Below are 60,948 nucleotides of genomic sequence, written 5' to 3' on the forward strand. Positions count from 1 at the left end.
TACCATGAGTGGACCAAATAAATTAAATGAAAAATTGATGCTAAGCTAAGCTAACCGTATCCTGGCTTCAGTTTCACATTCAACATACAGTAAGTAAGTAAGTAAGTAAGTAAGTAAGTAAAACTTTTATATAGCACCTTTTCAAACACAGGTTACAAAGTGCTTTACAGTGCCATTGGGACACAAAGAAAATAGGACACAAAAACCATGAAAGACACATTCAAGAACACATACAGACATCTCACACATACAAACACAGCAAGCATACAGTCATCACCCAGAGCACACACTTGAATTTATGAAATGTTATGAGGTGATACAGAGGTATCAATCCCCTCATCTAACTCTCAGCAAAATGTCAAACAATTTCTTTAAATCTTTGTTTAATATCTGATCATTTACGTCCTTTTTATAAATTCTGTCCACTCACCCCTCCTCTTCTCATCATAATTTTCACTGTCTGGCGTTTAGAAGCCACAGATAGTCGCATGTGTGTGTCTTTGGGTGCACAGCAGCTACCTATTGGATGGGTTGTTTTGAAAGGTTAATATACACCTACAATTTCTACATACACAATGCGCAAAACACAAAACCACAATAGCAAATATGCCAGTTTAAGCACTATTTTAATTGAAATATTGTATTTTCAGGGAAAACTGAATGTTTGTTTAATGACATACTGACAACTGATTACTAGAAACTTTATGGGAAACTCAAAAGAAGGAAAAGGGTCTTTATAACATGTTACAAGTATGACACTTTAAAGGTGCACTATATAAGATTTGGCCAAAATTTTAGTTTAAAACATTCAAAAAATAACTAAAATTATCAACAGAATGTGAAGAAATAACAGTATTGATGTTATATCAAAGACATCTGCATATTGTGCTGCAGAGATATCTACTGAAGTTAGCATGCTAACCAGCTAGCCCTGTTCTGTCTCATCCCGCTTTGTACCTCAAGGGCTATAGTGAGTCACTGTAGTGTCCAGTCTGCCCTCAGTCCAACATGAAAGGAAGAAGAAGTAGTGCTGCTCTGAACCACCACGGCAGTAATGGCGGAGATTTTGAGCCAGGCTGGAAGCTGCTGTAAGTTTTGCTGTAGGACGGTCAACATGTCACTTTATTAAGTTTTAATATATTTTTCAGCGAGAAAGTAATCATTTAGATTCCCAAGATGTGGTCAGTTTATCCAAATAATGCCTATTTGAAAATTAGCTCTGATGGTGTCGGAGTTGTCTTAGTCACTGGCCGGCTGGTCAGCTCAGCTGTATGATCTGATGGACTGATCTGTGCAGCTTTTTGGTAATTTACTGCTGGCTCTAATGTCTCCATAGCATTTTGATAGCTTGATGACTCTGTAGCACGGATTCACTGTAAACAGTAAGCTTTATGCTACATTCAGTGAGTGATAATTCTATGAGCGTGATGGTGGTGTGGTGATGTGTTTGGGGGGACGGGGAAGGGTGGGGGGTAAGGGTAGGATGGGGACTGTTTGGAGCAGGTGGCCAAATCTTGCATATTGCACCTTCAAGGTATAAATTAAAACAGATGGAAAAGTAATTAAACTAATCCAATTCCCTTTCTGTATTTGAGATATAAACAAAAGTTGGTAATTTCTCAAAATCCTTTCCCCAAATCTAAATTCAGATGAACTACCACCAACCTACTGTAAAATGTAGTTCAGCAGCTGATTTAATTACATGTACTGAAATGACTTCCCAGCAGCCTGGATCATTCCATTAACGATACCTCGCAGTGGGGAGCCACCCAGTCTGGTCTGAACCATTAACACCAGCTGTCTCTACTCCTCTGCTATTAGCACTCATTCTACCACTCAAAACAAAATATGTCTCAGTCAAGCCTCTAATCCCATTTACAGTATTTTCACTTTCCATTTCTCTCTGTCCTGCCAATGCAGCTGTAGCTTTACAGAAAGATGACGTACCAGTGAGCCAGAGATATGTATTAGTCTTACCTCCCATGTTTGCTTTCCATCTAAAGATGTCTTTCCGGCAGCCATATTGGAGGGTACAGGGTCTCAGGCAACAGAGTTAGACAGGCCTATCCTGACAATTAGACTGAATTTTGTTTCACTTAATTTATTAATTAATTAATTCATTCATTCTGCCTGATGTTGTGTTCATGTTCTTGTTGCTTTGTACAGATGCGTGAATCTTCACTTGCTTTTTTTCATTAATATAGCTAGGAAGCTAACAGACTAAATAGGAAGATGACATTTTTAATCCTATAAAGCTCTGATTGTTGTTGCTGACTGTTTTTCCAATCAGCCAAAAGGGACATCAACTGACACAACATCAGATCTATTTGCATCACCAAACAAATAAGAAATGTGAATGGTGATTCAGAGGTCTGGGAAGAGGCTACCACAGGCCACAAAGGAGCAAATAAACACATTAAGTACTCTTCATTTTTTTATTTTTATATATATAACTACATGAATTCATGGTTTCTGGAGTTTTGCCTTTGTTTGGATGGTATACTGTAGAGAGAGAACTAAAATATGGAAAGAGAGATGAGAAGTGACATAAGATCAATGTCCAAAGCTATAGTCATACCAGAGATGTTGTGGGTCCATGGTTTGTGTCTAATACTCGATTCAATGGATTTGGGTCAAACCCCCATTGGGGATCTATCTGTGGTCATAGTGTGCCAGCCAGTGCTCCTTTATGACCTTTGTCCTGACCAGGGTTGGACGCGTGTTGGTGACTGCCCAGCCCAATGTTGCTGCCATGAATGGAAATTGATGCATTGACATAACAAGTGGAATCCTCAAGATCAGGTGAATGCATTTCATATCGTGCTATAGTGGTGCATATTCCCAAACTTATTTGAAATGAAGCAAATTACCACAAACAGTGAACTTGGGGGCACTGGTCTGAACCCCCAGGGCAGTGACCCACTTTGCCCAGTTGGTTCAAAGTTCAAAGTCCAAAGTAGACTTCATTCTCCATACCATACAACAAAATTGTGTTTACTCCTAGCTCAATGTCCACACAGATAAGCATAGATTGAAAACATTGAAAATACAAAGATGCACCAGTTCTTCTTGACATTCACAGTGTTATCTTTTGTTTTGTTGACATTTAGTGACAGGTTGTTTGTGTTGCATCAGTCCACCAGTTGGTTTACGTCTTCTCTGTAAGATGATTCATTGCCATTGCTGATGAGGCCCACTACCGCTGTGTCATCTGCAAATATAATGATGTCATGCTATGTGTGGCACAACAGTTGTGGGTCATCAGTGTTAACAGCAGTGGACTCAGGACGCAGCCCTGAGGAACGCCATTACCAGCCCGTACTGATTGGGGTCTGTGTGTCAGGAACTCTAGTATTCAGTAGTCCAATGGACTGAACTTGCTTACCAGGGAATGACTGTATTGAAGGCCCAGCTGAAGTCTATGAAAAGCATCCACACATAAATGTTCCTGTTCTCCAGGCTCAGGTGCAGTGCTGAGGATATGGTATCATTAGTGGAGTGTTCTGGACGGTATGCAAACTAGAATGGGTGTAGTGTGGAGGGACGTCTGGATGTTATGTGGTCCTTGACTAGCCTCTCAAAGCACTTCGTCATGATGGGTGTGAGTACTATGGGGTGGAAGTGGTTAAGACCCAACACTGTAGACTTCTTTTGCACTGGTATAATAGTGGTGGCCTTGAAGCATGAAGGGACAACAATCTGCCTCAAAGAGATGTTAAAATTGTCTATGTGACGTGTTAGTTTGTTAATACATTCTCTGAGCTTGAGAACTGGTGTATTATCAGAATCTGCAGCTTTTTGGCTGGCTCTGCACAGGGTCTTCTGGACATCAGCAGGGCCAAAACAGTGAAGGTGGTGAGGGGTGACTTTTCCTCACAGGCATGTTGTGCAGTAACTCAAACCACCCAAAATAACCATTGAGCTTGTTGTGGACGTCAATGTTGTAGTTTGCAGGGTAGTGGAGCAGTTATGTGCCTGGAGTCTCTAGAGTCATGACATGGAAGTGCCCTGATGCCCCGGTTAATTTTGGCCCTAGCTAATCTAAGGGCCAATTAGTTGTTGGACTTAAAGGCAGCATTTCATGCTCTCAGCAGCACATGCACCTTGTTGGTACACCAGCGTTTTTGGGCGGCATGTATGGTGATGTTCTTGGTGACAGTGACATCATCAATACACTTTTTATGTATATATTCAGCCACAGATTCAGCTTCTGTGATGGTCAACTGTGGCAGCCTCCTTGAACATGTCCCAGTCAGTGCAGTCCAAACAGTCCTGGAGTGCTGAAATGGCCCCATCTGGCCAGACCCTGATCTGCTTAGCATATGGTTTTGTTCAGGTGAACAGGGGCCCCTATGCAGGTATCAGCATCACAGGAAGGTGATCTGAGTTGCCCAGGTCGGGGCAAGGGACTACTTTGAATGCCTGTTTAATGTTTGTCCAATCCAGGTCTAATGTGTTAACCCCTCTGGATGCAAAATGTTGCCAGCCTTGCCTCTGCTCGAAAGGGCTGGGACACTTAACTATTATTTTATGATGTTTACATGATGTCTGCTTGTTAACATGTCAATCAGAGTATCCAGAGCTACCACTGTCTTGTTGTAAACATGCCTGGATTATAAAATAACTAATTTATCTGGAATTATTAGTAACACCACCTATTTTTCACCTTAACTTGTATTTTTTATCAGGGAAGCTTGCTGTTTTTTTTCAGTTACACTCATTCTAACCTAGAAGCTGGTCTGTACAACCACAGTCTCATCTGCTGTCTGACTAGGTAGCACAAAATGTAAAATACTATAAAGCTGATGGTTTAAAAATGACAAGATTCAGATAAAGGCTAAAATAATAGCTTTATTCTATATGCTAGAGCTCTTCGATTCTAAAGAAAGCTGTGTGTCTGTTGTCTGTTGTCAGTCAGGTGGCAAAAGACAACTGCAAGCTACGCACACTGAAACACATGCCATCCAAATAACCTTCCAGAAACAGAACCATGACATCACTGCTAACACACCGTGTGTATGTGTGTGTGTGTGTGTGTGTGAAGGCATGCCTGTGTGTCTGTGAGTCTTCGACCCTGTCACAGGGAACGGCAGCAACTGTGCAGTTACCATGCCACCTGACGGTCCCGCCTTCCAGGAAAGCTGTGAGGTTTATGTGTCAAAGAGAGACAAGTGGCTTGGCTTAAGAACTGCTTGAGATGAAGCCAGCATGTGTGTGTATGTATGTGTGTGTGTGTGTGCGTGCGTGCGTGTGTGTGTGTGTGTGTGTGTGTGTGTGTGTGTGTCCAGCTTAAAGTATGTCGACAGTGTTTGCGAGCGTGTGTACACAATACGTATAGCAAAGAAGTGTGTGACCACATCACAGAACATTCCTCTCCTCATGACCTTTTTAACAGTTGTAAGAAAGGTGAATAAATAGCTCTGTATGTGTATATGCATATAATGTAGCAAGACATGTATAAGCCTCTGTGTTCCCCTGACATTTGATAAGGTTTGTATAACACACAAAGGCCTTGAAGTGAAACAGTTTCAGATGGTATCACTTCAGTCATATATAATATATCAAAACCTATATGTTTTATATTTATACGGTACATCACATTTTTATTTCTCTATTCTTTACATTCTTGCATAGCTTACACCACCTCCTGTTAAAAAAATCTTCTTTTGTTTCAGTATAATGTCAATTTTTGGTACAATAATATTGAAAACACAAACACACATACAGACAAAGCTATTATTTCAGATATCTGTCATGCAGTTAAAGGTCAAAGGCAGTGTGCCTCAGACTGATGCAACTACAAACTGTGGTGCCAGACGTTAGGTAACGGCTGGCAAAGTAATTTGGATTTTGGCCCAACCACCAAAAAAGGTAGCAGATTACTAAGATGACACTAAACTCCTTTCGCAACTGCCATTATTATTTTATTTGTTACCCTGTAGTTGTGCAGATGACAGGCACTGACCGGATCTACTAAACATCACACACTGTACACTGCCATCTACCTACCAGTCATCTCTAAAGGGAGAAAGAGTTCCTGTACTCAGAGCTGTTTGTTAGCCTAAATTGAATTTGATGGTCATTTCTGGCCACCTGATGAATATGAATTTGCTCTTTTAGGTTTAGTTTGGTCTCCAGTGGTCTCAGGAGTGATTTCCATAGCCCAGTTCCTGAAGAATTATGGTAGCCTGGACTACTCTGTATCTCACATTTTCCATCCTGATGCAATATTCAGTGTTAGTGGAGGAAGTAGTGTGCCCTTTATGGAGCCAAGCAGAAAGTAAAGGTGTGGAGTTCAGAGTGGTAGATGGGTGACAGCTTTCCTGCAGAAGACCAGAGTTTGCATCTTGTTGCAGGCTTTACCTAACCTTAGTTGCCATGTGCAAATTCTGTCGTAATTAAAAAAATCTTGACATTGGACATTAAAACTGTTGTTATTGAGCCTAAATTGTATTTTTGCTAAATAGTCCAATATGAACCTTTTTCCCTGGCGACGAGGTTGGGCATCCTCTCCTCAGACGCATATCAGCCTTTTTTTAGCTGTTTAATGTTTTGTTCTTCCTCAGCTATTTGCTAACTTGTCTTGTTGCTGAGCAGTTAGCATACTGTATAGTCAGTTTATTGTCTGCTATGTAAAGTTTCAATTTCTCCAAACTTGCCTGTCTTAGGACTGTCAAGGGACAGCATGCAAACTGCACAGCAAGCAAAATACTAGAAGCGATAGTTGTTGTAGTGTTTTGGGAACATCAGTATTTTCATGTTCACGTTTCTCCCGGCTCTCCGTCAGTCCCTCATCCACACAGCCCAGCCACCTCCCACATCCACACTGACAGATGCTGATGAGGCTGACGTAAACTCAGTGTTACACCGCTGTTATAGAGACCTGACACCTCAGACAGCACAGCAGTCAAAAGCAGAGCCACAAGGCTTCTTTCAGCAGAGCCACAAAGATGTGTGGGTCATAATTGGAGAATGGCTCCAGATAATGGATCTTTATTGACCGGTTTCTGTTTTTTTTTCTCATTTTGCATTGGTTTGCTTTCTGCTAAGTAGTATGCATTAGCAAATTTTGTACCTAGTTACTTAGCTTACCTTACATAACTTTTTTGACACAAGCAAAAATTAATTATTAAAATACTACAAAAATCAATTTATTTTTTCTTCTGAAATATTATGTATAGCTCAGAGTTGAATAGTACGTGACATTGGAAGTGAAAAAAAAATCACTGACAATTGATTTCTTTTTGTAGCTAAGCTTTAGCAACCAGAAGTGAAGACTGCCGAATATTCTCTCAAGCAGCAGTAGGAACTTTTAGTTGAATTAAATGGCAGAAATTTGGATGAAGGTGAATATGAGCCCATGGATGGAGGTGTTTTAAAAAGCAAGGTACCATGTTAGGGGACAACTGCTCCGACAGTCTGACCGTTGACTTTTGCCCGACACCACCATCAGATATCAGGTGAGCTCAGTTTTATCATATAGGACTTGTAAGCTTTGCTAAAAACGTAAGCTATAGATTTGTTAAAAAGAATGTAATTACTGGAGTACAGTTGGTTTTGTATCATTTCCAGTCCGCATATGATCAGGTTGAGCCAAGTTCAGATGATTCTGATTATTTTTGTGATTTGCTTTGACTGTACTTACTGTCTTCCTCTGCTTCACTGGCAAACTGACTTGTCAATTGAACCTGAATATCAGTTATGACGTTCATTGTTCACACACAAAAAAAGTGAGTTGTTACTTGTATACAGTGCACAACATACAACATATACATCTTAGTTAATGTTCAGTTTCAGGAGAACAAGTATAAGAGACTGTGTGTTACTCTTATTTAATATTGCTATGAGTTAGTTGGCTAAGATACCAAAAATCTTTAATCTGAGTTAAGGTTGAATGATTTATGGAAAACATCTAATTGCAATTTTATTTTTCTGACCAAGATAATATTGCACCAACCATAATCACCAGCTTATGTTTCTACATTAATAGAACCTGATAAAAATAATAATGTTTTGACTGGTCAAAAGTGAACTGTTCTACACAGTTAGCTGCTGGAGCTAACGCTAATATTAGCGTCACAGACTGACAGGGTGAGCTGCTTCACAGCAATGAATCCTGGAGGTCTAAATTAAGAGCTGTTAAGGTGTTAAGTAATCTTAAAAATGATGATATGATGTTTTTAAAAGTTTAGAGTTAAAACTGGGAGTTTCTGACAACTCTGTTCACCAGCTGCCAGTCATTCACTCTCGACAGTTATGGAACAATCATAAACTGTGAGCTACCCGTCTGAAATTGATGTGAGACAATCACCAAAATCATTCATGTAAAAAAAAAGACAGTTACCACTCTGTTGGCCCCCTCCTAATTTTTTCAAACATCAAAACTATGGAATCAACAAAACCACCATTAGCCAAAACAGTAGAAAAAATTATTATTTTGATATACAAACAATTAATCCTCAGCCCTAGTCTGAGTGAAGCTTTGCTCAAAATGTTGAAAATTATCTCTGAAAACTGATCTAAAAAATCTACAGAACAATGTCTCTAGCATTACTATGGGGATCATAAATCAACTGGGCTAAGCGATAGATAAAGCTACGAACGCTGAAGCTTTTGGTTGGCCCAACTGTCAGTGATAGATATTGTTGAATTTCTTTCTTTCTTTCTTTCTTTCTTTCTTTTTTTTTTTTTTTTTTAACATTTCCTGACACTTCTTTACACAAACACCCAGTAAGGTGAGATCTTATTAGTGTCTGGAGGTCCGTGACACTGGTTTCCAGCCTTTATGGCATGTGACCCTTTCGAGCAAAGCAATGTCGACTCGTGACCCCTTGTCACAGGTGGCATATGTGTATGAGTTATCACCACTATAACTAAAGAGTTTATTTGGATTGTTTTGGAGGCATAGAAGATAATATCCAGTATTTTGCAATAAAAAAAATCATAGTGAAGCAAGAATATGTTTGTTTTTTTCCCCATCTTATTACATATCTCATGACCCCTCAGGTTTAACTTGAGACTTTGGGAGTTCCTGACCCTCATATTAGGAACCACTGGTGTGAGAGAGATTTTAGATTTCACACTTAGATTTTGAGGCTTCACATCCTGTGTTGACATTTCCACCATCTTGTCACCAGTGTTGATTTCAGTGCACTCAAGCTGTCACTACGCTGCAGATAAGAGCTCTCAGCGCAGACAGGCTTGACTGAAACGGTGTTCACAACAACCAAGCAGACATACATATATGTGATAAACAAATATTGACTCAGGCACCCTTCTGGTGGTCCATCATTCATGGCCCTATTGCTTTTATAGGCCAAGCATGTCTGTGTGTGTATGTGTGTGTAGTGAACCGTGCTTCAGTCAATATTTAGTCCTGTCATGTTGACTGCTCTTGCTTTAGTAGCCAGGTGCCAACAGCTTCCTGATGGTTTGTTCTTCTGTTTGCTCTGGTTCATGTTGAACTGACTTATTTCTGTCAAAAATAACATGAATTTAATCTTTTAATCATTCAGACCGTAATGGTAAACTGTGTGTGAATTAAGCATGTATGTATCAATATATACAGTGGCAGATTTGGAATAGGTTTTGTAGTTGTATTTTTGATAATGGCACGCACACAATGGCAAGCACAATGAGAACACTTGAAAAACATAATTTAAATATTCTCTAAAACCATTGAATCTCAAAAGGTTGAGTGGGCGCATGAACCCCAGAATTATTCTTTAACTTTCAACCTAACCTGAGTGATATTTTGGCGGCAGATTTGAATGACCCCCCCTCACAATGATTAACACATAATTTAAAAACAAACAAACAAAGAAACCCAACTCTTACTTCACAGCAGAGGACATCCCACTCAGGTTTTCTGAAAAGATTTAAGATGACCTTCAGAACAGGTAGATTGATGTGACTCTCTGTCTTTTCAAACTGTCAAACCAGGTGGGAGGACTACCACCAAACTACCACAAAAAAATGACAGAAAACAGATGTAAATAAATAATGCAATATATACTGCATACACACACACACACACACAAACACACACACACACACACACACACACACGGCAGTTGCACCTGAAGGGATCTAGCTCAAGGTGTGTGTCTGTCTTATTTCTGCTTTCTTTACAGGGTTAAAAGCCACAGTTGTAACACCTACTTCACAAAACACAACAGTGCTTAGCGTTAGCAAATAAAATGTGAGTTTCTGTCTGTTTTCAGTCACAGTGTTGTCTGACCTTCACTACGTCAGCTTCTATGAGGGAGCATGTTTTCCATTTGGGCGGGAGGTCCTAAACTGTTAAGGAATGGCAGTTATGTTCTGCAGAGAGAGTGTCCACAAACCACTTCACGTGTGTGTGTCACTGGAGTTTTTCCATCAGTTTACAAAGATAACTCTCTTTAGACAAATATAACACTCAAAGACACACAAGTAGACCCGTGTAGGCATGCAGTCAGTCAACACACTCATCACACATAAATCAAATCAACACATGTTCTCAGTAAAGACACATGCACACACACACAATGTCAGTCCCAGACTTATTTTAGGTTGTGGTTTTCCACACTAACAAGAAGGCAGATAGGTTGTCACACTGAATTTGTTTTTCTACAGATATTTAATTTTGGATTTTATGATCAGAGAATAAATATACAAGACCGAGGCGTGTTCAGACCATCATTAACACTGTGTAAAAAAAAACACAACCTCCTCGGAGGGCCCTGGCAAGACAGCTGAACCTTTTGTAGCAAAACAATCATGCATTATGCAGCAAGGTGCTATATTGGCCAATCACATATGTGCAAGCAAACGTTCCTGTTAGATTACTTTGCAATGTAAAAGCTGTTCTACTGCTTACCTCACAATCATCATTACCATCATGACAGCTTTTCAGAGTTGTAAAATCCCAACGCTGTCTCCCAGAAAATATGTTCATATACGACTAAATTGCAACAGCAAATACGTTTTATTAGAGACATAATAATGGCTGAAATACATTTTCTCTCAATATAATGAGAAAATGTTGTTAATTAACATATTTGGCAAATTGCAAAAATGTTGATACTGAACGTATGAGTGAAATGTTCAGAGACAACATAGATCTTTTTTTTCCCCATCAAATATCTGATCTTGCAGAACAATATCCACTACAGCAACACTAAAATCTTTATGGTTGTGTTCAGGCACTGGAAGCACATGGTTAAAGTTAGGGAAAAATCATGGTCTTGGTTTAATATAGAAAAAAGTCTGCAGTGACTTGAAACACAATGTGTCTATTAACATTTAAGTGACACCATGATCTTTCACCAACCTTAACCAAAGTGCTTTTGTTGCCTAAACCAAACTACATGTAGACATCAGGATGTGAACCCGGGTCTCTGTTGTCAGAGTCCGGCTTCTTGTACATCTGCCAACCTCCTCACTGGTGGTCAAAATGGTCAAAATTGAAGCAGCAGAGGCTGATATATCCTGTTTTTTAGTCTCTAGTATGGGCCAAGCTCCGAGTTAAGAGCTTATTGGTTGGAGACTCACAGAAGTTCAAGTAGACTCTTAAATACACGTTTGTAATATGGTGAACCTGCGGCCCCAAGAACGCCTTCATCCACTGAGGTTTAAATTGAGTTCTTAGTTCTTCTGCCCCTGATCAACTACAGTCCACAACACATACAGTATATACACATACACACACACATACACACACAACAGAGCTGACATTACTGTAGCCTCTCAGAGTGAGTGAAGGACTCTTATTGATGGCTGATGAAAGAGACCTGTGCAGCCTGGGTTGTAAATAATTGTGAGGCACGCTGGGTCTGCTCAGTGCTGACATGGATGGTATGGTTGACAACTTGCTAGGGTTGTTTTGGCCTCTTTGATGTTACCGGCAGTCTGTACAAATGACATATTGGCACTAGTGTACATATGACACAGTATATGGTTAATTGGCGCTGGAGGTAGGGATGCACTTTTGACAGGTACAGCCACTAATTTCTTAAGTCAATGTTAACCGAACATGTGCTTTTCAGCTCATTTTGTCATGATCTTTGTGGTTACTGTCAGTTTGTTTTGAAATCACTATAACTTGCAGAAATTCATGATGAATTCATGAATTCATCAGTCTTGTTGCTCATACTGTAGGTATGCTTTTCCAATCCTGTCAAGCTCTGTTTAGCAGACCTGATACTGGCATATTTATTTTTTTACTAATGTCCCCTGATTGCGTTCAGAACATAGATTTCAGACTGAACACAGATATGGCAGCTTAGTTCTTCTTCTTCGCCTTTTTCTACAGAACCGTCAGGACAACAGTAGAGAGATCTTGTTTGGTTTTTGAATAACAGTCTCTGCATGTTTTGCAGGTGGGTCAGCAACGGCGGTCTACGGTTCCCACATTCCTCAGACAGGATGTTTCTGTGGGCAGGAAGTAAAGCAACAGATGGAGGAGGTGACCGCAGGTATTGAGTACTGTCTCGCCTGTGTTTGCATTAATGCCAATATGATGGTTATTCTGAAGCTCACAATCACCTTTAGTCTTTAGCTTCAACTTAGGAACAACTAACAAGGTGTCATCTGAGGATCTCATCTTAATGACTCTCAAGGAGTTTAAGCTGCAGTAACCAATAGTTTCATATTAACAACTAATTATTATTTGTAATGTGAAAGCTGTTGCTCACCGTGACAAGCCCACAGAGATTATCACCCGACCCTGCACTTTACCATCAGCTCAACAGAGCTTTTAAGTCTATTTTGGATGATTGTTTGGGTTTACCAGCCCGCAACTTGCTGTCATCAACCCTGTTTTAGCAGCAGCAGGCTGCTGTTTTCAGCAAAAGATTGATAAATGCACCATACACTACCTGCCCAACACTAAATGCCAGACAAAGTTAGTAACTAGCTGGTGAACATAGTGGAGCATTAAGCAGCTGGAGCCACCTAAAAAACCCCAAAACAATAATGCGGCTTTAAAGATGCTATAATCAATATTTTTTATAATAACAATGTGTCAAATTACAGTGTGTAATGTGAGAGGCATCGTTGTAGTGATGAACCCACAGAGAATTATGAGCGACTCTGCAGCTCCCCTTAGCTTCACAGAGCTTTATTGCGAGGTTCCTGTAAAGGTGTATAGTTTATTGTCAGAGGTAAATGGTGCAGGGATCACAATCACTCTTAAGATGTGCTGCTAAATGCTTCCGATGCTTATGCTATTTATAAAGCAGAGTGGGGTGCTGTCAGTCCCCCATGACTAATCTGCTGTAAAACAAACTAATTCCCTGTTTAACACAAAAGGCAACTACTATTACAGTAGTAAACCAAAAGACTCAACAGAACACAGAACACCTTACCTAAAATCTGAAGAGGACCAAAATGATTTAACCTTTTTTTCTGCATGAATGATCATATGGTATCATTTAATTATTTACATTTTTAAAAAGAGACCTCACAGGGTTCTTTTCACCCTCTGATATGTTGACTGACGAAGAAGCGAATATGCAGTCTTTCAAGCTGCATCTTTCATGTCAACCTTTTTCAGATCCATCTACCAGAAGATTCGTGAGTATGAGGTCCTGGACAAGAGGAAGACGGTAACAGCTCTGAGGGCAGGAGAGGACAGAGCCATACTGCTGGGCCTCAGCATGGTCTTCATGTCTGTCATGATGTACTTTGTCCTGGGAATCACCATACTGCGCTCTTACTCAGACAGGTGATAACAGCTCACAAGGTCACTTTCAGTTTGCAGAACAGCAAATGCATGCTTTGGTTTTTATTGTGACTTCATAGTGATTATTGAGTCAAGAGTGGTGTACAGCAGAAACCACTGAAACCCTTAAAAACATCCCTTAAAAGCAGTACCGGATGAAGTTTGGATCTCAGCATGCAGTGGAAATACAGTAACTTCTCTATCTTTGTCTACAGTGTGTGGACGGACGAGGCTAACTGCACTATTGTGAACTCCACCATCGTGTGGGATGTAAACTGTTCATACAGCTGTGGAACAGAGTGCTGGAAGCGTTCTCGTTTCCCTTGTCTCCAGGTCTTTGTCAGCCTCAACTCCTCAGGAAAGGTGGTACGACTGCTGCACAACGAAGACACGCAGGACAGCAACCACGAGGTACCTGACCACTGCTGGTGTTGCTGACACTTCCTGTTCTTTCTTCCCTTTATTGGCAGCTTTAGCTTTGTTGGGGATGATTTTAAGTTGTCAGCCTTACTCTACTTCATTTTTTTACCAGTGTTAGATTAAACTGATCAGATCAGTGATCAAAAGCATCGCTGTGGTCTTAAGCACATGGGAATTGTAGTCATCCATCACTCATATATGAGAAATTCAATAGAATAATTGGAACCATATGGAAGTATTTTTAACTCTATACAAACAGAACAATCTCTTACAGGAGACACTGAATACAATATTCACTCTTTTCTTTTACTTTTCTTTCCTCCAGTGCTTCTACATCCCAAAGTGCCGTAAGGACTATGCAGCCACACATGCTATAGTCCAGAACATATCTGAGCGTCTCAGATCTCAACACACGGTTCAGTGTTTTGTGGATCCAACAGACCGCGTGGACAGTGCCATCTTGACACAGATCTATGGCCGAGTTGCTGTCTTCCACTCGCTTTTCTGGCCAACCTGCACCTTGATTGGAGGAACCATTATCATTGCCATGGTGAAGCTGACCCAGTACCTATCCATCATGTGTGAGCGAATGAGCCGCATCAAGAGGTGAAGTGTCGGTGACCCAAAAGGATGTTCCCATGATATGGACAAGGGGACAACTGAAACAGTTTCATGGGGCCAAGACTGAAAGACAAAGTGGATGGAAGGCTGAGATGTGGTTAGACTCAAAGCCATGTCTCAGTGACAGTCTGAAAGCAGCTACTGTTGAAAGAGAAACATACATGTCAGAAGGATATCACACTGAGAGACACAGAGGAAATCCAGATAGGAAGATGACCTGATGCAGGTTTGCAGCTTGAAGCCAGTGAGGCATGCTGGTAGCTGAAGCTCAGTAACAACCTTTGAAACCTTAATTTCCATAATATTTGTAGGCCAGTCAGTAATTTTGTAAGCATTTATACAAGTGTGATATACAGTAATTGTGTACTATTCTGACACAGGGAGGTATTCTATAGCTTTACAAACTGGTTGTAAAGACATAATATCTTTAACTCTAGCTTGGTCCCCAAAAGTGCATTTTGGGCAATCTGGGTACCCATGTAGCAGAGGTTGCTAATGTTTACTGCAGCTGTGTCTTACAAACAGAGAATTTACTGATTTGACGCTTTGGGTCCTATATGTGAATACATTTTAATAGGCACTGCTCTATTATTAGGAAGTCTCTATACTGACACTGTGAACTGAATGTGAAGATTATGTAAAACTGAGTTTCTGAGATTATAGAAGGAATTCAAATCTCCAGCTGTGAAATTTCACACAAGTGCAACAAAGTTATTGTGATTTCTTTTTACAAATAACTTTATCATCTTATTAGCTAGCTGGTTATTATTAATCCACTTATGCCTTACTCCACTCTCAGCTCACTTGCCACATACAGTTATTCTCCTTAATGTCAAGCTGAAGCTAAACAGAGTTTATTTACAGCTTCACACATTAACACCACTGCTGCCTGAGATTGATTTTACATTTTCTTACCAAACATGTTTTGCTACATGAATGATTTTACTTTCAAATAAACACAAAGTGCTGCTTACCTCTTGATAATGATGTTTGAACCTTTAATATTGATTATTCATCATTGATTATGTCACAATTCAGAATTTGGATAATGTGAAGTGGTTTGTGATGATTGACATGTTGACGAGCCCTGATTAGCTGGATGATGACCTGCACCATCACAGATAAACCAACAGGGAAGTAACAGAGAGGTATATACAATGAGATAATTTTTGCAGGCTGAGATACTTTGGATTTCATTGAAAGCCAGTACGTTCACAGTTAAAGAAAAGTGGTATGCTGGGAAACAGGCTTACTATTTACTGTGGCAGGAATTATACTGCTTATATACTACTGTGTATGTTATACTACTATGTATACTATCTTTTGAGGTTTTATAAGGTTACAGTGTTATTTGGATAGTGATACAATGTGTTTTTCATTGTTCTGGCTCTACTCATAAATGCTAAAAGTAATCAAAAATAAAAAATATTGAGCCTATAACTATTGAAGTCATCCGATTCACCATATGTACGTTTTTAACTGTACTTCCCCAGAAAAAATACATAAACCACAGGTTCATTAATGGTAGTTATGGCCCTAGATATGGGGTCATCAAAATTAAGGGTTTATTTCCTTGGTAGCATGATTGTGTCTTCTACCAAACAATTTGAGTTATCTACTTGTTTTTGTTTTTTTCCATCACTGTGAATCATTGACCTCCACAGTGATACTGCACAGCTGGAAGCAGGAAGAACTGGTCCTCGTTTCAGGTGAAAGATTGGTGAAAGAACACGCTTCTCATCCCAGCTAGCAACAGTCCACATGTGGTTATGGCGTTTGCACCAGTGTAGTGGCATCACTGTCAGAAAACAGCTCTGAACATGGCTCACTCACCTGTTTTACACACTAATGTAAAACCTCCAGCTCTTGACTTGATGAACAAACAGTAAATTAACAGGTTTTACCAAACTTAAAATCTTCTCTCCGATTTCACTCATTTCTCTCGCTCTCTTTAGTCCCGCCACTGCTATGAACTCAGTTACAATACTCATCTTTGATTGGCTAATAACACTCTTAGGAAATATATTATTAAATTTGGTCTAATATTTGTGTTACCAAAACAAGGGGGACATACTGTGGTAGTTTGAGCTCTGACTTTATTCAACTTCTTCCTGTTTACATCCAGCCGTAGTACAGCAGCCGTATAGGACACATACCTACATATAGCCATGATCACTGTATAAGCCATTGGCAGCTCCACTGGTACAGTCCAGTAGATGGTGATGTAGCATGATGGCTTGGTAGGCTAAAGTGGGAGCATATTTGCATTGCTGCAACTATACAGATACAGATGTTTAAAACAAATGTTTAAAGTCCCCCTCCACTCAAAAATGTGCTTTTTGTTCTTTCAGTTGGATGTTTGAGCTTCAATGTGCAGATTGATGTATGTGCAGAGTTTGACACCAGAAGGCTGTTTTCACATTTATCTGCTGAAAGTAGAAAGTTTATCTGTGCTCACCGAAAATCTCAATTTAACACGTGTATGTACCAGCATGATTTGTGACATCACAACTAGTTTGGAGCCAGTTGTAGTCCAATATTTCACTTAAAGAAGTGTGATGTGAAAACCTGAAGCCTCCAGTGCACAAACACTGAGCATTGACTTTTCAGTGAAGTTGGAGACATCTTGTGTCCAACAGTCGGACGTTTGAAATGAGCAGTATTTACATATTCATGGATTCTGGATCTTTCAATGAGAGAGAAAGAGTAGATGGAATATTAAGGTTTTTAATGGAGAAATTAAAGGTTTGTTTTATTTTACAGCCAAGCTGAGCTGTTGGATAGAGTGTGTTTGCTTTTCTGATTCATTTGTTGAGTAAATGTAACAATCCAGTTAAAGTCAAAACTTAGTGCACTAAGCCAGACAGCAACATTACTAGTGTGTAAGCAGAATCCCTCAGTGCCTGTAGACCCACTCCAGAAATGATTTTAAATCACACCCATGCAGGTCATATGTGAAATTGAAAATTTGACCCCATGCTGTTCCCCCTGATTAAATCTGTTTCACAAATCTGATTCTGTCAGGTAAGGTCAGGTCTGTGTGTGAGTTTAATGTATGTTTGAACTTTTGCAAGGACAAATGCTGGTCAATTGTAAGTGCATCACTTCTGTAAGCATTAGAACACATTCAGTCTCTCCATTCAGGACTTCAAGTAGTGTTTCTTACCCTCAGTCGACATTGGTTTCTTTTAACAATGACCACAATCGTTCCCTAACCTTAACCCATGGTTATTGTAACCATGACAACAAAGGTCTCCTAAACTTAACAATGTAGTAATTTTAACCCAAATCCAGATGTTTGGAACAACTAAGTACTTATTTTATCCCAAACCTTGCTCTTTCCTTAAGTTGTTTCTGTACCTAACCAAACCAAATCTTAACCATAGTGTTGTCACATCATAAAATTGATTTATTTGTCTTGCAGTGAGTTTTTACAATTTGGCACAGAAAAAAAAATGTCACCATGCCCATGGTGGCTTCAAATCAGAAAACCTTCATGTATCATTCTAGAGGGCAGTTACATACGACATATAGTATTTTGTTATTTAATTTGGACAACTTGATGTGCTTGTTAAGAAACTAAATAGATTTGATTGTTGGTACATTATCCCATATGTTATGCAGCCAGAATTTGGCATCCCCCAGTGTATATTTTTGTGCTCACAATACTGCACAAATCAATAAAACTGCATTACACTGTTTCAAAATATTGTATTGAACAATGTCATGTGACTTCCCTTAAAAACATGAAGACAATCATGTTCTCTCTTCAAGAAAAAATAAGAAGAATTGAAATACGGTATGGTGAGATTTACAGCTGTGCAGACAAAGCATGTATAGCATAATATCATCAAATAGTGTCACACTAAAATGCTGAAAAGACTGTATGGGAATTGTCAATTTGTAAATCAATAGGGGAGGACATGAAGAAAAAGCACTGAAATATCTTAGACATTATCATATATTTGAAAACAGTAGCTGTAATGTAACCAATACGTGACCTGTAGTAGATGGCCTAAATAAAGCTGGACTGGAAGCATGCTTTCAGTGTTTGAACTATCAATAAACTAATAAAATGAGAATGATTTTTGCCACATAATAACCTGGCAGAGTTACAAGAAAGGTCAGAGTCTATCTGGCATTAGCTCATGTTTATATATATATATATATTGATAATCTTGGGCAATAATCTATAAAGCATCAGCCCTTAGTAATAAGCCTCATGCAGCCATGAATACCCTGGAGACACCAGAAATGCTCAGGCAATCATTTATTTATCACAGACTCATAGCCTTATTTCCCAGAAACACAAGGAGGAAATAGCAATTGATCCATTAGCTGTAAATTTCCAGCCATTTTAGCACCTTCAGTTCTGTTGCAAGCTAATATAAACCTATTTTCACAATGGTGTCTCTCCAGGGTTTATCAGTAATCAGGCTGGGGGCACTGAGTTTTACATATTGCATCTTGGTCCTTTCATCACTCCTTTCATGCAGGGCTAATAAAAGCTGCATATTAAAGAGCATATTTGATCAAAGGTGTCCTGATTCAAATGCTTACATTAGATGTTTCCATCAAATACTGAAGCACCTCACTGATTACTGATTAACTAAATAAAACATAGGAGGCTATTAGTCAGATATTCAGTGGCGATTTGACCTTTTTCATGCCAATTTCTCACTTAAACACAGAATTTATAGTATTTCAAAGAGGTAATGTTGTATATAATTGTGTTTCTGTACAATTAATCCATCTGTGTATCACCTATGTAAAACTATAAAAATTTAAGCATCATTTCAGGATTTGGACTGGAATAAAGAGGTGGACGATAACCCTGGATTGTTCTGGTCCTCTGTGCTGTTCATATTTTTTAATGAAACTGACTGTTTCCTCTCCACAGCCACGTCTTCTAACTTTGTGGACAGCTGTGACTTTGAGGAGAACATCTGTGGGATGATCCTGGGAACGCAAAGTGGGAACAGCGTTGTTCTGTGAGTGGAGGGCTTCAGACTAACTTCAGCAGCATGGGTCCATGCAAAGGTAATTGTCAGTCTTTACAAATGCAGGTTATGTTGCCAGTGGTGGAATGTAGCATTTACCCAAGTACTGGGATTACTGGTATTACAATGCAATTTTACTAATTCACAATTTCCACTTTATGCTACTTTATCCTTCTACTCTACTGCATTCCAGAGGGAAACATTTAACTTTTAAATTAATTTAAATTATTCAACAGCTATATACACTCACCAGCCACTTCATTATGTACACCTAGTGCAATCCAATACAACGGCTCTGCCATAAATTCTACATTTACGAAGCTTATACATTTTCAGTTTTTGTTGACATTGTTGGAAAGGTGATAATTCTACTTTATGCTTATTATTGAGGTCGTAGTGGGAGGTGGTGTACTGGAGTGCATTATATTGCCCCCCTCATGTATGTTAATGGAATGTTGTTATACCATGAACAATGTCTCTTCCAGGCATGGAGAGCTACTGGGATGATCCCAGGAAAGAGGGCTCTAAAGTGACTGCATCTGATGGCAGCTATTACTATTGAGACTTTTTGAATAAATTGAAGAGCTGCCATGTTGAGAATAACGATCTGTTATGCACAATGGATGTAGCTGGTCTATAGCCTATTATACATCACCGCCATGGATTAGAAAATATAAGATTTTTTGATTTTTGATTATACAAAGCCATGGAATTTTCAGCTGCTTGTCTCTTCATATAATCCCAGACTGACTCCATGATGTTGAGATCAGGTACTGTACATATGTATGGATTGGGGTTTTTTGAGGTGATGTGGATCCTCTTAAAAGATTTCATGTTTATTTGAATTCCAAAATAGAATCCATCAGATTCAACTTAACTTGAAGAAAGATGATGGTTTACACACTCAAGTGTTAAAGAGACTGACCCGACACCTTTTTACATTATGACAGTTATCATCCTCCAGCTTTGAAGAAAAGTCTATCTTATTTAGTTACTTACCTTGAGTTGTCAATTCTAGAAAGGTGTCCTCACCATGCACCAGGTTGTTAAAGATGTGGCTCATAAATGTTGGCATATCTTGGCGTCTGACCCCAGTGTTGGCAAAGCCTTAGATTCTGCCACAAGAGGGCGTCCAGCATAAGAAACTAAGTGGATATGTTGGTTAAAAAAAAAAAGTCATTCAAAACCTCTATTAGGAATCATGAGAAGTCTCCAGTACCTCCAGTATGAGCATTGAGGCTGTTGGGAAGGAAATTGAGAAAAAGCAGTTCGTGCAGGGAATGTTTTTGGATTAATTATGTGTGGCTTGAATGGGTATCCGTCACTGTGTGAGTCACCGTCCTGTTTTTACTCATATTAATTAGTTACATCTGTTTTATCGTTGCTATCTCCTTCTTTAGATTCTTGTTGTTTAGGATACACAGCCTCTGCCAGAAACACCCGTACATAACATCCTGCTCCTGAATTTTGCTTTTAGGGATCCAGCACCCATCTATACATACTGATTGATTCATTATCTATTTTGAAGGGTCCTTGACTATGTGGAAATTGTAACATGTGGACACTAAGACAGCCATCTGATTTATAGTTGAAACATAGCTATGAAAGACTAGTCTGTCAGTCACCATAACAGTCTTGTCACTGGCTTTGTGGCTCACAAGCAGCTCTATTTTTTAAACTTTTTGGAAGGCACCATCCCTTACCTGCGCAGACTGGGACTGCTTGGACGTAAGGATCTTTGAAGTAAATGCAGCACATATTTGTTAAGACATTCAGCTTGTTGTTGGCTGGAGTGCATAATCAGTTTTACAAGTGAAAGAGGTATCATAAAAACATTTACCATTAAGGAGTTGCATTAAAAAATTAGATACCCCATTATGATCTTAGACTTATAATAATTATGTGTTTAGATTATTATAATTTGAAATACCTTTACTTGAAACTATCTATCAGGCTATATGAGAGTAGACTATTTATATTTATGGTAGTCTTGATAGTAAATACAGTATGATCTGCTTCAGTTTGACAGTGTAATTTCCTGTGAGTTAAAACAATGCTACAATTCCCAAGAGGTTTGTCATGTCATGTCTGAGAAATCTGCTCAGTGGAGTACCAGCAGCAGCCACCGAGTGGCACCACACTCAATATTACTGCTCAGAGTAAATACATGTGGAACACCAGTGCTGGTCCCTTAACTATATGTTAGTCCACATGTTTTACAGTAGGTAAAGGTCAACATGCAGTGTGGGGTACTGTTTGGGATGGTTTTGTCCCCAAGTTCGTCATCTTATTTTTGTACTTGTTGGATTTTGTCTTTAACTGTGTACTCTTAACAAACAGATCTTTTTTCTTTTTGCTTGGTCCAGGCTACACACTATACCATAGGCATCTCCAACTCTACATCTTACATGGCTTAAATAAGTTATATATTTCCTGCCTAACATTACATTAATCAATCAGTCACTTATTGAGCCCCAAGAGACCAGACACACATTGGTTCAAGTCAAGCATATTTTATTATGAGATACTCAAAGACAACAGCATGAGTACCATGATTCACTCTCAATTGGAAGGCTGTATAGCATGGACTGACTCACACCTTTTCATACATGTTGGATGTGTCTTTCATACAGTGAACTTCTCACATTGTGCTTCCTTTGAGCAGAACAAAGAGTAACAATCATTTGTTTTCAGTCAACTGTGGGACATTTCATGAAGAGCAGGACTACTGACTGATGACAGATTATCTGACAGTAAAAATGAACATGAACTCTTTATAATTTAATGTTTCACTGAGAATCATGACAATTTATTTGGCCAAATCAATCAATCATCACCCCACTTCTTCAAATATCCCACTGTTCTCTTGAAAATTATCTAATATCGAATTCCAACGTTTACACAACATTCAACAAACTGCTTCTAAACCAGACTGGTTCATTTGAAGCCAAAAGGAAGACCTCCACCAAAAAAGGCAACAACTGTCATAAGGATTGTCTTTTGATTTTTGTCTTAAATATTACAATAAAGACATGACATTTCTGAGTTGTTCAGACTCTGAAGAAGCTCAGAATGTTGATAATAATTACTGTGCAAGTTATCCCTTCTCCTCAAATTTCATTTTTTGGTATTTTGGTGTTTCTAGACTCGTGGAGTTTGTGCAGTTTCACATTTATTACAAAACCTTCTTACCCAACAGTAGTTGGTGAGATTTAGGTTTAAATTATTGTTGGAAAAAAAAAAACTTCATTAATTCAGGTTGTGGGTCACAAAAATGTCTTTACCGCTTGAACACTGTCAGGGGTGAGAGACAGATTTTATGTGAATATACCTGAATGTTCTGACCTAACATGGACAGTTAAAGCTGCACTAATCAATATTTTCATATTGACAATCAATCAAATGACTACCTACAATGTGAAATTGGTCTCTAATAGTAATGAACCCACAGAGATTTAATACTCAACTCTTAAATTATTTGTTTATTTGGGGTCAGGATTCTTGTTTCCCGGCCTGCAAACTTGGCTATCATCAACCTCTTTTCCAGCCGCAGCAGCCGGCTGTTTTCATAAAAAAGCACCAAATGAATGCTGATGTTGCTCCGTGTCTACTGTACTATAAACCAATTCACCACAACAACTTTATCATCAGGTGATAATATGTCGGTATGTTCTAAAGTTGACCCTTGCTGACCCCTAGTGGCCAAAGCTAATTAATTTTTATTTAAATGAATACAGCTTTGTCGTTCACATTAACTGACGGTTCTTTTGTGCCACCAGTAAGAACTTTGTTGATTTGATTGACAGGGGACCATTGTTGAAGCTGCATCACAGTTACATGGATTGTTTAAAAATGGACCAACACACAACATTTGGAAGTAAAATTACACAATCACTGTTTGAACTGTGATGCACAGATTTACCTTAAGTTCATAAATTTTGTCAACTAGTAGTCTTAGTGACTTGGCAGCACTCTAGCACTCATGAAAACTTCAGCTGACTTCATTGAACGTTTTGTGTCAGCCTCTGTTCAGTAGAATGAAACAGCTGATTCCTAGTTTTTTCTATTTCAGTTTTTGTTGATAAAACTGAACTCCAGCTTTTATGGTCTGTGCTGTAAAGAGTTTCAATGTTAGCCCACATCATGTGTGCTTTTGTTAATAGGAATGGATACTAAAGACATTAGAGTATAAATGGCTGGCTGAACTCTTGCATATTTACTGCTCAGTTCCAAACTGACTCTTTCAAAATGACTCCAGATTGCCTTTTTGCAAGCAAACAGTCAAACAGCGCTTCAGCTATAACACTACACACACACACACACACACACTGATAATTTCATGGAGTAAAATAGTCTAAACTAGTCCGACACGCAATGTTACATACATATCTGTCTCACACAGACATGCCATGCACACAAGTAGACAGCTCTTGTGACAACAACAAACGCTGCCTTCAAAACCTCTTTAAAGCTACTTCATCCTCTACATATGTGCGCACACACCTTATCTGGACACACACTAATGCACAAATGTGCTGAGAGCTTATCAAAGTCAGGCTGAGAGGTCAGGTGCCGTGAAATTAAAGCACAACCCTGAATCTCCGTCAGTGCACAAAGAAGCAACGCTGAGCAGCAAAAACAAGAATAGGAGAGAAAAGTTAACGTCTTAGATGACAGAAAATGGAAAGTAAACTGACTTTAGGCGACACTTTAGCTCAGTGACAGACCCAAAGGGCAGTGAGGAGTAAGTGTTTGCAATGTGAAGAATTCAACGCCCAGAAATCATATAATGCAGCCTCAATGAATGAGCCCCAAATTTACTGCATTTGCAGAAGAGTGTTTGGATTTTGCTGGTATTTCCCATGAGCAGGGATTTCCCTTTAAGTGCCTTCACACAAAACCTGAATTGAATTCAAACAGATGGGAAGACCGGTACCAATCTTGTCTAGAGGCTTTAAAAGCTGGAAGAGTGACTGCTAAAGAGGCTTGCTCGAGACGGAAACAAAGACAGGGATGGAGAACTCAAAGGCCAGGCAGGAAGAGAATGGAGCCGAGCATGTCGGCAAACAGCAACACACACAACCACCTAATTCTACAATATGAAGTTCAGTAATGACTGGAAGAAAATCACTGTCGGCTCAGGATCACCTAATGTGTGTGTGACACAGCTCTTAAAAGGCATCTGATTCTCTTCTTCACTTTATCCCCTCTCTGTCCCTGCTGACCAACACTGTCAACCACCAGCCTGTAAATCAGATCAAATCAGGCCAATCTTTTCTTACATCCACTCATTGGTTAATTGTGGCTGTGGATATTTACCACACAGTGTCACCATAACTGAGATAAAATAGAACAATGCATACATATACAGTTAGTTAGTAGGATTCATACAAACTGTACTGAGAGAAGACTGTTCCAACATGGTTCCAATTTTTCACAGCTTCATATATCTGGAAGGTATTTGTCTGCAAATCACACACGTATATATTCAGAAAAAGAAACAAGAAGACTAATTCCATCTAACCTTATATTAATAGAAGTAATAATTGTGTAAACAAGAACAAAAATCTGCTGCTTCTGCTCGTTCCACCAAGAAGATAAGCATGCAGCACACAACTTGATATTACATCATTCAGGTCAACTATAACCTGAATGAATGTTTGAGTCTAATATTAAAACACTAACAAAGGATTTACTGTTCCACTGCAGACATGGTTAACAAATATTGTCAAACGCTGGATCAGTTAGTAGCATTTTCATTCATTCATTCATAAAGGCAGGGCGGTCACATTATAATTCTAAGGTGCAGCCTGCAAGAGAGAAATGTGCTCTACTTTTTTTCTACGTAAACTACAAATTATAGAAACCCAAACTTCAGAAACAACAAAAAACCTAATACTAAACATAAATCAACACCAAACACTGTTAACAGATTCATCCAGTGTGTGATACAAGATGATACAAGATCTTAACCAGTTATAAACTGGTTATGTTGCAGTGCATTAAAGAATGGCAGTGTGGCTTGAAACAGAGGCTCTTCAGTGGATGCACATGTTGTTTGTAGCACTGACTTGATGTAAAAGTTACATTTAGTTCTTTCTTACACTCTTTTACTTCGATACGTCTCTCCTTTATCACCTGTTTGTTTGTAACTTGTGGCTTAGTGTTCATGTCTCTGAAAAGGCTTTATGACGATGAAAAGCCATTATTAATGAGCAGTGAATACAGCCCAGCACCTATTAAACTGAAGGGAGGAGCAGGACTGAGCTTTAAAGCTCAAGCACAGTTTAGGTGTGGAAGACCACATGAAAACCCTCGATATAGACCTCGATGAGATCTGTGAAAGATGGAATTTTTTATTTCTGTCATTTGTATCATTGTGTCAGGTAAGGATTTGTTGTTGTCAGTACCACAATTCCTTGCGTCACTTGCTGCTCTTTGTCATTTAGCAACTTTTGTCAAAATGTGGATATTTCACTATAAAGTGAACCCAATATGGGTAATGAGGGGCGTACTGGTGGCGTAGTGGTTAGACACATACCTGCAACGTGCAATAACTGCAACGTCGTCAGTGCAATTCAAGCTGCAGACCTTTGTTGCATGTCATACCCCTCTCCCCATGTTTCCTGTCTGTATTCCCACTGTAAACTAACTAATAATGAAGGCAAAATGCCCCCCCACGCTCCCAAAAAAAAACAAAAAGTGGGGGTAGCTCTAACTGGCCCTGCATCTCCAACTTTCAAAAAAACAAACAACAACAAAAAAAAACTATATTTTAAAGGTCTGTAATTTCTGCATATTTTTTAAAATATTTTCCTAATGTTTTTCAAGACATTTTCTTAAAAGTGAAGGAAAGTGTTGAATTGCCACATTCAAATGAATTGCGAGTGTTACCTGTCTTTTAGTCAGTGCACAGCAGGTCAGCTGAACATGAAAACATGTCAAATTCGTCTGCAGGTAAACATATAAATTTAGCATATGCGAAGAATAAAGTTTCCTTTCAAGAAAATGTTCTAGTTTGCCTGCAATTAGTACCAAAATGCATAGTTCTCTGCACAAAAATTATGAGGAAATTACAGACATGTATAAAATAAAGCGTACCCAAAAATATTTTTGATCATTTCACTTTTTGATCATGTAGACTGAGTCTAACACTTCACATTCAGATTTAACCCGTAACACGGCACAGATTCTACTCACACTCACTAACACAGCCCCTCCAATTATTCAAGTCTACACTCACACTATATCTCAATACCATGTAAATAGCTCAACGTACACACACTGATTTGTCATGCATCATGTCATGTCATCAAACACAAACAGCCAAAGGGAGTTCTGTTAACAATGTCCAAACGCTCCTTATAGTGCTTTATAAGCCACAGAGTTTAAAGCCCATACTCATCATCAGTAATCGTATGTTGGCCTTGTGCCTTAGAGGAATATGCATGTATTATAAAAAATGACATCCTCGATAAACTATGGAACAAAAAAAAAAAAAAATTTGGAAGAAAATTTGTTTTTAGCCCATTATTGTTATTTGAGGACTACCGGTTGCAGGTAAATTACAACACTGATTGAGCTTTTATACCCCTCAGTTCATTCAGGAACAGGGGGTTGCTTGGTCTGCATAATAAGACTATTCAAAAATTTCCACAGTCCCACAGACTGCTAACGTGAAAGTGCTATATAGTCAAGTGGTTGGAGTCGAATTCAAGTTTTAAATAAAGATTTTAAAGCCAGCAATGCTCTCGTCTGGCAAATTTGTAATTCACATTTGAGGCATACAGAAAGTAGTTTTTGTAGTCCATAGAAAAACTGCAACTTTTCACATTTTTAACATATCCTCTGACTCTAGGTTTTCATATTTTTAGTTGCAGAATTTTAACATTTTTTAATATGGGAAGGAGAAACACATTATATATTAAAAACAGGTCTCAGGAAGAGGATTTATATGTCCTGAAGATTCAAATATTTTCTTATTTTATAAGAATATCTAGATTCTCTTACACGCTCAAATCACACTACCCATTTCGCCAGAGCAGGGCTCTATGTTTGTGCTCTACAAGATGAGCGAACCAATATCAGCTCTTCACACACTAACTTTAGAGAGAAGAAATCACACATTCTTCCTCTTAGAAATAATAATCATAATAAAACTTCATTTTTGAATAGTAGAATTCATAAGCAATAAAATGCATCCTTGCTCAATTCAATACACTCGGGGATTTGCTGCTACAGCCATACATGGTCTTGTTTGACAAGTAGCTTGGGTGGCTAATGTTAGCTAACATTAGCAAACTTGCAAACTCAGTAACGCACATTACTGAGTCAGTTCGCTGACTTTATAACTCTTCTCTACTTGTACTGCTGTTACAATAGCTTAGCATTGTAGCTAAATGTAGTAGTTTAGCATTTACCATGAAGAGTTAAGAGTTACACTGCCGTGCTTTGACAAGAATATAGTGAAAATGAGCAATGTGTAGCATAATGAAGAAAGTGAAATGGGTGACTGCTCCATTTTATTATCTGTAACAGTCTGGTTTTGTGTTCTGTTGGGAGGGAATTATTTACTAAGGCATCCGCAACGGCTCGGGCTACATAAGGAATCAACGCACGCAGATGTAGCAAGACCTGTTGTTATAGCAGCATTTTGGTTAGTTAGCTAGCTTGTGAATGGCATAGGGCACTTGTGTAGAAATCATCTGATGTTTCAGTGTGACAAAGTGGGCTTGATGGGGGTTGCATATCCACTAGCATCACGAAGTGCAACGAATAGATAAAACAATACCAAGTGAACAAAAGCACAACCAGTTCAATGTAAATAAAACTACATTCCACTTCAAAAATTCCAAGTTTGCTGACTCTTTGTCTCTGCTGTCCAACATAAGCATGCTTCTTTATGGACTCAATTGGTCAAACTGTCTTACTGCCCTGATATAACCAATATAATATAACATCAACAACAACAATTATTTAATGTTGGTTCCAAGAGATATTTTTTTCAAGTTTTTGAGAAGCTAACAAACCACAATTTAATGAATGCACGTTTTTATGACATTTCAGTCATATCATGTATTCTTTGAACTAATTTCTTTGTCATGCAACTGGCAACATTTTTTGAATTTGTAACATTTGTATGTCCTGTCTTTGGGGTACTCCAAAAACAGAGGCCCAGGTGAAATGTATTTAATTCCAGAGGACAACAATATGCTACATGTCAACTTTGGACTAGCAATCTGCCCAATGCACAGACTAACTGTATAACAGCATTGTTTGAAGCACTGGAAGACTGCATAACATTACACTTTATCCATTTGGAACAGATTGTACCAGCTTTTCGTAAATCCAATACTAAGACTGTGTGTAATGTCCATCCTAACTTACTACTACTACTAGCTAGTTTCAAACTGGTGATTCAGTAAATGTGTTGCACTGCTAGAACTTAGCTTTTAAAGACTTAAGTAATGTGTAAATTCATTGCTCGGAAAACATAATCTAATCAAAAGCGATGAACTATGTAAACAGGAAGTGACTGTAGCATCACAAGCTGTAATATAAAATATCAGTTTAATAGAGTCTGCCAATCCTTTGTGAATGTATGTATGACTTATTTTTAATTTTATTTATATATGCACACATGGAGAAATGTGTTTCAGGATAGAAGTATTCATGATGTTCAGCATGAGTGGGAAATATCACGTTATGCTAACCAACATTACTTTGTCATTTAACTGAACATTATTCGCATTGCATTTTGTAATTTGTGGTACTGTGTTATTCTTGTGAAATCTAACCTTAATATTCTCATACATTTCACATCATGATTAAATACCATTTTGAATGAGTGTCAGGTCTAATATGCTGACCATATTCCATTACTTTTATTACTCTTAAATATCAACGTGTCATATATTAGCGAGCTACTGTTAATTTAGTCAGGTCAGTTAGCTACGTAACAGTTAAAACTGGCAGTTACTGGGTGTAAATATTTAGTAACTGATCTCTAAATAAGAACTAGTTTGTGTGTTTCAATCCATTTTAATTTAGTAATGCACCACTTAGCAAACATTTACGTTATAATTAGGCTAAGTTTGAATGTACGAACAACTGGTACAACCAACTCCTTGTAGGGTAGGTTAGCCACTGCAGAAATCTCTGCCACCATGTGTAGGATTTGAAAGTGTCAGACTCTGGTAAAAGCAGAACAGAAACTGCTCCAATTTCCACCAGCACTGTCTCAGTTCTGTACTAACAAAAACTTTCAAATAGTTTGAAACATGCTGTACAAATTCTACACATAGTGGCATTTAACTATTCTTTTTGTCACATGTACAATGGCTACTGTATGTCTGCTTTTTGTATCATCTCAATGAGACTCTGAACAGTGATATACTGCTCCACACTTTGGCTCTAGACTGTTATTAAAAATACACCATAACTACAAGTTAAAATGAAGTGTATTTGGCTTTAGTTAATTAGAAGACATTTTCTACTGCAGTCTGAAAGTCCGCGATTTTAGTTCATAGACTCATTTTCCAACAAGGGAGTTGTTGGATCTGTTGTTTTCTAACTTCACAAGACAAACAAAGCTGATCATTTTCAGCATGTATGTCATGTGTTTCAGTGTTGCTGTCAAAACACAAATCTCACTTTATCATCATCCTCATAAACGGGAGAATAGTCAACGTTTGATAAAAGTATACTCCGAGTATGTCTTCTGTAAAGAAAAAGCTACAAACCATAAGGCTACAGGACAGGGCACTGGCTGTCCTTGGCTTGCTCAGATAATAGCAGAGAGTGAATGAGTGAAAACTACCAGCTGGTGGAAGAGTCACTCAAAATCATTTCTCCCTGAAAACCACCTGAGGAGCTGGCAGAGGACACCTGTATATCCCCTTGTACCATGCAGTTTCCTCTAATTAACATAAATATAATTAGGCAACAATAATACAATGATAATTATTTTACCACAGGACATCTTCAGTTTACAGGGATGCAATTTTCAAGGTATTTTTGTCATCAGGATTTTAAGTTTGAGATATAAAACTCCCATTCTTTATTACTGGGAGATCAGTGTTATCCTGCTGCATTTACCTGATCACATCCATGACTCAACTGATGAGATTAAGTGTTTCACTTATGATTTATCTAAAAGAGATGCAACTATTTAGATGTTGTGTAGATTGAGGATTCTCAAACTTGCTCATGTCTGAGGCACACTAGACTACTATTAGATAAATACTTCTTATCTAGTATTCTCATCAGAGAAGATTTCAGTTATTATTATTATTGTTATGCATCCTCTCAGCACACTAATCCTCTGAATGAGTGAGAGAGAAAGTGAATTAAACAAGACATATGCAGGTCACCTTGAAGCACTGGATGGATATGCACTAATAAGAGTATCGCACAGACTGGATGCAGCGGAAATGAGCTGTTGGTGTACGCTCCTCACGGCTGAGTTCAATTTACACTCTGCATGAAACACAGATTTGCTGGAGAAAACCACGTGGATAGCATGCAGAACGTTTAACTACACTCATTTATATTATAAGTGAATTATTCTGACTTAAACTGCAGGGTAACCACTTGCGACTTTGTGTTGTTTGAAGTTATTTTTAAGAGGAAATCTTTCTCGCCTGTGGTGCCCTGTGCAGTGTTTTTTTTTTTTAAACATGCAAATAATGCAGAGGTGTAAATTGAGCTTTAGAACTTCATTGCACTGTCTGATACAAGTAACCTCTTTTATAGGCGCTGAGAGGGTAGAAGGTGGCCACAACAAACTTCCCATCAAAGGTGCGGCCGGTCAGCAGTCTCTGAGCTTCTTTGGAGTCGCTGGAGTTAGCATACTCTACAAACACCTGGTGGACACACAAAAGTGGAACAATGAAACAGCTGTCAAATATTGTCTTTGTCTTCCAACAACTGAACTGAAATTTTTCTGAAGAGGCACCCTCGTTAAGTAGAACAACAGTCTAACCTGTCCTTTCCCTGGATTCTCCTTGGGGATGAGCAAAGAAACCACTGAGCCGTACTTCTGGCACTCCTCTTTCATGTCCTCCAGGATGTCTGGGAAGAACAAAGACAGACACACAGAAATGTAATCATTTAAAACAAATAATACAGAAGTGCTCGCGTGGAGTTCTAAAACAATCTACTAGAAAAAAAGGGAATAAATCTGATCAAACAAAATGACTGAAACTTAACAGATAAATTGCCTATTAAAAAAAAACCAAACACTTTGATTGTGTAGTACCTTCATACTCTTCTTCATTGTGCAGATGGCTGTCATCAATCAGGTTAAGCAGACGCAGTACCGGAGAGGGCAGCAGAACCAGGTCCTCAATGTGAGGAGCTAGCAGACACATACGTACAATATATGTAAATACAGCTATGGAGAAACGTGTTCATCTTGGTAGACGTCTCAAGTGCTGACACATACCGAAGGGAATACTGAAGAATGGGCTCAGCAGGGCAGTTTCAGCAGTGCATCTTTGCTTTGGGTCGTTTAGAAGCATGCTGCACGCACAAAGTGACAAACATCCGATATAAATCAATGACATTATTATCACAGTCGATATTCCACTGCTTATACAGGTGAGAATACCATTACAGAGTGTAGTACATAGCAAAATAGTCATATCTGAGTCCTCTGATTACCTTTTAATAAGGTCTCTGAGGTGATAGACTGGGATGGCAGGGCACGCCAGACTGTTGCTAGCAAACATGTGGTCTACAATGGCCGTGCTGTTGTCCTGAAGGAGAGAAAGCAGAGCGTAGAATACTATTTTACTTTTGCAACAAGGACTTTTCCTCCCGAATAACATTCAAAACTTGTAAAAATTCTACAAAATTCAAAATTTGAGTAATTTATTTATTCCTAACATCAATGTAGAGTATATGTTTGTTGTTGTTGTCGTATTCATCAATTTTTCAAAAAAAAAAAGAAAAAAAAAGAAAAAAGATTCAATACGTTGTACTTTGTTATTTTCAAGTTAAGGGCAACTATCAAACCTACTGTTACAACCAAGGTCATCATTCCTCTTACTTAATTTTTTGCATGTTTATTTACAGTCTCAAACCTGCAAAAAGAATCTTACGGATTTAGAATTTTTTGGTTTATTAGGTACAGCTAAAAAATAAATCTCAGTTGTTTAAACCAGCTGTTCCACCAAACATTTAAACTGACTAGTCTTCCTTTAATCATCTAAACAACCTTTTTTTGCCTGGTGTACTCCCACAGGCCTGTCAGACGAGCTCCACATCTAGTCTGTACATATAGTGAACATATTTGAACAGAAACACATCTCACTCTGTTTAATTTCCATGCTAGAATACACCTTTTTACTAAACATTTACACAATGAGACCTTCAATATCATTGATTCATACAGCGATCCACACTGAATAGGTTTCAGCATATACCTTCCATTCCTGCGAGCGAACGGTGTCTTTAAGTTTCATTCCTGAGAACATCTCCAACAGGATGATGCCCAGGCTCCACAGGTCTACGGCGGCTGTGCAACCCGAGTCTCCGTCCATCTCCACCCCGGCCTGGGCCAGACTGTTCTGAAGTTCGGCCTCTGGAGCACGATACCCGTCTGTCTGGATGTACTTGACATCCTGGTAGGAGGTGACGAGGGGTCGCAGTTAGAAACAAAGTCCACAGTTGTCCCCGCTCATCTTTCCCAAACCTACAAATTCCCACTCACACACACACACATCCCACCTGGTTTCCCTCTTTGAAGCTGAGGCCGAAATCGATGAGCTTGAAACACTCGTCATCAGCGCTCCAGAGGATGTTGCGCGGCTTGAGGTCGGCGTGGACGTAGCCTTCCCTGTGAAGGAAGGCGAGAGCTTCCAGGATGTCTCTGGCGCAGTGCTGGACGAGCCACATGGAGTGGCCCTGCTGGGGTCTACCAAAAGCACATTATATTAAAGACAAAACCAAAGCTCTCCTTTGTATATGACAGCTTTACTTATTATATGATTTTTCAATCATTTTGAAGCATTCATTCAGGTTAGTAGTTTTTCAGCTTTGTGATGGCCACAGAACCAAGTACATACAGTATAGAGTTATTGAAATACTCACATGCCAGGAGGCTTCATTTTTTGACCCGTGCTGTGAGGCAGCATTGCACTAAATGGCCTTAGTTCATGAATAGCATGAGACCAACTTCTCTTATCAATTCCTGCTTTTATTAAATACTGAATAACGACCAGTCAGTCTGTAAAACCAGCACTGACACTGTAATGAGTATTGCCTACTTTATATTTTACCATTTCCTATCAATATTATCAAACGAGATTTATTCAGTGGAAAAAGCCAGTCAACAAAAAAAACACATAAGCACACAGCTCACAATAGGAGACTTGAACCAGCTTTTGCCATTAAGCTATTTGCACCACACATTAGTGCTGCTGTATGTGTCATGTACAGAATTCACATGCCGGTTATTTGCAGCACATTTAACCAGTAGGTGGAAGTGTGCACGGTGTCATGTCAAGCTTTAAGTAAATGAAACTTTTACTGCCTCGGTGTATCAGAAACCTTGAGTGCCTCATTTCAACATCATATGTTTGAATGCTCTGAGAAGCACAAACACAGTTCTATTCAGCTCTATTATATTAGGGGGGCCGGGGAAGTTTGTAAGAGTGATATTGCAAAACTGACACCAAATACAGCAGAAACTACCTGCATGGCAAGATGCTAGTGGAAAAGTATCATTACTGGTCTTCAGAAACACACACCAGTGGAGAAGGTGATTTCCCAGTTTCATGAGAGAGAGTGTATGAATATGACACATTAAGCATTTCAATCTGGACATAGTGGAGCCACTCTGATGAGCCGGCAACCCCGACACAGTCAGGGTTAAACTGTAAGATGAGCACTGACATCACTTCACATACCTGCCACCCTGGGTACCGCTGCTGCCTCTCACCAACAGCTCCGACACACTGACATCCAAGAGCTCCAGCAGAAGGCAGCGAGTGGCAACGCCCATACAGCTGTGGTTGGTGAACACCCCGTACAATGTCGCTGCATCAAGAGTAGAGAAACACATCTGTCACCACAAACAGAACGGCCTGTGCTGTTGCATTCAGATGACGTTAAAGAGACGGTAAATATGAACGTCCTCTTTAACAACACCATTCACTTCATCTATCAACAAGGCCTTCCTTTAAAAAAAAAAAAAAAAAAAATCACTCACTCATTCAGTGAGGCTGCAGCATTATACTCGACTATGAGTCATGCTTTGAGATTTGATATAAAACTGATTAAATGTCACCCCTGATCTTTTCTGTAGGAGAAATGTGTAACAGTATACTATGATAATGCTCATCTGCAGAGGTATTTAAAGTTTTATAATATGTTGTTTACAGAGCTCTCTATGATCAACTATTTTGTGGAATAACAGAATGGCCCAAACCAGCACCTATCCCCTCGTCCTATCCACTCCGCCTCTGTTTGCGTGTTCATGTGGAGGTTCCCCATATTAAAGGCCGTCCCAAATCAGATTAGCGTTGAGTGTAAGTGGACTGTGAAACCCTTAAATAGCGAGTCTGCATCGGTGCAGGCTTACGATTGTCCTAACAGGAAGTGCACATGCAAAAGGAGAATGGAGGAAACAACATACAAATGTAAGAGTGCTGTCTGTCTACTTTGTCAAGTATTTTAGATCAAACATTTTTGTTTTCCTCACGCTAACTTTATAGTCTCAAACAAAATCTCAGAATGTGTGGTGTGAAAAGATAAAACAAAACTGAGTTGAATGTCACTTTGCCCCTGAGGTCACTTGACTTGTAGCAAACCCACAAATGCCTGCATGCATGCAAAGCCTACATAAGAATAATTCAAATGTGTCAAATTTACCTCATAGCTCATTCTAATTCTCGTAAAGTGTGAAACAGCATAACAATCGTGCAAGCACGGCGTCTATCCATTGCCATGGTGAAGGCTGCTTCCTTGTTCTGGTAAAGTGGCAAGGGCGTCCCATAGTTTGGCAATCCATTTATACCCTCCCCCTTCATTAGAAGTGTCCTCCACAGCTGCGGGTGTAATTTGATTTGGAGTGACACTTGGTTGTGAAGTGGTAGTGGGTAGGGACTGGTCTGGGATTGGGCCAATGACATTTTGAAGACTGATATATTACTGAAGTAAGTTCCTGTTTCCCGGCTTATCATAAGCAGAATTTAAAAAAATACCTTAACTAGTTGTAAAATGTCTTAGAGAATATCAGGACAAGTACACGGCACTGATGACAAGCAAGTTCCTCTTAAATTGATATGTTTTCTAACGGAATTTGGCATGTTCTCAATTTAAAAGACCTCTACAACTAAAAAGCATAAATGAAGGCTGTACGCAGGCTTGATCAAAACAATCCAGTATCATAAACGCCACCATGCAATCTTCCCGTCTCTTATAGAAAGGTTATAATGACATTTAAATTCCTTGTCAGCGTAGCTAATTCCCTGGTTTCGTGACAGGCTCTGTGTTATGCTTCACGCCACTCATACCCTGCAGGTTTTCACACAGGAAAAATAATGCTGTTACCGATGTTTTTATGTCCCTGGATGTCCTCCAGCACCGACCTCTCCTTGTGAAACCCGTAATCTCCTCCCTGAGTGTCGGCCTGAAACTCCTTGACGGCGGCGGTGGTGGCTCTGCCTGAGCTGACCCGGTACACCGAGGCCGACACTCCTTGGCCGAGCCGCGACTGGACGGTCCAAATCTCGCCAAAGATCTCGAACAGCACCGGCTTCATGCTCTGGTCTACGCCACCCTGTGAGGGCATGATAACGGCACCGCTGTCCGGACGCGGCGGCTGTACCTTCGCGCTCGGCTCGGAGGAGCCGCAGTGAGCCATCGGGCGACAGAAGGAGGAGGAGGAGGAGAAGAGCCAGCTAGTTGACAGGCGGGAGCAGCTGCGGGAGCATTGCGAGCGAACCGGGCTCTATCATAAACACTACCAGCGAGCAGACAACCTGGCTACACCTGCAGCCTCGTTAAAACTAAGCACAGAGCAATATCTGAGCATATTAAACGACTGTTTGCTTACTGGAGCTGTCAAAATGAGTTCACACCAGTCAGCTGACAAAAACTGAGCTAACTTAGCTCCTCCAAATGGCTAAACTAGCCACAGAGTTTACGCACAGAAACAAACCACTTCCACGACGTGCAGGAAAACGCCTCCCCCATAACGTGCCGGGGTTTATTACGGCATTCTTATCGGTTTTAACAACTTTATGGAGTATATCTGTTCCGACTCCAGTGAAGTTTTGGCTGAGTTGCGCAAACTCAGGTTGTTGATATTAATCTCACTTCCGTTTCTGCTTTCGACACTGCAGGTTTGCGGTGCGTGTTTTCCTGCAGTCTGCCCCCTGTCGGTTAGGAGGGTCACTTCATCTGTCCCCTTTATACCACCATAATACCCTCTGGCTTCCATCAAAACGATTTTTGCATTTCAGGCTAACACATATGAAATGTAGCTTTGTCTTGTCTTTAATCAAGAACGACTCAGTATTATCATTATGAACTATAATCATTACCTCACGTTTCAGTAATATAGTGTCTCTCTAGTGATCATTATCTACTAGCCTTTCTAGTCCTAGGTTCAGAGTAATCCATGAACTACTTAATAACAATGAATCCATTATCAGGTCATTCCTCATTTGTAACTCACTTGTTTCCAGAAACTAGTCACAATTTTGACATTGCTTGTCTCTTCTGATATGACTCTGGGTAAGACAGAAACAAGTGTATTCCCCCCAAATCCTTGACTGACTCTTCAATATGCTGTCTACCAACACTGAAAAAGAGAAGGGAAGTCAAGTTTTTGTCTGGACTTTGAATACAGTTTGTAGATGAGTTACACTGAGTGACCTGAAAAACAGAAACGTGTAAAGGATGATGTGATGAAATTCAACACAACTGCAATGAATGTTCAGTGTGTGTGTTGAATCTACTTTAGCTGCTTGTTTGTGTGACTTTATGATGCTTAATTTGAGACAATGGTGTATAATTTTCAGGAGGTGAGATCAACCTCATGCATCAAACTGCCTTACAGGAAGTGAGGAGACCAGAAACATATTAGGAACATGAACAGTAATATTAACAGTGTTTGAGTACACATAAAGAAAATCCATGGCGTGATAGAGTACTAAGGATAATGAACTTTCTTTCATGAATAAGCATGAGAACTCATGCTAAACAATGGTACTGCTTTCTACACTGTAAAATCTAACAGTACATCTTAATAAAAAGAAGTAAGTTAACTTAATCTTGTAAAAAAGTTGGAGTCACTCATTCTCATGAATTAAATCTCACTCAAAAATCAATTGTTGAAGTAATAACTCATTTGTTTTGAGTGCACTTAAGTCTTTGGAGCATTTTAAGTATTGTTGATATAATTCCAGTTTGTTTCATTGACTCATTTTCTTTAAGTTGACTTGACATCATTACCAAAATGTAAGCCCCGCTGATGGGCTGCTATAATGTTGAGTACAATTTTTGCTTTTATACCAGTTTATAAATCATCATGTTGTACACAAGTAAACCAAAGAATGCATTCAAATAATTCTTGATCATTCTTGAAATGATCTCCCAAAGTGTAAAGATCTGATGTTAGTCACATACACAATTAGTCGATGAGCAAAAACTTAATCAGCCACTATTTTGATAATTGATTAATAATCTGAATACATTTTCAAGTAAATTTCCATCATTTTAAGTTTCTAGCTTCCCAAATGTGAGAATTTTTTTTGCTTTTCGTTATCTAAAAAGTAAATTGAATATTTTGGGGTTTGGTGTGTTGGTATGACAAACAAGGCATCTGATGATACCATATCACCAAACTTTTTAATTTTTTTTATAAAAAAAGAAAAAATCGTCAGCCTTATCGAAAATAGTCATTAGTTTCCCATTTAAAGTTTATTCACTCTTCATTTGTATTTGGGCAGCCCGGTTAGTTTCATCCTGCCCAGAATGTAAACAATGAACCCGCCGTTGACTGTATCTTTGTGCACATGGCACTGAGAGAGAGCACGTGTATGTTTGCGCTCAGCACTGGCGTAACGGACAAGCTGCACTTGCTGCACTGCCCTGTTTTATTTGCCGATACAGGACATAATTATGGTTTTGTCTTCAACGCCAGGTAACTTTGTTCCAGTATTTTATTACTGTTTGCATAAGTTATTGTTTGTCTTGCTGTTTGAATTGTAAAAGTGCATTGTGTAATGCTGAAATGTGTTAGCTTAACGTTAACGTTACTAAGTTGTGCAAACATTAGCCGTAAGTTAGCTTGCAAGCAGGCCAATTCATGCTGTAGTGCTTCAGAAATAATAGTTTCATAATGTTAAGTCACTTGATAGTTAACGCTGAGTGACGTTAGTTTGTTAAAGTTTTATGTTAAAAATGTAACTGTTAGCTCGCTAGCTAACATGCCCATGCCTGTCAAGAGCCACTCAGCTAGTGTTCTTGTTTTTTGAATCCATCATTGTAGGAATGCCTGATCTGGATAAAGAGCTTAGAATTGAGTAGTTTAATATGGTATGTCTATTTGTCTGAAAATGCTTGAAAAATCCAGTTTTACAATCTCACATTGCTTTTGTTTTTAACAGGGAATTTCACAGGATCACTAATCAGAATCTACCATTCTCCTTCTTTGCTGAACTTGACAAATATACACCTCAACTGCTCTAAAAAAAGAGGGAGACTGGAAGTTTTGGTGGGAAGATGGAAGAAGTTTTGATGGCATATGAGGAACAGGTAAAAATATTTTTAATGCATCACATTGATGTTGACTGTGAACAGCGGACCGCAACATCCCCGTATGAATACCTTGTCTTTGTTTGTGCAACAGGACATGAACATCAGTGCAGCTAGAACAGCAGTCCTGGCTAGCCTAGTTAAAAAAGAGAAACCTAAGAGCTAAACATTGGTAACAAGACAAGACAAACTAGAACTCTCCTATCATTATTTGGAAGGACAAAATTAAGGTAATAATTTTAATAAATAATATTGTACTGTTAGCTTGGCATAAGATGTTAATACAGTGAAACACCACATTGCTGAATAATGGAATTATGGCCCAGCATTTGCTTAAGCTTACACATTGCTTTTACTTGCATGTAAAAATCTGGATGCAATGGTGGCAGTGGTCAATGAAGAAGAGGTGCCAGCAGGAGTCCCTTCGAAACTCAACACGTGGCAATCATCCTCGAGGATCAGGTTGTAATGTCACAGATCTTGATTGGTGATTTTGTTGGACTGATCTATGCTCTCCATATGTGAGCTATCCTGAGAAGCTAAGTGGCCTCTTTGAGTTGTATTGTATTTAGTGTAGTTTTTAACTTAAATGATGCACTGTACCAGATTTAGCTTCAAGCTTATTTTCATCTTCAGTCCCTTACAATTAAAACATATAACAGCACAATAACAAACAGTACAAAGCAAAAAACACACAGAACATGTTATACAAAATACAAAGCTACAATAGCATAATAGCACAAATACAAAATACAGAGCTACAATAGCACATCACATACACCCACAATGTCAACACAACAGGACATCACATACACCCACAATGTCAACACAATAGCACATCACATACACCTATAATGTCAACTATATCCATGTTGTCCTCCTCTAATCCTCATGATGGGAGGAAGCAGCTCAAACCCAAGTTACAAGCCCTGAGAAATGAGCTGGTGTAAAGTTGTCAGCAGGTTTTGCTGTTGAAAGTCAGCAATGTCTAAAAATGATCGTTTGGCTTGCATCCCAAAAACTTGTGTGTTGAAACAGGAACTGTACAAGTCACAAGAGTTCTAGCTTGATCTTAATCGTTTTTACTACAATGCATGTTTACACTGTTTCTGTGGTGTGTTCACACTTTGTGCATTACCACATGAAAATAGCATTTATTTGTACATTGCACATTTGTACAATGTACAAATAACATACATTACATTTATTATTATATTTTGTTTTATTTTTTTGTGTCTTTATTTTCATAGTTTTCTCAACATGAACATGTTGGGAAAAGTGAGATTTTATTCACCAGCATCATGGTATAAAATTATGCACAATCATTGAATTATGTCAGTTTGATTGACTTACATCAGAGGCTGCTGTTAATGTGAGGGTGAAGTCTACTGAACGTTCAAGTTTCAACTTTGAAGGGGAGTTCTTTCTGAAAACTTCATTAATAGGTTAAAGAAAAACAAAAGTAAGTGGAGAGGAGTAAACTACCTTTCCAGAGCTGTGAACATTGAAATGTTTTACATTGAAATGTTATGTGTTCAGTTATGAGCGTTCAGCATTCATCTAAATAAATTGTTTAAGTTGTGTCAGATATGTGTTTATATTGTGTTAATCCAACTTAAAAAGTTTAAGTAAAGTAGCTACAAAGTTGTCACAACTAGAATATAATAATTTACTTTAGTTGAAGATAAGTGAGTAAAGGAAACTTAAGTGGTAACATTTGTGTAAAGAAGATCCATTTAAGTTAGTCTTAATTCAGATAAATTCTATTAACACATTTTTAATAAGTTTAGTGAAATGCTAGATATGAGTCTAAAATACTTCTTAGTTTTAAGTTCAACGAACTCAGTGGAATTGGCACTAATAACTTTATTTACCAAAGTTACCTTAACAATAAATACTTTAGTTACTTTTATGCAAATGAAAGAATTTTTAATGCGTAAATTGTTTGAGTTAATATACTTAAATGGTTCGAGGCCATCGGTTTCCTCAGTTTGAGTTGAACTAACTCATCGAGTTTTACAGTGTAAATCAGGAAGTTGTAACTATGGCTTCATTAATGGTTCATAAATCATAGGTCATGTAGATTAGTAATTAATTATTAATTTATCAGTTAATGAATGTTAACTCACAGTTACTTCATATATGCATTTATATGTCACCACATTAGTTGAGCCATTCAAACATGTTGAGTGATTATCAGGATTCACCACTTTATTTCAATATGTTGAGTATTAGTGACTTCCTCCTGGTGAGTTGACATGTTCATAAGTGAATACGTCATTCATATATTCCTGAAAAAGAGGGCTGAGCAAAGAATTGTATAGATAAAAAGTGTCCCACGCTGACGGACTGAACTAAACATGAATGTCAGGAAGAGTCCACAGCCAGCACTCATCCACACAGTCCTCAGAAGAGGCCTGATCATGCAACAGGTGGAAACACCTGTGTGAGTGAACCATGAAGGCTGTTGTTCTGTCAGCAGCTTAGCTATGGGCCCCTGGGCGTCTGTGGCCCCTGAACAGTTGACCTCTTTGCCCAATTTGTAACCCAGCCTTACTCGCAGAACAAAATAACACTTGAAATCTCTCATTAGCATTATCACAATGAAGAGCAAAGATTTCACTTTGTACAACTTCTTTTGCACAAAGTCAGGAATAAAGAAGAATATTTCTCTCCTACCTGAATTCATAGAGAGCCACAGGACTAACACAAGCCAGTAGAGTTTTAATTTGTAAAACTCTTAACACAAAATGCTAAACTCTTAATAATGGCCTCAAGATATAGCACACAATATGAAAACCTATTTAGTAAATGAGGTAATAAATCATACTGTAAGTTTCTCAGAGCATTACAACATTATATGTTTATAACTGGATGTTAATCATTGTTGCATTTGTAAATAAAATGATCATTATCAAATAATGATGTCAAAGAGTAACATTCTCGCTAAGTCTTATTTCCACAAGATTATACAAATAACGAGAAAAACAAAAGTCATCAGTCAGAAGTCATCTGACTTCTGACTGATGACTTTTGTTTTATTGATTGAATATTCCGTCTTGCTGTAAATATAGATGATGTAGTCTATAGAGTCTTTCTTTACATTGCAGTAAATCCTTCATACATACAAGACTAAATGATGATTGTGATTGTTCTTCACTGCATCAGTTCAGTTTTTCTGTTCTGTATCGACCACAAGTTTGTTTTAATTCAAGACACCAAATCTTATTTCAATCTCTTGTTAACTGTTTTCTAACAAGGTGACAGAATCAATCAGGTCAACAGATAACTGTATTGACAGATGGTACTCATCCCAAGTTTATGCAGTAAAAACATTTGTAACATAGAAGAGCTGTTAGAGCTGTTGGGACATTTTCATTATGGAGCTATAAATATAAATATTTGGAGAGTCCAAATATTTTCTTCTTTCCTGTCAGGTTTATTATTACAGGGAGAAAGTCTCAAAGTATTTGCAGCAGCAGCGGCACTGTGTGCACCAAACCCATATACTGTTTACAATCATTAACATAAACACAACATTTGGGTGTTGTATTAAAATATTTTAAATTTGCTTTCTCTCAGTCACCACAGTCACTGTGCAAAACTCTTATTAACTAAACATGAAGTTACTGGTCCGGTGCTGTGCGTGTTTTACGCATGTGACACACTCAATTTGGAGACAGATGTATCAACTCTGCTGCTGTGTCAACCTGCAGCCTTCACCTCCACCTGCAGATTCTGGCAGACAGCTGCATTCCAAACCTCCACCTGCTGATTGTTATAGACAGCAGCAACTCAAACCCCCACCTCTAGCCTCTGCCTTCCCCCAGCTATGTTATCCAGCTAGCTAAAGATCTAACATCTGCCTCCAACCTGGAGTAGCCTCCTGCAGCTCCAGCCACCTCCTACAGCTTCTGCCAGCAACCTACAGCCTCCACCTCCACCTGCAGATTATAGCAGACAGCTATACAACTCAAGCCTATGAGGATAGCCGTCCAAAGAGAGTAAGTGAGGCAGAAATAATCAGGGTCAGATCTAAGAAGAGACTTAAGCATGAGGAAGTAGGTAAGCAATATTGTGACGCGAGACAAGAAGCTAAGGAGGACAAATTAACCAGGAAACACGATGAATTTTGGGAGAAAACTGACATAATTTCAAGGAGATTTCTGGGTGTTGTGAGAATTTGTGGAGAAGGTGTGTAGCAGCTGTTGAGAGAAGCTTTTAGTTTCTCTCAAACACCTGAAAAACAGAGAAGTTATTGCAGAGTTAGTTTAAATCCAGTAGATGGTGGTAATGCAACATTTTGGACGCCAACCGCCACTAAAAACTAATAATAAGAAGATTTTGCTTCTTTCCAGACGAGGCGCACTTCATCCCATCTCCGACCAGCCTCCTACTTTCACTGGAGAGAAAAAAAACACCTGTAGGCTGTTTTAACCGGAAATAGAGGAATCTGCATCCCGGAAAGGGAAGTGTCAACAAGATGAGGTGGTGTTTTTGAACACTTGGCAGAAGAATACAGTTGCGTACTCGTCCTGTAGTACTCGAGGACTACAAGAAGAGGAGCTGCTCTGACAGTCGCAGGTTTTAAAGTCGTGAAACAGTAAGTTGCTGATTTGATCATGTGATGTATTTCACAGCTGAGCTAAACAGAACATGCATTCATTGAAATGTCAGGTGCTGAAACAGATGCTCCGTCGTTTGTGTTTTGACACCGGCCGGCGGGTGAGTGAGTGAGTCTTTTCACTGTGAAAATGTGTCGTTGTGAACGTTGTAGGTGTGAACAGAAAGCGACAGAGACGTTAAACTAAACTAGCTAGCTGTTAGCTAGCTGTTATTGTAATAGGAGGCGGACCTGTGACTTGACTTTAACGGACAGTTGTTGTTTCTAGCTGATGAAAATAGTCCCCAGAGTGACCGCACAGCTTATAACCTCAGTGTTAATAAGTTTAAATGTAATGTGCTGAGCTCGAGGACATGATCGAGGTGTGGCTGTCGCGCGTGACTTTGCAGGAAATCAGCTGACAGCTGGATTTAGGAAAGATCTGGAAATGTCCCTTTGTCTTCTGTATTTCAGAAACCACTGGTGCTTCACCTCAATGTGGTTATTTTATTCACATGAAGTCAACATTTCACCCAAAATGTGCTTTGCATGAGGCAAAGAAATGCATTAAAACAATGACAATAACAACAATATAAAGAATAAAGAGGGAAATTAAAAACATTAAAAAAAACGAATAAAATAGAAAAAAATAATAGACACGATATGCGATTCAGTGCAGTAATAAGTCGCTCCAAATGTAATAAAGTGAATAAAAGTGAAGCAGAGCAATGAGTTCATCATGATTCAGGAAACAAGGTTTTTTTTTTTGTTTTGTTTTTTTAATCTCCATAAGCTTGTTAGGTTCAAATCCGCAAAACAAATAGCAACCTGGTAAAGGAATAACATCAACTCCAGCTGCCATAGTCTTGTAGTCAGCAGACAACACTGCAACAAGATACACTATAAGCATAACAGGGACATCAAAACTAGACAAAAAAGGGACGAATATCATACCATACAAAAACGCTGAGTCAGGGTCAGTCATATTAATTAGCAAGATAGTCATATAAAATCATACACTAGTCATTAATAGAGGTTTGAAAAAATGCCAAAATTCTTTGATTCCAGCTTCTCAAACGTGAATATTTTCTGCATGATTTATTTAATTGTCCATGATAGCAAACTGAATATCATTGGTTGGGACAAATGAAAGCAGTGATCAACATTTTTCATAATTTTGTCAATTTGTAGACAAAACAACTAAACCTTTAATCGAGAGAATAATCGACAGATTAATTGATAATGAAAATAATCATTAGTTGCAGCTCTAGTCATTGATATTCTTCTGTGAGTGTTTAACCTTTGGCTGTGTATAGATAACATAAGGAAACTGTATCACTCAGCACAGTTAAATTCACAGTCATATGCAGAATGCAAAGGACCTAATATGTTGATAAACTTATCTGAGGATAACAGGAATGAGCAAAGCCCTTAATTTGCAAGTACCCACTTAATTTAGATTTTTAGATCAGCTGGAAGTTGGTTTCATCTATTCATGTGCACAAAATTGAATTCAGATATATAGATGTGAGAGATGGACTGAGTTTATTTTCATCAAGCATATCTAGCCCTAGCCTATTAAGTAATTTGAAACTAGCAGCAGGACTTTAAGATCTTTTCCATGACTAACTGAAAGCCAGTATAAAGATCTAAAAACAGGACTAATGTGCTGAATTTCCGGGTAGTTGCACTCTGAATGTGATGCAGTGGTCTAATGGTGTTTTTGGGACAACAGACAGTTATAATAGTCGACCCTACTGGATATGAAGGCATGAATGATTTTCTTGGAATCATCTCTGGATATTAAACCTCAAATTCTGGCTATTTTAGATAATAAAAGGTTGTTTTTCTCAGTGGCTTGCTGAGGAAAACTGCTGCTGTAGCTCAGAGCTATTAAAACATCAATAACTCTAACTTGGCCTTTAGTCTTCATAGTTGTAAAGTATATAATAACTTGTGTGTTTCCTCTTTGTTGCCAGATATAATGAAATCTATCATGTCTCTTTTAAATCAAATTGTGCCATTTCTGTCTGGGGACTATTGATGCAAAAACAGATCAGCACAGCCTTCTCTCTCTCACAGACAGTAGGCCTGGCAGAGATTTTGCTGATTATCGTACAAAAAAAAACTGAACACGATTTCTAATCAGAAGAGAATGGAGCTTCTCCAGTCACTATGTTAGTTACAGCTGCAGAATGGGCAAAACCTCTGCACAACCTAATATCTCTACCACAATATGTGGACTGCTAGTTTTATGATTTCACTACATCAGCATTTTATGCAGCTGTCTCATGACACTGGCTCTCTGATTGTTGCTGTAAAGTTCAAACATCAGGAAATGGTGAAACAGTGTCTGGTTAATGCTGTGTCATTTAGTCTTTAAAGTGGACTGGAAATCTCCCATTGTGGGCTGTTCTGGTCTGCCTGGGCATGCTTTGGATTAAAATGGTTTTGTGAAAATCTCTTCACTGGTATTGCACTGCCTTTTGGAAGCTTTCAGTTTGATACTGGGGTATTTTTTCAGTCCAGGTCATTTTATTAATTCAGATTAGCTTGACAAACTGTTTATATTGAGATTTCCTGGACTCAGTCCCTCTTTTAACCACAGTACTGATTTGTACCTAATGCCTGCTTTTGGCAGCCTTTTTACATCAGCTTCCAGTTGTTTCTTGCATTTCTCTGTTGGAATTTGTGGAAAAATGAAACAGTAACACCCATTAAACAAATATATGGCTTAAATAAAAGGTGTATTTTACATAGAATCATTGCTGCTGCAGCTTTAAACATCCGAGTCAGACTGAATCACACTCTCCTTGTCCTTTAAGGTGCTTCTGAGAGGTATGAATGACTTTGCAGTTCTCAACACGGGGCGGAAGATGCCCCTCATCGGACTGGGAACATGGAAGAGTGAGCCAGGAAAGGTACAGTAGATGCTTCACTTTAATCCTCTTGTTTTTAACCTGTTTGAACAATATGATTTACATGTAACAAATAACCGACATAAAAAAGACCAGCACGTTCATTTAGATATCTCTGTAATGTCAGATATTAAAGCTGCACTACTCAATATATTTGTAATAACAATGGATGAAATGACTGTGTGATGTGAAATGTGTCGCTCGTGGGGATGAACCTATAGAAAATTTACAGATTAACAAAATCAGTTCTGCAGTTCTCCTCAGCCCTACAGAGCATTTTAGCCTCTTTTAGCTCATTGTTTTGGTTTTACAGCTCACAACTTTACTGTTTTTGTTCAGTCTCACAGCTCTCATCAACCTTGTTTTCGACAGTAACTGTTTTCAGAGAGAAAGCTCTGATAAACTAACTGTACACTATCTGTTACAGTAAACAGACTGTTAGTGACCAGCTGATGAACATAAGGGAGCATACAATAATGATAATAATAATAATACTTTTAATTTGTACCAGACTTTTCATTCATAGTGAAACTGAAAGTACTACAGTATTAATAACATAGAACACACAACATAAAGAAGTAAGTAAGTAATAAGACTCAAGATGAAAAAGCCTTCCTGAACAGAAAGGTTTTTAGACCTTTTCAAAAGAGTCTAGGGTCTGTGCTGCCCTCAGATGGTTAGGAAGGTTGTTCCACAAGTGTGGTGCAGCAGAGCAGAAGGCTTGATCCCCCATTCTGCAGAGCTTAGTAGTTTTAACAGTTGTCCTGTTTTCCCTTGTCACAGGTGAAACAAGCAGTTATTTGGGCCCTGCAGAGCGGGTATCGTCACATTGACTGTGCAGCCATCTATGGCAACGAGGTTGAGATTGGAGAGGCCCTTCAGGAGACACTAGGCCCCGACAAGGTAAAACAACTAAGAAATTTTAATCAGTCCTCAAAAATGTCACTTCTGTTTCAAAATAACTTTACAACATATTTTAAACATCTTCTAGACATGTGTTTTATTGTCTGTACTGACGCTGATGCTGTCTGTGCACCAGGCTCTGAGACGAGAGGACGTATTCATCACATCCAAGCTGTGGAACACCCGACATCACCCGGAGGACGTGGAGCCGTCCCTCCTGAAGACCCTGAAGGACCTGAAACTGGAGTATCTGGACCTCTACCTCATCCACTGGCCCTATGCCTTTCAGTGAGCTCAATCTCCATCCAGGTCTAAAAATGAGATAATTAGCTTGTTATCCTGAGAAAACTACCCTTTGTTTTCTTTAAATAACAAGATAATTAACGTAATCAGGAGAAAACAGCTTTGTTATCTTCAGATAAGGAGCAAATGGACTTATCTCATTATTTCAGGATAATGAGTAGACCTTGTAAGGGGGCTGTATTTTAAGGAAATATGTGTGAAGGAAAACTAGTTTTTAATTGTTTTCCTTTAAGTATGTTTTTAACCTCTCTTTTAATTGTGACTCCTTCTTGATATCCCCTAGACGAGGAGACAATCCTTTCCCTAGAAAGGAAGATGGCACCTTGCTGTATGACGACATTGACTACAAGCTGACCTGGGCTGCCATGGAGAAGCTGGTGGGGAAGGGCCTTGTCCGAGCCATCGGCCTGTCCAACTTCAACAGTCGGCAGATAGATGACATCCTGTCCGTCGCCAGCATCAAACCAACTGTCCTCCAGGTACAGGTTGTGGGTCAGCAATGTTGACAAGTTTATTTTAACTGGACCACACAGGTTAGGTGTAAAGACAACTGTAGAATGTCTTATTCACCCCGGTATCTCTGTGTTTGGTTTGGCAGGTAGAGAGCCACCCCTACCTGGCCCAGGTAGAGCTGCTGGCCCACTGTCGGGACCGGGGCCTGGTGATGACGGCCTACAGCCCTCTTGGGTCTCCTGACCGGGCCTGGAAACATCCAGACGAACCTGTCTTGCTCAATGAGTCCATGATTGCCACCCTCGCAGAGAAATATAAAAAGTCCCCTGCTCAAATTATTCTCAGGTGATTTTACGAGCAAAATTTCTATCCAAATGTTGCGCAAACCTAAGAATTAATGTGTGTTTCCTTCCATTACAATTATGCAATTATAAGGAGTTGGGCTAATTAAGATAAACAGTGGCAATAATTCTCCAGTCAGTTGCCATTAAACTGTTTTGCAATATTTTGACTTTTCAAATTTCCAGCATGTTTTCACTCAGGTTTTTTTATGCAAATGAAAAATACACAGAAAAACAGGTGGATGGAACAACACTTACTGTTCAGTTACCTGTTAACATTATATCCAAAGCTGTGAGGGTATCCACGTTTTTAGCCAACAACATACTTAATCTCATGGGATATCTCTGAAGTCTTTAGAGATTAGGTTTCTTTATAAAATTCTTTAAGTTTTCAAATTGAAGCTCTTCAAACAATGAAAAACGTCTTTTTGTGGTTTTCTGTTTTTTATATACCGTTATATGATGTTGAATATCTCTGTTAAACATGGTCAAAGTTCCAAAACTTGAGATTAACGTATGTAGATGCTCCCTGCATGTGAAAAGCCAGGGCTACTCTGAATGCTTTGTTTTTGACAGGTTTTTCTATCTTGTCAATGAGATGACATCAGATCATCGAGCATGCCCGTTAACAGCCATCTGTTCCGTATTCTTGGTTTCTACTGTTGTTGCTAAGGTTTTTCCGTGTGTTGTTTGCATTGTCCACTCAAATATTTCAGATCAGATTCCAGCTCAAACATAAACAGATGTATTTGAGAAGTTGACATTTCGAGTAAAGAACGAGAGTGGCTGCAAGTCAGCTGTGACACAGCTTCCAGAAGCTGACCAATCAGGACAGAGTGGGCTCGTTGGGAGGGGGACCTTAAAGAGAAAGGAGCTAAAACAGCCTGGCTGAACTGAGGAGCTGCATAAAGGGCCATAATAAGATAAATAAGGAGTTTTTTGAGCTGTGAGCATGCAAAGCTACTCCAGTGGAATCCCAGAATAAAGGTAAAAAGCTGGAAATAAGCATAATAGGTCCCCTTTGAAATTAATGGTTCTTCACACGCTGGCAGTGCTATATGCATCCCATCTGCTTTACTAAATATTGTTTGATAGCACTACACATCTGTAGTAATAAACATTACAGGTGTTAGTAGGGTTGTTTCTGTATTTAGTATTTTCTCAATTGATTCCATGTAGCATTAAAGCTCTTAAGTCGTTTTACTGAAACTTGGCTTTTGGTGAAATTGGGGGGCAGCGCAACTAGCTGTCAACAGAACTGTGACGTATTATCACCATACAAAGCTGATATGGCATGGTGTTGGAAATGCACATTACTTTCAAAAGTCAAAAGTATTACCCCCAATTATTGTTTTTCATCTATACATAAAACACTATGGTAGGGCTGGGCAGTAATTAAATAAAATATTTTTTCAGCATAACATTTTATCAAATTGTTATCAAAAACTAACAAAATGAGACTGTATGGCATGCTTTTAAAAATAACATATTGTCAAGTATACTTGAAGTTAAAATGTGCACTGGTATGGTCAAGGAAGTCTCCAGTGACTTTACATTCCAACAAACACCAATATGTCAGTTGTTAGTCACTAAGTTTCTTGTATTTCCAGGTGGCAGACACAGCGAGGAGTGGTAACAATCCCCAAGAGTGTGACAGAGTCCCGTATCAAAGAGAATATTCAGGTGGGGTAAAATTACAGTCACAGCAATTCATTTCCAAATCATGAAGCTTTTTTTAATATGTATCACACTTTGTCATACATCTTGTTTTTTGTCAGGTGTTTGACTTTACCCTTGAACCAGAGGAGATGAAAACTATTACAGCATTAAACAAAGGCTGGCGCTACATTGTACCAATGATTGAGGTAAGTAGGCTTTATGTACTGTACCTCGTATAGTTGGTGTTTATAGTGTTACTTGAAAACTTTGTGCTCTCTAGCTCAGTTTATGAGCGATAATATACAGGAGCCTGTGATTACCCTTGAAGGTATGATTTTCATTGCAGAGGTAGTGTTGTATGGCGGTTTAACTTTGGTTGGGGTGTTGCAGGTGGAAGGAAAGCGGGTTCCCAGGGATGCAGGACATCCTCACTACCCTTTCAACGACCCCTACTGATGACTCACACTGTAACCTGAATTTGTGCCTTCAAAGACCCCATCAACACCACATCACCCTCCTACACATCACTTAAAAAAAAGTTCCTGGATCCTGTCATTGAAATATGTCTTTAGATTATGTCAAACCCTGCACTTATTAGAACATTTCAAGTTACTGTCAGTGATGGAGACTGGGAAATCTGGTATGACTATACATACTGTACGTGTTATTTTTTAAATAAACATTTTGTTACTTCCCTTGTGTGTGTCTTTATTAAAACAGTTGATCATAGCAAGGTTTATGAAGGGGAGAAACTACATCATTGCATTGTGAAACGCTGAATTTCCTCTTCTGGGGTCTGTTTTATTAAACCAATATAACAGAATTATAGTCAAAAACATAATAAACACTGTTTAATATGAATTCGGTAGCAGTTACAGCATTGATGTCGTGCATTATTTCACCAGCAAGATCCCAACATCCCATAATTTACACTATGACACACAATTAAAATTAAACGTATGGCAAATTTTCATGATAAAGTGCACTCTTACAAAAGCTTTGATTCACATCTCAATGGCATGTTGTTTGACTGCTTAACAACATATATCATAATTCATCCCATAGTAGAAAAATAGTATTAAAGAAGTGTGTATAAAACTATTTTAATAAGAAAGACAGGGTAAATGTAATCCAGGACAGTCAGTGCTGGTGCTTACATAGAGTGGTAGTCTTTCATCTCCTGCAGCACCTCCTCTAAGGCTTCCTCCATTGTCAGCTTGGGAGGTGTGCGCTTGCGGATGTACTGTGGAAAGAATGAAGAGCCGTTGTAGACAAAATGTGTGTGTATGTGTGTGTGTGTGCATTATCTACAGCCATATTTTAATCTTTTAATGCAGTTTGGAATTTAATATGTAATACCAATTTAAATTTTACGGGTCTATCTCAAGTTACTTTCCACTACGCACTCACAGTCAGTGTGTGCAGGAAAGTTGTGTATCGTCATGCAGAGAGATATATACAGTCACAGCTCATTATGTCAGCTAAATGAGGCTTTGAACCAATGAGGAAGCAGTCATCTCTTTTATAGGGAGAAACTTTGCAGTACTTGTGTGACTTCCCCCAGCAACTCCAAAGATACAAACAGGATTATTTGCTATCATGCACTAGTACGTTAGTGTGTGTGTGCGCGCTTTACCTCTTTAGTGTCATCCAGAGTGATATATCTGTAGTTTGGTGGTTCCAGGTTCCGCAGCTGGCTGGAGTGCAGATGGCGGCTGCTTTCAATGAAGCGTCTCGTCATAGCGAGATGCTGTTTCAGAATTTCATTGAGAGCATATGCAGCTGGATTGAAGGTGCTAAGGGCTGAGGGGAGGACATGGGACACACATTAAAAAAAATACTACCCATGCACAAAGCATCACAGGATTTGTAGCAATTGTGCTCTTACTTGTGAAAGACTCTTCCAGCACCACTATTGTGAGATTACAGCTTGATTTTCTCACCACTATACGACACCAGGTATCACAACTGATCTGACCATCATATGTCAACAGCAAAATATAGCACTTTTATGTAGAGCTGAAACAATTGATCAACAGAAAAATAATCAGCAATTATTTTGGTACCGTTTCAATCATTTTTCAAGCAAAAGTAGTAAAACAATGCCAAACATTCTGTTGGTCATTAGCTGCAGCCCTAGTTTTATTACCTAAACAATCTAGTGAAGCATGGTGTGCATATTTGTGCAATTTTCAATATTTTTCATGTTTTTTTTAGAGGTTTACAACACATTGCCTGTTCATCTATAAGGGGTTATTGTTAGCCTTGACCAGAAGATACTACAAGTCACTGTATTAGACTGTATTCAATCTGTGCGAAAGACTTTTAGTTATCTTCCTATATGTGGCATTGCAGCACAAAGCAACACACTCTTTGAATCAGAGTTTAACTTGGAGAGGAAAAATCCTAAATTGTTGAGTGTCGGTTTCCCTCCTCAGCCTGTTCTGGATTTCCTTTGCCAGCTGGCCTGCTCCTCTGCAAAGTGCAGGCTGGCTGCAGCTCATCATAAATTACATGTTTTTCTCACTTTATTGTATTTCTGATCAAGTATATGTAGCAGCACTCCTCTAACATGAACTATATCAGTAAGTAAAAGTACTTAAAAGTAAGTAATGTTTTATCCCATAAATGTCATTCCATTTATTCCACAAATGTCATCACTCCAATAAACATCAATAAAAATATTTGAATGAGCCAAAAAAAGTGCTTTTGGATATGTGAACTTTTTTCCTTTAATTATTACTATTATTATTATTATTACAGGTATATCCTATTTGCCATAACTCTTGATCAACTCCCATCCTTTCCTGCAAAATTGAACAGCATTTCACCTACAGATGGCGCCACAGCAACATGATTCACTTAGTGGTCATTTGATCTAGGTCTGGATACATGTTTAAAAGCTTTCTGTTATGAAAATGACTTAAATGGCTGAGTAGATAGACTCTCTCTAAGTGCTCTCTAGTTTTCTAGGTATATTTATATTGCATCTTGTTCTGTTTAAGTGGATCTCACCTTCCACAGTTTCTGAATTGATAGCATGAGTGGTCACTGGGGTTGGATTCATATAGGTCATGCCCACTGCTGAGCCAAAAGTAGCCATACCTACAGAGAGAGAGAGAGAGGACAGTCAGAGATCAGAAACAGAAATACCTGTCAGCTCTATGTAGCACCTTTACTTTCTAATATGTCATTGTCAGTTTAATGCTGATAATTTAATGACTACGGTGAAAAAATGTGGCCATGGTGTTGGTGATTAGTGGCTTCTGCCACATCTTAAATACACAAATATGTACTGTATGGCAGACTAACCGGATGACCATGTGTAAGCCAGTGGATCAGGCTGCGTCTGTACAGCTGTCTCTTTTAAAACTTTTCTAGCTGAAGCATGCTTTCTCGATGGGCGAGATGAGTCCCAGTCACTATGTGATACTGAAGATCTGGAGGATCTGGAGTCTCTGCTTCTGCTGAGTGATCTCTGACTGCGATCTGAGGTCCGTGAGGTGCAGGAGCGACTTGTGTCTGAGAAAGTGCTCGAGTAATCGTCTTCTGTCCTCCTATGGGACACATCTGACTCAAAGGCCTCCTCTCTGACTTCTGATACAACCTCTTCCTGCTCTCCATCTCCTAGCAGGTGCTCTGAAACCTGGCTAGCACTGTAATCTGGCTCTGTCCTGCTCTCGCTCTCAAAGTCACTTCGGTAGTCCACCTCGTCCTCTTGATGCTGCTGTTCCTCTCCAACCTCCTTCAATCCTGGCAGCTGTTGATGTCTGTTTGGGGATCCAGCAGCAGGGACGATGTGTTTGGTTTTCCCCTGTTTAGACAGCAGGTAGAAAGCAAAAACATCAGTCCAATGAGTCCTTTAGGGGGTTTTCTCCTCATATACAGTGCAGACAGGTCTGTTCAATACTAAATGATTAAAAAAAAAAATGATTTAGTATGGCTGGACTCGGTGGAAATAAAATGTTTACATCAAAGTTAGTGCTTTCTGTAACTCTGAATAAGGTTTCTACACTTCTCCACTGGTAGTTCGGCCCACTCTTCTTGAGCAAACTGCTCCAGTTCTCTCAGGTTTTGGTTCAATGTTTTCTTCTTATCAACTCCTGGGTGCTTTTTGATGTATGTTTGGGGATCCTGCTGGAAGACCCTTGACCTGTGGCTAAGAAACAGCTTTCTGACACTGGGCTGTATGTTTCACTCCAAAATGCCTTGATAGTCTTGGGATTTCATTGTGCCCTGCACAGATTCAAGGCACCCAGTGCCTGAGGCAGCAAAACAGCCCCAAAACATCACTGAGCCTCCTCCATGTTTCACGGTAGGCATGGCGTTCTTTTCTATAAGGCTTCATTTTATTTCTTCTGTAAACATAGGGTTGGTATGATTTACCAAAAAGCTCCAATTTTGTTTCATCTGTCCAAAGCACATTCTCCCAGAAGGACTGTGGCTTGTCAACATGCATTTTGACAAAGTCCACTTTTTTGTGTCTCCCTCTTAGAAGTGGGGTCTTCCTGGGTCTTCTACCATGGAGCCCATTTTCATTCAGACAGTGACGGATGGTGCGAGTTGAAACTATATAACTTTGAACTTGAAGATCAGCTTGGATCTGTATTAAAGTTTTCCTTGGTTCTTTCTTGACCATTCAAGCCATCCTTCTGTTTAATCTCGGGCCAATTTTCCTCTTGCAACCACGTCCCGAGATGTTGGCTACAGTTCCATGAGCATTAAACTTCTAAATAATATTGGCAACAGTGGTCAAAAGAACATCAAGCTCTTTGGAGATGGTCTTGTAACCTTTACATTGACCATGCTTGGCTATTACCTTTTTTCTAATGTCTTCAGACCACTCTGTTATTTTCCTCTTGTTTTCCATGTTCAATGTGATGCACACAGTGACACAATACAGCAGTAACTATTTTTATCCTTCTAAACTGGCTGCACGAGTGATTATAAGATTGAAAACACTTGTGATACTAATTAAAACACAATAGTCTGCTTAAAGTATCACTACAAATCAATTATTTCTTACAACTTCTAAAGGGTACCAATAATTTTTCCCAGGCTATTTTAGAATGTTTTTGTAGAATAAGCATGAATTCAGTTATTTTCACAATTGTTTTGTTTTGTTCCACTGCAAACCCAACATAGACATGCACTGATAATACATAATTTCAACACTGTTCAGGGCAAATGGTGCATTATTTTAATAAAATGCAAGGGTACCAATAATTTCGGCCATACCTGTAAGTGATCAGACAGGCTTTTAACAGGTTCTCAGTTTAACCATATTATCTAAAACAGTTATCTGGTAAATGAAGGCAAACATGGACTGTTACTCAGACTGTTGTAAATGACTACTAGCTTCTTTCGTGTTCAATGTTGACCTCATTGCAGCCGTTCTCACCTCTATGGATCATTTTAGCATCTTTCAGTATATTGTTTTGGTTTTATGGCCCTAAACTTAACTGTTCTGATTCAGTTTCACTGCTCTCATCAGCATTGTTTTCAGACACAGCAGGCAGCTGTTTTCTGCAAAAGCTCTAAAATCCTACTGTGCTCTACCTGCTCAGCAACAAACAGCAGCCAGACAAAATTAGCAGCTTGCTGGTGAATAACAACATCAGACTTGTATTCATCAAATGGCCAGAGACATAACTCTAACTAATTTTTAACTTTACTTTATTCCACTATACTAGTTAACTTCCTCCATTTCCCACCTCCTTTGCTGGTGTTTCCTCAGGAAATCCGAGGGAAGCAGGGACAAGGTCATCTAATGTCATCACATTTATCTTGAAGTCTGCTGTAAGACAAGGTCACAGTGATAGAATTTAACACAGTGATATACAGTGTATATCCACACAACTGCCATCAACTCTGCTACTAGTATTACATTTAGAACATACTTGTCATGAATCTGTGATACCCTGCAAAGCAACTCATATTTGTCTTATTCTCTGTTAGTTCAAACTGTACAGAGGGATGACTTATGTACCTTGTTGTCCATCTAGGGTGCATGAGATTCAGCGTGAAGAATAAAACATGATTAATGAACAAAATTATGCACACCACGCATAAAATTAACATCAAACAATGAGTACAATTAAAAATAGCTTGTATGCAGAATAATAACCTAAGCATTCTGACGTCAGTATCAATTAATTTTTAGACATTACTCTCAATCATAGTTAATTACAACTTTAATGGCATCTGAACATCTGTCCTGATGTTATTAATACCCTGATGAGCTTCTCTCACCTTCAGAGGAAGCTAAACTCATCTCACTGTGGGGATCTTCCGGCTCAACAGGGAAGAGCTCCTCCAAAGAGAGCACCTCTCCATGACCCGACATGGAGGAGAGGGAACGCTGTGGACTCTCAGCTCTGCGAGGAGAAGGGGGACCAGAGGGAGGAGGGGATGGAGACAGCACGGAGGGGCTGAAGCGGGCCTGAGCCTGGCCAGTGAATCGAAAAGGAGAACTGTGGCGATGAGGAGAGGCAGGGGAGCGAGGCGGTGCTGTGTTGGAGGACGATGAGGGACGGACAGCAGCAGGAGGAGGTGTGGAGTGGACCCTCTTACTGCTTCTACTCAACATCTGTAAAAAGGGAAAGCTTTAGAGTAATGCTTTGGCTTGACAAAACAGTGTCTGACAAACTACAAGAGTTATCAGGTTTTTATCCCATCTAATCTTTAAAAGAAAAGAAGTTTCCCTCATGGCTTAGTGCGTACATGTTTTGCATTGTTAAAAAACCACAGTGTCAAAATATTGAGTTTGTGAGTTTGATCTGATGATATATGTAACCTTTAAGTACACATTTCTGTGTATCTACTTTTCTTCAAATGCAGCATGATTAGCTGAACTTTGTTTTACACAGTCAGTACATTTTTAGCCATGCAGCGATGTGCTCTAATGATGGAAATGTTGGTCTGTCTGTTTGTCTACCAATTTGGTCCAGACTGTAATATCTCAACAACTATCAGATGGATTTGCAAGAAGTTTTGTACAGACATTCATGGTCCCCAGAGGATGAATCCTACTGACTTTGTAGATCCCCTGACTTCTTCTCTAGCACCACTGTGAGGGTGACATTTGAGGCTCAGAATGAAATATCTCAACAACTTTTAGATGGATTGCAATGAAATTTACAACAGATATTCAAGGTCCCAGGGGGGTACACTGTAACCACTTTGGCGATCTTGTGACTTCCCTCTAGCACCACAAGAGGGTCAAAGTTTTCATTTATCCAGTGAAATATCTCAACATCTAGTTGATGGATTGGCACATTTGGTACAAATATTCATGGTTCCCAGATGATGTATTCTAATGACTTTCCCTCTATGAGGTTGACTTTTTAGTTCTTTAGTGAAATATCTTAACAACTATTGGAGGGATTGCTGTGAACTTTGGTACACACATTCATGGTCCACAGAGGATGGATTGTAATAACTCTGAAGTTCTGACTTTTCATCTAGTGTCATCATCTGGACTAAATGTCGTTTTGTCCAACACTTTGGTTTATGACTTAATACCTGAAAAAGTCATGACATTCCCATCAGCCTCAGATGTTCTTTATTTTTAGTGCTAATAATCAAATGTTTGCATGCTAACATGCTAAACCAACACGGTGAACACAGTAAATATTATCCCTGCTAAACATCAACATGCTAGCACTATCACTGTGAGCATGTTAGCATGCTGGGATCAATGGAGAGACGAGGAAATTTAAAATTTATTGGACATTTATGAAGAAGCTTCTATTCAAGCCAAACTGCAAGGAACTTATCTTAACTGAAGGCCAGCACAACCATGTCATCCATGTTTATGATTTACACTGTCACACAAATGAAGTTAATTGCAGCTCACATTTCTGTTAAATCTGCACGTGTGGCAGTTTAGGAGCTCAAGGGTGTTTGCACCAGAGCCGGATGCAAGTCACCTACAAACATGAATGTAAACAATCAATACAAAAAGATCAGAACTGAGCATTAAGGCCTGTAAAGTGAACGTAGCCTTAATCTTGTTTGATAGAACTAAGGCTCAAAATGTCCCCTCAACATGATTCTTATATCTCAGGAACACTGACACTCATTCTTGTACAGATATTTGCTCTGTGTTGAAAAGCTGTGGACATACAGCTAAAGACAATCATAACCTGTGTGTACTGTTCTTTTTGAGAGTCATGTCAAAGACAAATTTCCGTTGCCTTGTGATAGACAAAAAAGGGTTTTCTGAATCCAAATCTGAAAGAATTTCAAATACTAAACTTTTTTTGATAAAAAACTTTTTTTAAACTCTCCTATAACACATATAGAACCACTGAAATGCCAGCTGATAGCACTAGCCTAGCTTCTCTTGAAAATAGCAATAGTCAATTCAAATTAATTTTATTTATATAGCGCCAAATCACAACTGCATGCCTTGCAGTGACTAAGCCATCAGCCTGTAAATAAAGGTAGAGGATGAATGTGGAAGAACAAACAGGGTTCACAGTTAAAAGGTACCTTGTCCCCCGTTCTTCTGGAAGAGGGTCTCTCTGGTCTTAATAAGCTGTTGTCTGTTGAATCCAAAGAGTTCCCAAGCAGTTTTCTCATGTCCTCTTCATCACTTTCTAGACTCACACTGCTTACTATTCTCACTGACTTTGACTCCAAATCCACCAAAGGCACAGACACATCAGCAGCTCTGGATCTGGATCTGACACCAACATCTGGGCCTTTTGGAGACCCAGCAGCAGCTGCAACAGTATCACTACCATCAACAGCTACAGCTGCCTTACTCTTGAGGAAACGTTTCCCCTTCTGGCTCTCCTCACTGCTGGACTGTACTGAGAGAAACACAGGGGCCTCCAGGGACTGGGAGACTACTGGTGGTGGTGAGATCCCCATGTCTGAGGTTAGATTGTGGGCAGGTTTCAGCCCTTCTCTTTCGTGTTCCTGAGCCTGTTTCCGGCTGCGGATGCGGCTCTCAATTTGAGCCAGTCTTCTCAAAGCAGCAGTCTGGGAGCCACGCTGGGAAGACGACACATATCTGAGCAGAGAGGGAGGAATGAAGGGAAAAACACAAGATATGAGTTTCAGCAGCAGAAGTGAATATCTGAACAGGAAATATTTTCAGTAGAAGGGGGTTCAGGTGATAGAATATTTACTTTTTCCAACCGTGCTCAATAAAATATGTTTCTCTTACATCCACAGAACCATACCTGTGTTCAGGGACCTGCTGCATTTGGCTCTTGTGTATAGGTGACTGGCTGCTGTTTATTGCAGGTGGGGGAGCCTTCTTCAAGAACCTGCTCCCTCCTCCTCCTAGAGAGCTCTGAGGTCTGGGATCCTGGCAGAGGAAAACAAGGAGGGCTCAGACAGCATCATAACAAGTTGACTTTACAGGGCTCCCAGACTGCAGTAGGGTTTGACAAGTAGTATTTTCAGTTGTTTACCTTGGTGGGATCTCCCTCTCTTCTCTGGTGATACTCAGCATCAGCAGATCCCACAACGCCAACTCCATGCTCAGAGGCTGAGCTGACTGAGGACAGATCACTCAGGTCTGACAATAACGTGTGTGCATTTGAGGGAGCAGATCTGGGTTTGATATACCCCCCAACAGCACCCTAGAGAGAAGGGAAGCAGTGACAACACACGTTTCTGGTTTTACACACGTGTATCAATGTGTGGACTGCTTAAAACATCTCTCATAATAATACTGCTGTTTATGAAACATGTGAAGAAATGAAACTCACTGTATGTGTCGGTGTTTTGGCTGTTGGCCCCTGTGTTGACTCGCCGTCTCCACCGCTGGTTCTCTTGCCGGACAGCAACGCCTGAGCTCGGTCCAGAGCGCTGCTCCGACCGCCTCGTCTCCACATCTTTAAACTGGTGCTCGTCCGGACGCTGTCTCTCTAACTGTGAGCTACTTAATACACTTCACCATCTACTAACACATAATTTGTGCATTTATGACATATTGTGCAAGTTTGCCACAAAGAGATTAGTTATTTTCCTTAAGTCCTAGCCGTTAACTGCTCACTCTGGCGTCCCTCGTCTCCATGGAAGTTTCCTTTTCCGTTTCCTTCTTCTTCTTCTTCTTCGTCCTTAATGGCGAATCACGTCCACTCCGGGTCACAGTGACACCAACTGTTCATTGTGTGTACTTTTTTAAGAATTTACACACAATCCTGAGGACGAAGCAAGTATTTCAAGAAATAAATGAGATTTCCAATGAGGTATAATAGAAAAAATATAAAGGGTAATGTTGTCGGTTACA

At 39.2% G+C, this 60,948-nt stretch overlaps 4 protein-coding genes and 1 long non-coding RNA gene across 12 annotated transcripts in view; 3 read left to right on the forward strand and 2 right to left on the reverse strand.

Annotated features, from left to right (window-relative positions):
- Window positions 1–16,124, forward strand: part of si:ch211-247n2.1 (calcium-activated potassium channel subunit beta-2) — a 19,088-nt gene extending 2,964 nt beyond the window's left edge. For 2 of the 4 annotated variants that reach the window (XM_042417371.1, XM_042417372.1), the window contains exons 2-5: window positions 12,363–12,458; window positions 13,538–13,708; window positions 13,921–14,116; window positions 14,451–16,124. In XM_042417371.1, coding sequence (XP_042273305.1) covers window positions 12,363–12,458; window positions 13,538–13,708; window positions 13,921–14,116; window positions 14,451–14,735 — 748 coding nt within the window. In that variant the 3' untranslated portion in view covers window positions 14,736–16,124. Of the gene's footprint in view, window positions 1–1,035; window positions 1,089–7,318; window positions 7,461–12,362; window positions 12,459–13,537; window positions 13,709–13,920; window positions 14,117–14,450 lie in introns of those variants that run through there. The other 2 variants (XM_042417373.1, XM_042417370.1) reach the window with 2 other exon arrangements.
- A 14,573-nt stretch (window positions 16,125–30,697) lies between these two features.
- uhmk1 (U2AF homology motif (UHM) kinase 1) lies at window positions 30,698–37,085 on the reverse strand. Its single transcript, XM_042415575.1, has 9 exons — window positions 36,304–37,085; window positions 34,659–34,788; window positions 33,478–33,664; window positions 33,174–33,371; window positions 32,410–32,504; window positions 32,192–32,268; window positions 32,006–32,104; window positions 31,730–31,818; window positions 30,698–31,610 (listed from the first exon to the last, which is right to left on the reverse strand). The coding sequence occupies exons 1-9, from the start codon at window positions 36,614–36,616 to the stop codon at window positions 31,464–31,466; spliced, it is 1,335 nt and encodes a 444-aa protein (XP_042271509.1). The 5' UTR covers window positions 36,617–37,085; the 3' UTR covers window positions 30,698–31,463.
- A 1,635-nt stretch (window positions 37,086–38,720) lies between these two features.
- Window positions 38,721–40,176, forward strand: LOC121899851. The gene is made up of 4 exons (XR_006096793.1): window positions 38,721–38,902; window positions 39,369–39,516; window positions 39,611–39,746; window positions 39,906–40,176. It is a non-coding gene; the product is annotated as an uncharacterized LOC121899851 (long non-coding RNA).
- Window positions 40,177–43,905: 3,729 nt separating this feature from the next.
- On the forward strand, window positions 43,906–51,391 carry akr1a1b (aldo-keto reductase family 1, member A1b (aldehyde reductase)). 3 transcript variants are annotated; one of them, XM_042415577.1, is made up of 9 exons: window positions 43,906–44,119; window positions 46,945–47,040; window positions 47,821–47,940; window positions 48,077–48,228; window positions 48,527–48,722; window positions 48,842–49,041; window positions 50,648–50,720; window positions 50,816–50,902; window positions 51,087–51,391. In XM_042415577.1, the coding sequence occupies exons 2-9, from the start codon at window positions 46,960–46,962 to the stop codon at window positions 51,150–51,152; spliced, it is 975 nt and encodes a 324-aa protein (XP_042271511.1). In that variant the 5' UTR covers window positions 43,906–44,119; window positions 46,945–46,959; the 3' UTR covers window positions 51,153–51,391. The 3 variants fall into 3 exon arrangements, with proteins under 3 accessions (XP_042271511.1, XP_042271510.1, XP_042271513.1); XM_042415576.1 differs by lacking the exon at window positions 43,906–44,119 and adding an exon at window positions 44,137–44,241; XM_042415579.1 differs by lacking the exon at window positions 43,906–44,119 and adding an exon at window positions 44,157–44,249.
- A 128-nt stretch (window positions 51,392–51,519) lies between these two features.
- Window positions 51,520–60,736, reverse strand: c7h19orf44 (chromosome 7 C19orf44 homolog). 3 transcript variants are annotated; one of them, XM_042415574.1, is made up of 10 exons: window positions 60,425–60,736; window positions 60,125–60,295; window positions 59,891–60,018; window positions 59,193–59,718; window positions 56,949–57,285; window positions 56,411–56,490; window positions 54,009–54,510; window positions 53,712–53,801; window positions 52,333–52,499; window positions 51,520–51,939 (listed from the first exon to the last, which is right to left on the reverse strand). In XM_042415574.1, exons 1-10 carry the CDS (start codon window positions 60,548–60,550, stop codon window positions 51,850–51,852), a joined length of 2,217 nt encoding a protein of 738 aa, XP_042271508.1. In that variant the 5' UTR covers window positions 60,551–60,736; the 3' UTR covers window positions 51,520–51,849. The 3 variants fall into 3 exon arrangements, 2 of the variants coding, with proteins under 2 accessions (XP_042271508.1, XP_042271507.1); XM_042415573.1 differs by having other exon boundaries at window positions 56,411–56,493; window positions 60,425–60,735; XR_006096792.1 differs by lacking the exon at window positions 51,520–51,939 and adding an exon at window positions 52,585–52,715 and having other exon boundaries at window positions 52,408–52,499; window positions 56,411–56,493.
- Between the last annotated feature and the right edge of the window lie 212 nt (window positions 60,737–60,948).

Source organism: Thunnus maccoyii, chromosome 7 (assembly GCF_910596095.1).
Source record: "Thunnus maccoyii chromosome 7, fThuMac1.1, whole genome shotgun sequence".
NCBI lineage: Eukaryota > Metazoa > Chordata > Actinopteri > Scombriformes > Scombridae > Thunnus > Thunnus maccoyii.

What these genes read in the sequence shown, in the direction of transcription:
- uhmk1 (XM_042415575.1), bottom strand. Translation starts at nt 36,616, where the DNA reads ATGGCTCACTGCGGCTCCTCCGAGCCGAGCGCGAAGGTACAGCCGCCG. An exon ending in CTCAGAGACCTTATTAAAAG is followed by an intron (nt 32,269 to 32,409) that starts GTAATCAGAGGA and finishes TTGTGCGTGCAG; the next exon opens with CATGCTTCTAAACGACCCAA. An exon ending in ATTCTTCAGTATTCCCTTCG is followed by an intron (nt 32,105 to 32,191) that starts GTATGTGTCAGC and finishes TGTGTCTGCTAG; the next exon opens with CTCCTCACATTGAGGACCTG.
- akr1a1b (XM_042415576.1), top strand. Translation starts at nt 44,173, where the DNA reads ATGCATTCATTGAAATGTCAGGTGCTGAAACAGATGCTCCGTCGTTTG. An exon ending in GGAAGAGTGAGCCAGGAAAG is followed by an intron (nt 47,041 to 47,820) that starts GTACAGTAGATG and finishes CCCTTGTCACAG; the next exon opens with GTGAAACAAGCAGTTATTTG. An exon ending in CACTGGCCCTATGCCTTTCA is followed by an intron (nt 48,229 to 48,526) that starts GTGAGCTCAATC and finishes GATATCCCCTAG; the next exon opens with ACGAGGAGACAATCCTTTCC.
- c7h19orf44 (XM_042415573.1), bottom strand. Translation starts at nt 60,550, where the DNA reads ATGTGGAGACGAGGCGGTCGGAGCAGCGCTCTGGACCGAGCTCAGGCG. An exon ending in CAGCAGGTCCCTGAACACAG is followed by an intron (nt 59,719 to 59,890) that starts GTATGGTTCTGT and finishes CTCTCTGCTCAG; the next exon opens with ATATGTGTCGTCTTCCCAGC. An exon ending in AGGAAACACCAGCAAAGGAG is followed by an intron (nt 54,511 to 56,410) that starts GTGGGAAATGGA and finishes CTGTCTAAACAG; the next exon opens with GGGAAAACCAAACACATCGT.